This window comes from Aquila chrysaetos, chromosome 4 (genome assembly GCF_900496995.4).
Source record: "Aquila chrysaetos chrysaetos chromosome 4, bAquChr1.4, whole genome shotgun sequence".
Taxonomy (NCBI): domain Eukaryota; kingdom Metazoa; phylum Chordata; class Aves; order Accipitriformes; family Accipitridae; genus Aquila; species Aquila chrysaetos.
This window is the reverse complement of record NC_044007.1, coordinates 11,653,611-11,725,699: the sequence shown is the minus strand read 5'-3', so window position 1 is coordinate 11,725,699 and position 72,089 is coordinate 11,653,611. Positions and strand designations below refer to the sequence as shown.

The following is a 72,089-nucleotide window of genomic DNA, read 5'->3' as shown; positions in this document are numbered from 1 at the left end:
TGTAGCAACCAGGCTCTGAAAAGCCACTGCAGGGAGTGGATTCTTCCCTCTTTCTCACTGTTGAAAACTGGGGAGATACTTCACTGATTTTGCTGAAGTTGGAGAAAAATTGAGCACCACATTCACTATTCAGCACAGATCATCCACTGTCTATTATGAGCTGAAAATACCATTATAGGAAGCATTAAGATGGCATAGCTACTAGTAATGAGCATCTGTGTATCTCTATTATATTGGGTTTTAGATAACAAGGTGTAGTGAATGCAAAGGGCCTCACCCAGGCTGCCAAAAAAAAAAAAAAAGAAAAGAAAAAGAGAAAAAAAGAAAACCCTGCCCTAAGTAGTTCTTTTTCTTCTTGAAGGCTGTTAATGAAAAGGGAAAAAAAAACCCCACTTGAAATGAAAGACATTGAGGATCTGCTTGTCCTCGCACACATTCACTGAGTGCTGAAGCCTGTAACAATGAAGGGAAATGATAGCAGAGAGCAGCATTGCCCTCCCTCAGACTGAGAAACTTTCACTGCAAAAGCATTTTAAAAGAATAACCCAGAGTACAGTAATTAAAGCTGATTCGGCTTCTCAAAAGACTTCTTCAAGCTTTTGTGCTGAACCTTCACAAATTCCACAGGGCTTTATTATTAATTGTGCTCCCCCACACACACTGCTCTCTTTGGGATGTTTCTGCTGTCACAGGTTCTGTATTTCTTACAGGCTTTCTCTACATAACTGAGACTTGTCAGGAGAGGGAAATGTTTTTCCAAGCATTTTTACCCTTTGTCCTGCCTCTCTTGTGCCTTGTTCCCTTGGTAATTTTTTGTTTGCTTGCTTTTTAATTTTCTTTTACATTTTCTTTCAAAGAGTCTCTGGTGGAAAGGAATGACATGGGGGCTGGATGCCTTTCTTTCACCACTCTGAGATTGTATGTCAAACCCACCTGGGATCATTGCTTCTGAATCTCTGAACAACTGCTCTCTTGCAGGAGCTGGTAGAGTCACTCCAAGGCAGGCGGCCATGAATGCAGCTCTGTGTGCAACACACACATCTGGCCTTGGATCCAGATTCCTCCAGACATCAGGAGAGACAGATACAGAATTTAAAGGTTGCTGCTGGACAAAGGAATCTGGGTTGGGAAGCAATCTGTGCTAGAGGGGGGATGAACCCTTCAGGCTAAAATTTCTCTTGCAGCCATTTCTCTTACATTTCTCTGTGTAGTTTTGTGTTTGGTTGTTTTGTTTTTGTTTTTTTTTTAACTTGGAGAAGTGAAAGGCTAATTTTTGTACGGATTGATAGGCAGGCTGTCTAGCCTGGAATAAAAGTGAAAGGCAGCACTCTTTATTGTAGTCAAAGGGAGTATAACATGAATGGTAGTGACCCACTGCCATTTGAAGGACACCCCTAAGTTTCCAAACACACTGTTGCTACTTTCCAGATAAAAGTCCACTGCTAATATTTTTTGCTTCTTTCTGTGATCACTTATAATAGCTTAAAACCATGGAAAAGAAACAGATTCCAATTTGACTGGGGCATTTGCTTCTTTAACATGACATTCATTGCTCAAGGATAGCCAGCAGATCACCTTGTAAGGGCTAGCAAATCTGCCACAGCACTTCATGGATTTCAGCAAAACAAACAGGATAGATTAAAAAGAAGGGGACCTGACTATGGACTGCAGTCCTTTCCTTCTCAGGAAGAACTGTTTAAACCAAAAGAAACAGAAAGTCCCTTTGCCATCAAATACATTGATTCATCCATCTAACTGACTCGACTAGTATCTGACTCCGCTGCAGGAGGCGGCTTCCATTCATGGGCAAAAAATGAACTTGTATTATCATCACCTGCTTGTCTTTGTTGGGAAAGTCAATGGTTCTTTAGATTCTATGGATTTATTCAGCCAAATGCAGGTGTGCACATATAGGCATCCACTTGTGACCTAGTCATCTGTCCTTCCTTTATGGTCAATAAGAGAAGACATTTCTCTTGCACTTTTCTTCATTTTAATTCAAATATCAAGCAAAGTTCAGCTGTATCATGCCTGTTTGTTCCTGTTAACTCCTCAGAGAGGCAGAGTGACCAGTTTAGATGGATAAAAAACTAAATGTCACTCCCTATCTTCAAAAAGGGCAAGAGGGAGGATCTGAGAAACCATGGGCCAGTTAGCCTCACCTTGATCCCTGGGAAGGTGATAGAACAAATAACTCTGGAAACCATTTCCAAACCTATTAATGACAGGAAGGTTACTAGGAGTAGTCAGCATGGATTTATGAAGGGCAAATCAAGCCTGACCAACCTGATAGCCTTCTACAATAAGGTGATACTGACTCCCATGACATCCTCATAGATAAACCGATGAAATATGGACCAAATAACAAGGCAGTAAAGAAGACAGAGCCAGACTCTTCTCAGTTGTGCTCACTGAAAGGAAAACAGGCAAAAGGCACAAACTGATATGCAGGAAATTCCTTTTAAACATAACCAAAACTTTTTTACTATGATGGTAGTCAAACACTGGAACAGGTTGCCTAGAGAGGCTGTCAAGCTTCAATCCTTGGAGATGCTCAAAACCTGACTGGACACAGTCCTGGGCAATCTGTTCTAGTTGACTCTACTTTAAGGAGGGATATTGGACTAGATGATTTTGGTGGGTTGACCTTGGCTGGCTGCTACATGGCCACCCAGTTACTCTCTCACTCTCCCTCCTCCTCAGGACAAGGAGACAAAATAAGAAGAAAAGCTCGTGGTGGAGATAAAGACAGGGAGATCACTTACCAATTACTGTCATGGGCAAAACAGACTCGACTGGGAGAAAATTAATTTAATTTATTGCAAATTAAAATAGATTTGGCTAGTAAGAAACATAGACAAAACCTAAACCACTTTCACCTAAAACCACCTTCTGCTGCTGCTCCCTCCTCGGCTTCCTCCTCCTCCTCTGCCTGTGCCGCCTTCGGCCCTTTCTGGAACCTGTTTTCCCCCAGCTTGGCTGAGGGGCTCAGCTGTGTCCTGTGGTGGGGCTGTTGGAGCTGGCTGGGACCGGCTGGAACCGGCTGTGTCCGGCACGGGGCAGCCCCGGCCTCTCCTCACGGAGGCCGCCCTGCAGCCACACTGTCGGCGCCTGGGCACATAAATGCAATGGTCACTGGAGGTCCCTTCCAAACTCAACTATTCCATTGTTTTGTGGTACGGTAGTTGGTGCTGCATATGGAGGTGCCAAGTTCTTGTTGTCTGCTCCCTTATTATGGTTTACCTATTAAGCCACGGTGCTGTCCTGTTCTCCTTCCTGCAGAATCCACAAGTTCCAGCAGATACATTTATGACCAGCTCACTGCAAGTAGCTTGCAAATCCTCAGCTACTCTTGAAATGTAAATCATTTTCATTTGCTTGAACCAGAGGAAAATTTCTTTTCTCTCTGGTTTAAAGCAAATCCTGCAACACAATTTTCATCTTCATAACAGAAAATGAGAAAACAGTTACTACTGCACAGCTCTTTTCTATTGTTTGCAAAAGTATTTTAACATTCCTTTTCCTTCCCAATATACACTAGTAAAAGAATATAAGTTAATGCCAACACAGAAATGACATTGTCTTTTCTCCCAGACAACATGTTTTTCATTTCCTAACCTACCAATGATTGACTCAAATGAAACTGTAAATTGTAAAAGTGACGTGATATGTTTTAAAAATCCAAATATATCAAACACATTAACATTTTGTTTGTTTGTTTGTTTATCCCAAACCAACATGCTACCAGAGGACAGCCAAATTCTGGGAATAGGCTTCTGAGTCTTTCTCCAGGTTATTTGTTTCAGCTTCCCTGTAGTGGAATCAAATCAATGCTGTCATTGACTGCAAGCTCTGCACCCAGGAATGTTTTAAAAAAAAGAGTAACAAAGTGGGTGGCAATGCCTTGGATTCTTCCTGGCTGTGAACATATGCAATATACTTCTGGGTTTTTTAAAAAATTGACTTTCGAAGTATCAGGTTAAGATCATGAAATCTGGAGTGTTTATCAGTCTAACAGGTGTTGGCTGGGAAGACACAGAGACACATTAGCATCACATAGACATGATGGGGTTTGTGCATAGCATCATTGACAGTATGTCTAAGAGAGAATAAAAGTCAGAGATAAAGTTGAGTGTACGCGGGGCTAGAGTTTGTTCATGTCTGAAGTTAATATAGAATTTTCTCACTTGTCTCTAGAAGAGACCACTGAGCAGGAGAGTCTAACTAGTTTTTAATTTACCAAAGTTGTTTTTTTTTTTTCTCAAGTCCCAGAGGAAAGGCAGTATCCTATAAAATGAAAGGAGCTTGAAGAATTTCTCCTGTTTCGTGATGCCATCTCTATGGAATCTGCCCTCATGTCTCCCATAGCCTACCTCATTTTGAGACCTGGGGCTTCTGGATGCTTAGAAAGACACATAAAGAAAAAATATTAATTCCATTGTGCCTGGGTAGAAAATCACTTTCTGTGTTCTCAGTAGCAGACCTGGCTACATGGACCAGCCTCTGCAACCTCTAGGCTTCAGTACTGAGAGTCACAACAGCAATGAATGCTGCCTGCTAGAGCTTCAGCTGGTACAGACTGCAGGAGCCCATCTCGCTTTGTCTCATGGGTCACTTCCTCTACACAAATTTCTGCCCCTTTCCCAGCTCCCCGGCGGCTGTGAGGTCCATTTCAGTGTCTCCAGAACAGAGTTTGTGCCTGACATTCCAGCAGGGCTTGTTGCTTCCGAGCAGTTACTTAGGCCAAAACAAAAATGAATTCCAAAGTGACAAGATAGCTCTAGACACACCAGTGAACTAGAAATAAGTGGAAAGGTCAGTAAAATTTTCTTCTACTGAATCACAATGTCTGTTATTAAAGATTACATGGAAATGGAGCAATAGTTAATGCTTTGCAGTTCCGCAATATATTCTACTGAATTCCTTATCTCATTAGCACACTGAATAGGCATTTGAGGTAGGGATGCACCCAAAGGCCCATTCTCAGCAAAAATAAAATAAAGTACAAATAAAAATGTCCCAAAACCCAAAGACACAAAAGTTTCTTTAAAATCCTTTTATTTCTCTTTTTTTTAACTTCAGATTATAATCTTTAGGAGCAACATTTTGCAAATTTCCTGTGTCCTAGAAGCATTATTAATGGAGCACTGAAATGTTCTTTTGAACGCACACCAGGCGCCAGACTTCTAAAATCAGATCATTTCAATTACTACTGCATTTTCCCCTTTTTCTTACTACAGCATGGACATCATTTGAACAGACAATATTTTATGAACTGACCCACTTAGAGACAATGCCATGCAATGTTTGAAGCTGGTATTCTGACCCGGCACATACTTGCAAGTGTTGGTGTCTATTCTAATAGCTCTCTACATCTACTGAAATCACTTTGCAATGGAAATGGGCAAGAAAGGCAAGGCTGAATGTGATAAAATGCCTCTGTAAGCACAATACATAGCTCAGCATACTATTGTGCTCCATCCCTTAACAAAAAAGTTAATGCCAATGGCTCCAGATGCTGTCGAAAGAATTGGGAACAACAAGGCTGGTATGATTTATTAGGCAAATTGCCCTAATGAGAGGGTGACTAAACCAGGACTTGGGTTTACTCTCCCTTCCTCAGTAGTTCTTAAGTCTTCCTAGAGGCACCCCTTGTTTGTATCCCATTTTCACACCTGGAACATATGGATCACAGCACAGTCCTACCCTCTGGAGTGATGACTGCAAAGTTTTCAAAAACGGTGGTAATGACAGGATTGGGAAAAAACCTATAACAGTTAAGAAGGGATCAGGGAGAAGGGTGTAGCAGGTATACTGTATTTCTTCATTGGGTGCTTTCAACCTTGCAGGAAGCAAGGGATTCTTCTAAGAAATCTTTAGCTGCCCCGCTGGAAGCACAACTACTCTGATGTTTGTCTGAGGGTGACATTCGGGCTAGCTGCTGTCAGAAGCTCTGCTAGTTGCTCAGACAGCACTTGAGATATGAAAGATGCCCAAGCACTGAATCATGCTACAGTTATAACAAGCTACTGAGCTGTTCCAGAAAACATCTCCGTTTCAAACCATCAGTTTTTACATATTTGGAGTAAATTGTACTCTAACGAGCTTGTTCGTCTAACAGGCTGGAAAATCTAGTAGAAACTGCCAATTTGTACACATTTGCCACTAATAGGCTTCTTGAACACTATGGAGCTTTCTATAGCCATGCAGCCATTCACATGGCCTTGCAGTCACTCTCTGGGGATGGACATTAGACCCATGACAGCCAGCCTAAAAGTTCTGGTTAGTGTTATGGGTTGGAGTGGTTAGCAAAATTGTCAATATCCAAAACTGCATTGTGCTGGAACTGTCCAAAAGCAGCCAGAAAGATGCCCCCTCTCCCAAACCTGATGTGTATCTGGCAGCATACAGGAGGTGGACTAACAAAGTAAGAGCCAGATCTTGGTGGGTGAGGGTCACCAGTGAAAGAGCAGTATGGACACAGGCTCCAAGATGAACGTCACTGGAACGGATGAAAAATGTTATGAGACTTACATTATTCCTTAATTACAAAACTCTATTATAGGTTCCCAAGAAAGTGCAGCTCTCTGCATTCTCTGCATTTGGTGTCTGGTTATGTCTGTAAAAGAAATCTGTCCAATAGGGCCAGCTCTTATCCTCTGGCTCTTTCTGGCTTTCTCTGATCTCTGGCTATAAGGTGGCTGCATAGCCATGTATGTTTCCCAAGATGAGTCCTGGTGGGATAGGAATAATGTTTCCTCAAACCCATGACAGAGTGTTACAAGTTAGACAAAAACACTTCTTTTTTTTCTTTACGTAAGGTGAGTTCCTCATTTGCTGATAGAAGAGAAAAATTTACTCAGTGATTTGATGCTTCCTGTTTAGTTACTTTGTGGACTTAAATAGGATGAAGTTTTCATCCAAACTATTCCACTTCAATGCAAGGAAAAACTCTGCAAAATAGGATTTTGAAAAGCAATATTTCCTCAATTTTTGGCAGTTTCTATTCCAAGCCGTTGGGGTCTCAGGAACAGATGCCAACTATCACTGTAAAATACTGTCCTCCCTCTGCTGCAGATGGGAAGCAGAAACAAAGGATGTTGCTCCATTCTGCCTTCTGGCAGGGTTATTTACCTAATTGTGCCTTTCCAATGGCAGAAAAAAACCAGGAGGAGGATCATATCACTTCATCCTGGTAGTCCTTCACTAGAAGTCTAAGGTTTAACAACATTAGAAGCTTAACCCAAAGTCAGCAACCAGTTTATCAGTATGTACTCATTTATTGAACATGGGATCAGTTTGATGATCCCAGAAATTATTGCCTCAGGATCCATTTTTGGTGGTTTGATTAAACTTACTTAAGTATGACAAGAATAGAAATTAATAAAGCTAGTGTTCCAGAGGGGACTCTGTAGTACTGTATCATTTTTCAGCATAGTAGCAAAAGTGCTTGTAATCTATCCATAAAGTCTATTAAAGCAAAATGCAAGACCTTCAATCGTTTCTATGTAGTTTATTTATCTAAATTGGGTTTTTTTTTGCTTTGTAACCTCATGTTTTTTCTGGGTTTGTTAACCAAGTATGGTCAAAACCCAAAAGCTAGATCTTGAAATTCCTCAGATGGATTAAAAATAATGAGAGTTTTAAATGTTTTTTTCTTTTTAGCTGCTCTTTGAACTGTTGGAATTTAGGATTTTGATCCTTTTGGATTCAGTATTTAATTTTTCCCACTGCGTACAAGAACTACCGTTCTCAAGAATCACAGGACTCTAGGAGACAGGGCTTTTGTTACCAAGCATGGAATAAGGTGAGAATACAAATGGTGTCAGGACTGTGGTGGGCAAACATTTCTACCAGTGGAGGATTCATGCCTATGTAACCTGAGAATTGCAGACAAGAAATTTCTGGTGTCCCATGATGCAGAAAAAGAGAATTTCACAGGATTCTGACGATTGAAGGGAAGTCATCCACATATTCAGAAGTGGCCTTATTCACCTTCATCACCATTGTCTGCTTTATTTCTATATGAATGTGACTGTATATAGTGAAGACCTGTACCTTATGTTGCATCCATGTGTTTGTAATGTATTTGAGGAGATTTAGAAACTGCTGTTGAGTGAAACCTTACTGGTATTAGGCCTTAGCTCTGAAGAGGTGCTGAGAAGTAGCTTAACGCCTTATTTTTATTAAGACCCTGGTTTTGTTCATTAGAACTATGCATTAAACCCCACAGTTTTAATAGAAACTTGGGAGTAAATTGCCATGTTGCTTCAAAACTGCTGAAGTGTAATCTCATGTAGCTGCAAGGACTGCTTGTCCACAGTCTGACAGCTCTGCTTCTCAGATTGCTTTGGACTTGTCCATTTTCTCTCCTGCTTAGCATCATTGCTCCACTGACAGCCACTCGGACGTGCAGCTCCCATTGTTCTGTCACCTCTCTAGCCAGACAGCAAGCATTAGCACCAGTCTCTGCACTGAAAGACTGATAATGTGGCATCTTATTTTAACTCTGTAGGGAGTACTAGCTAAAGGGCTTGCCTTTCAGTGTCACCTTGATTGTTCTCTGAGCCATTTCTGTAGAAGGAAAAGTGTTTTGATCCCCCTGTTAGGATCTTCTAGGGTCAGATAGAATCCTGCAGCCTGGATTAAGACTGTGGACCTCCACCTGGGCTCTGCCATGGAGAATCATAGAATCATTTAGGTTGAAAAGGACCTTTAAGATCATCAAGTCCAGCTGTTAACCTAGCACTGCCAAGTCCTAAACCGTGTCTCTAAGCTCCACATCTACAAGTCTTTTAAATACCTCCAGGGCTGGTGACTCCACCACTTCCCTGGGCAGCCTGTTCTAATGCTTGACAACCCTTTCAGTGAAAAAATTTTTCCTAATATCCAATCTAAACCTCCCCTGGCACAACTTGAGGCCATTTCCTCTTGTCCTATCTCCAGCCACCTGACAGAAGAGACCAGCACCCATCTCACTACAACCCCCTTTCAGGTAGTTGTAGAGAGTGATAAGGTCTCCCCTCAGCCTCCTTTTCTCCAGACTAAACAACCCCAGTTCCCTCAGCTGCTCCTCATAAGACTTGTGCTCTAGAAGAAGAGATTTCAGCCTTCATTCTCCTAGTTTTAAATGCCTTCAGCGAAACAGTGTCAAAAGGATTTTCCCACCACCCATAACAGCTGGTTTGAAACCTGTGTATTTTAATGGGGTCTTTATTCTGTATTTTCTCCATGGTGGTTGTATCTCTAAAGATTGATTTGGCATTTGACAACACAGATGGTGAGCTCTGTAGTCTGAAAATACAAGGGCATTACTGGGACAGACTACCTGGAGCCCTACTCCTGTCTACCACTGTGCCATGCAATGTGTTTGTCTTTGCCTATGCAGTCACTTGTCCCTGCACCCAGCCGTTCATTAATAGAATAATTGCAGTTGATTATCAGCAGAACTGTGGGGGGAGGTGTGTGTGGGGGAAGACACCTATTGGCTTGCCCTTAAAGAAAACCCTTAGTTTCATCCTCAACTCTGAAACTGATGTTTTCTGGGGCCCTATTAAGATTCCTTAACAGTTTGACTTTGTTTGGATTGAATAAAATACCATAAAACTATTAAATACCAGGAAATACTGTGGGACTAGTGTGATAGTTCATATGCATTTCCAAAACTCCCCACAGGAATTTTGCAAATTTTCTTCATGGAAATCTAAAAAGAAAAAATATGCTATCAGAGAAGGCAAGGCATGCAAGGTGAGGAATAGAGGTGTCAGAAAAGAGAAACATCTTTCTCCTTTGAATTCCACCTTAAAAACTCTTTTACACTTTATCAGCAATTCAGACCCAAGGGTTAGGCAGTTTCTGTACTAGGCTGCTGTCTGTAACAGTGACCATCACAGTGCCACAGAAACATGGGTGGCTGTCTATAACTTCTATAGCCTTTGCCAGTGACTTTAAGTTATTTAGGGCACTCACTACATCCTCTGGTATGCTGATCTTGCCAGAGGAATTTTTTTTTTCTGATAAAATCAACACAGCTGGCTATTTTATTAATTGCTTTTACCACAAGGACATGGGGCAGCAGGAAGGGAGATATTGCAGAAGACTCTGCTGAGGGAGGCCTTTGGAAGGTCCAGGGAAGCTGGGATCAGGACAAGTGATGCAAGAAACGTAGCCCCAATTCTTTCATGATTCTCCTCTTGGAGAGAAAGCAGTCTGTCACTCATTAGCCCTGGAAGTAACCATCTAATTTACATTACATATTGTAATTTTCTTCCTATTTTTTATTCCTGATTTCAACAGTCTGTTGTTTAGAAATATTTTTTGCTCCTGCATTCTGAGATGGCTTAATTTGGAAGTTTTTACATATATGTATTTTTTGCCTGTACCAGATTCCCATTACAGACAAATATAGCGTCCTGTAACATCATCCAAAATGCAATTATTTTGATAAAGCATTCTGTAGTGTGTACTTATAAATACAGTTGGTTTAATTGCCTCTCTAACTGTTGTGACAGTCAGAATATTCTTACAGAGCACTGGAAAAAACACCCGCCTCACCCTCTTCCTTTAAACTACCTGAACAGTTCTAGTGAGAAAAGTGAAAGTTTGGAAACCTGGGTTTTTCAGAGAAGTTTTTGAACCAGAGAGCTTTTTAGAGTGTTTATGTTTAAAGGAGAATTACAGATTGCTGGATGGATCCACTGGGTATAACAGTCAGGGAGGGATAATTCTTGCCAATTCCCAATGCTGGTCATCAGCTCACTAGAGGTTTGCACCCTGAGAGGAGCCATATCCTGGTTTGGTCAGGTTCAAGAGAACTAGCAAAAAATGGGGCCAAAAGATGGCCCTGTGCTAGAATGAGGCACTTTGTCTTGCTCCTTGGCAGGTCTTGCAAGGAGCTTTGAAGCGGTATGGGCAAAAGTGAATTGAGTTTAAAGCTGTTGTTTGTTGGTTTGTTATGTGTTTACCAAAGAGAATGCTTTTCCTTTAAATAAACAGCATTTTGCTTTGCTAAGCTGAATTATCACAGGTTAAGCCCTGTTCTTCTCCCTGAGGAGAGGTGGTGTACCAGGGCTTGAAGTAAACCCAAAGAGTGGCAATAAATTGTGAGACCTGGAGTCACAGGATTAATCCTGGAGGGAAATATCACTTCTTAGGAATAATTCAGAACAGGGTCTGCAAACCCTGCATTCTGCATGGGCTCTCAGAGGGGCCAGGCACTGCCCCCCTGCCCAGTGTGACAGACACAGCAGAGCTCTGGATGTAGGTCCAGCACCACCTTTGGCTTCAGTGGAGCAAGCTCTGCTCACAGGAATCAAATTTCACAAAATCAGGCCTTAAATTTGAAAGAAGATGATTACAGTCTTTATTCAAGCAAAAGATTTGAACACAAGCTGAACTGTAAGGGCAGAGTCAGTCCACCAACTTCAGTGAACTGCATATACTTGAGCTTTACCTACAGGTTTTATGCTAAGGAAAAAATGAACTTACCAAGCATTTTTAGTGCCACAATGTCATTCCGTTTTCCAGTTCAGTGAAAACACCCTGACTTAACAGAGACTCCCCCTGAACAAGCAATGCATAAAAGCAACACAAGGCTATACAGCGCATAGAAAATTATATTCTTCCTTGTTGTACCTTAGTTTTCTCTTTTAAACGATGATTGATGGGTTTTTGATTGAAGTTCAGTGGCTTGATATCAAAGACAGCAGCTCATAAGATCAGAGAGAAATTATGACTGTGTATTAGTAGCTGGTTATTATTTAAAAACAAAGCCTAAAACATATTGGTTACCCCTTCATCAGACAAACTCTCGTGGGTATTCTTTTATGATTGTTCCATTTTCTGAGTCTCACAAAACAATTTAAAGTTAAGCATAGCAGAGCTTATTCTGCTTAAGATATCAAGGGAATTTACATAATGACTAATTTAAAAGCAAACGCACAAATTAACTAAATTCACACGTAAAGGAATATGCTTCAAAAGTTAGCACATTTTTTTGCTGGCTGGGATTCAGTGGATAATTAAAACCCCTCAACCCTCTTGCTGATCATCAATCCAGCAAATGTGTAAGTAGGTTTATAGAACAAAAGGCGAAGGCCCTGCTCTCGGCATCCTGTCTAGACAACGAGTTGACCTTATTTAAACTGGTGCACTGGGGGGCATCTCCTGGGACTTGAAATCTATGAAAGTTAAGGGGCTAATTGCTTGAGATCAAATCAGAGATGTCTGAATCATAGTGTCCAATAGAAAAGGTGTCCAAAATTTATATGTGCTTTGGGAATATTTTCAAAGAGAAAATAAAACTGAAGTACCTAGGAAGGAAGGCTGCTTAAATGGGTGTCTGCAATTGCTGTTTCTGTTGCTCAAGCCCGCTTGTTCTGCTTGTGCTGTGCTAAAGCTAAACTTTGCACAGTTGTGTTGTGAGCCATATTGGGGAACTAAGCCAGCTGAAAGCTAAAACCTTTTTTCTTGGGTTGGTTTCCAGACAGATCAGTTCCTCAGTCTGATTCACTGTTGGACCACCAAAAGGTCTTGCATAGGCACAGCCTGAGGAATGATGCTAGGACAGGAAGGAATAGCAAAGAAGTTGAAGTGTAATTATCCCTTTACTGACCATTGAATTGAATACATCATTCATGTAATCCCATGCTGAGAAATATGTTCAGAAATTTGTTCAATTCTTGACTTTCAAGCTGACAAGTAACTATTGTATTAAAATGTGATAGAGTTTCATACCTCCTTTCACCCCAGCCCAAATGTAAAGATGAAGATGTTCAGCACAGTGCCAGGAAAAGAGGAGAGACTTTAAAAGATTCACTGAAAGTTACATCATACCTCAATAGTTACCTCATTAACCTGCTTAATTTGATGAGGCTAAAACTATGATCAAATTGGCTGTCATATAATTATGCTCTTTTCACTAATATTTTTATAATATTTCTTATTTGCATGGCATAGCTCATTTAGGGTAAATTATGGTCTTTTTTTAAAAAGCTGTGATTGTGGGAACATGTGTAAAATGATCTTTTTAAGCTTTTTCACTGTGTCATTTAGTCTGTGTTTCAAAATCAGATGTAGATTATGATTGTAAGGAAAAGGAAGTATTTATTACAAGGATTTGGGCTTCTTATAATTATTCTCTGCTGGGTTTTGAGGTACAGTTAACCCTCTTGGTGAAAGCATGAGTCTTAGGATGATCTATAGTATCACTCTGAAGATTAAATATCAATAGAGGAAGTAATAATCAAAAGCTCGACTTGAGGAAGGTCTGGATGTTTTGACTCAGCAAAAAGCTGCAGCACACAATTTTAAAATAGGATACATTTTAATATCCTGAAAAGTAATTTATTGCACAAAGTGAACACTAAAGCAGTGTATGTGTATATATATGTATATGAAAGTACTCTGCTTATATCTGAAGTCTTGTAGCTATTTCAGATTAAGTCTTTACAAAATCTGCACGATTGTTTTAATTAGTATTTCTTGAGATAACATTATTCTCTATGGGTTAAGTAGTAACAGGAAAATTCTGAAAACACAATGGTTTTGATTTTACGCTATTAAACCCTGATTTTGTGGCATAAATTCCATTAGTGTAGGTTTGTGGATGAATTTAAATTTGTGAGGAAGAATTGTGAGGAATTTGTTCTAGACTTTTGAGTTTTAGATTCTTTTGGAGATGTATCATCTGAGTTGGCACCTTTAATAATATTATTTCTTTAAAATCACCTCTTTGAAGGCCTAATCTTTAGAATCATAGAATCTTTTAGGTTGAAAAAGACCTTGAGATCTAGTCCAACCATTAACTTAGCATTTCCAAATCCACCGCTAAACGATGTCCCTAAGCACCACATCTACACGTCTTTTAAATACCTCCAGGTGACTCAACCACTTCCCTGCACAGCCTGTTCCAATGCTTGACAACCCTTTCGGTGAAGAAATTTTTCCTAATATCCAATCTAAACCTCCCCTGACTCAAGTTGAGGGTGTTTCCTCTCATCCTACCACTTGTTACTTGGGAGAAGGAGATCAACACCCACCTCGCTACAGCCTCCTTTCAGGCAGTTGTAGAGAGCGATAAGGTCTCCCCTCAGCCTCCTTTTCTCCAGACTAAACAGCCCCAGCTCCCTCAGCCGCTCCTCATAAGACTTGTGCTCCAGGCCCCTCACCAGCTTGGTTGCCCTTCTCTGGACACGCTCCAGCACCTCCATGTCTTTCTTGTAGTAAGGGGCCCAAAACTTTACCTGGTGTTTATCCTGTACCTCCATGTTGCTGCCTTATTCTACTTATATGGCTGTAATAAGAAATTTTTCTTACATGGGAGATTGCTTCCTTGATGAGGAAAAGGTATTAGGATTAATGCCCACCTTCTGTGAAGTGAGACAGCCTCTGATTTCAGAGACTTCAGTTCAATTCTGTGCTCTGTCACAGACAGTGGGTCTATTTGCCTCTGTAAAGAGGTATTAGGGTACTCCCCTAGCCACTGAAATGAGAATATAACAGGATTAAAAAATCCACCCAATCCTCCTTTCATTTTTTTCCTATCTAATTGAATAGGAGGTGGAGTGCTTTGGGACCAGAAAACAAGAAACTCAGTTCTGATTGCCTTAAGATAAAAACTCAGACCTGTTCGTGACAAAACACCTTTAATTCAAGGATTCTTTCCTGCAGTGGGGCACAGAGCAGCAGCTACCCGCAAAACCATGCCAGGTTTTTGTACCTGCTGGGATCACTGCCTCTGTTCTCCCTCTTCCTTTATGTCCTCTTTTTCTCTGCTCTGGCTGCTGTCTTGGCTTTGCACGCACTGGGGAAGAGTTGTTTCATACATCCATGTATCATCTATGACAAGGTGACCTGCTTAGTGGATGAGGGAAAGGCTGTGGATGTTGTTTACATAGATTTTAGTAAAGCCTTTGACACCATTTTCCACAGCATTCTCAAGGAGAAAGTGGCTGCGCATGGCTTGAATGGGTATACTCTTCACCTGGTAAAAAACTGGCTGGGTGACCAAGCCCAAAGAGTGATGGTGAATGGAGTGAAATCCAGCTGGTGGCCAGTGACAAGTGGTGTTCCCCAGGGCTCAGTATTGGGGCCAGTTCTGTTTCATATCTTTATGAATGATCTGGATGAGGGGATCAAGTGCGCCCTCAGTAAGTTTGCAGGCGACACCAAATTGAGAGGGAGGGTTGATCTGCTTGAGGGTAGGAAGGCTCTACAGAGGGATCTGGACAGGCTGGATCAATGGGCCAAGGCCAAATATATGAGGTTCAACAAGGCCAAGTGCCGGGTCCTGCACTTGGGTCACAACTACCCCATGCAGCTCTACAGGCTTGGGGAAGAGTGGCTGGAAAGCTGCCCAGCAGAGAAAGACCTGGGGGTGCTGGTTGACAGCTGGCTGAATATGAGCCAGCAGTGTGCCCAGGTGGCCAAGAAGGCCAACGGCATCCTGGCTTGTATCAGAAATAGTGTGGCCAGCAGGAGCAGGGAGGTGATTGTCCCCCTGTACTCAGCACTGGTGAGGCTGCACCTTGAGTACTGTGTTCAGTTTTGGGCCCCTCACTACAGGGAAGACATGGAGGTGCTGGAGCGTGTCCAGAGAAGGGCAACCAAGCTGGTGAGGGGCCTGGAGCACAAGTCTGATGAGGAGCGGCTGAGGGAACTGGGGTTGTTTAGTCTGGAGAAAAGGAGGCTGAGGGGAGACCTTATTGCTCTCTACAACTACCTGAAAGGAGGCTGTAGCGAGGTGGGTGTTGGTCTCCTTCTCCCAAGTAACAAGCGATAGGATGAGAGGAATCACCCTCAACTTGAGTCAGGGGAGGTTTAGATTGGATATTAGGAAAAATTTCTTCACCGAAAGGGTTGTCAAGCATTGGAACAGGCTGTCCAGGGAAGTGGTTGAGTCACCATCCCTGGAGGTATTTAAAAGACATGTAGATGTGGTGCTTAGGGACATGGTTTAGCGGTGGACTTGGCAGTGCTAGGTTAATGGTTGGACTTGATGATCTTTAATGTGTTTTCCAGCCTAAATGATTCTATGATTCTATGTTTTACAGTGTAGCTGGACCCTTCCAGTGTCTGAAGTTCTTGGGGGATCTACACTACATGACTCGAAGCATCCATATGAGATGTTTAAATCTGAAAGCTTTTTGTCCTGCAGTCAGGGGAGGAAGAGGAGCTCTTGCATTTGCAGGCTTATTTAGGCACGTAAATTGAGCTCTTGGCTGAATTGCCCTCTCTCTCCGTTGACCATTGTGATGGGTTGACCCTGGCTGGTTGCCAGGTGCCCACCAAACCCGTTCTATCACTCCCCCTCCTCAGCCGGACAGGGGAGAGAAAATATAACAAAGAGCTTGTGGGTCGAGATAAGGACAGGAAAGAGATCACTCACCACTTACCGTCACGGGCAAAACAGACTCAACTTGGGGAAAATTAACTCACTTTATTACAAATCAACCAGAGTAGGGTAATGAGAAATAAAACCAAATCTCAGAACACCTTCTCTCCACCCCTCCCTTCTTCCCGGGCACAACTTCACTCCCAGCTTCTCTACCAACCCCCCCAGCGGCACAGGGGAACGGGGATGGGGTTTACGGTCAGTTCATCACACGTTATCTCTGCCACTTCATCCTCCTCAGGGGGAGGACTCATCACACTCTTCCCCTGCTCCAGCGTGGGGTCCCTCCCATGGGAGACAGTCCTCCATGAACTTCTCCAACGTGGGTCCTTCCCACGGGCTGCAGTTCTTCACGAACTGCTCCAGCATGGGTCCTTTCCACGGTGTGCAGTCCTTCAGGAGCACACTGCTCCAGCGTGGGTCCCCCATGGGGTCACAAGTCCTGCCAGAAAACCTGCTCCGTGGGCTCCTCTCTCCACAGATCCGCAGGTCCTGCCAGGAGCCTGCTCCAGCGCGGGGTTCCCACAGGGTCACAGCCTCCTTTGGGCACCCACCTGCTCCAGCGTGGGGTCCTCCACGGGCTGCAGGTGGATATCTGCTCCACCGTGGACCTCCATGGACTGCAGGGGGACAGCCTGCCTCACCATGGTCTTCCCCACGGGCTGCAGGGGAATCTCTGCTCCGGCGCCTGGAGCACCTCCTCCCCCTCCTTCTGCACTGACCTGGGGGTCTGCAGGGTTGTTTCTCTCACATGTTCTCACTCCTCTCTCTGCCTGCCGAATTCTGCCTGTCCCAACTTTTTTTCCTTCTTAAAAATGTTATCACAGAGGCGTTACCACTATCACTGATTGGCTCGGCCTTGGCCGGCGGCGGGTCCGTCTTAGAGCCGGCTGGCATTGGCTCTCTCTCGAACACAGGGGAAGCTTCCAGCAACTTCTTACAGAAGCCACCCCTGTAACACCCCCCCCCCGCTACCAAAACCTTGCCACACCAAACCAATACAACCATATAGGGAGCCTCATGAGACCTATGCCTGCCTTAGGCATCCAACATCAGATGACTACAAATTGGCTTTGTGCGCTATCATGATTACAGAATTTTTTTTCCTCTCCAGCTTTATTTATAGCTTTAATAATTTCAGTTATTGTTTCTGTAGTTTCTTTGACCTCTCTTTTTGATAGCAAGATGCAGTTTTAGGTTTTTTACCTTGGCCATCTAGACTAGTTTTCTTATTCTAATAATAATTCACATCAGAGAGCGTTCATCCATAGTTTTCAATCCACTTTGCAAGCTGCTCTGAACTACATCCTCCAAGGCTGCTATGAAGTAGGAAGGGAACCCATAAGACCAACACTGAGAAGATCCCACTGAAATTACCTATATCTGAGAATGACAGTGTTTTCTGTTAAATGAAAACACTGTGAAGCTACAATTTCACTGGAGTCCTGCCAACTTAAAAAACATCAGTGCAGTGAGAAGTGGGTTTAAGCTGAGATTGCTGAGAAAGTGGTCATAGTTAAAGCTAAACTGGGGGAGCAGAATTAACCCATCTTTGCTTATAAAAATGCTGTGGGACCTTCACTGACTGGAGAGCCAGGACATCCCAATTCTTGTTTGCTGGCTGGTCAGCAAATTGTCTGCAGACAGAATTTTATATGATGCCTCATTTGTCAAAGTTGTCCCCAGCTTCTAGTCTGCCTGAGTTCTCAAACCTGCATAAAATAAATCCCCCCAGGTTTCTTAGCACAGTACAAAATTATCTAGTTTTATACACTAGCCATTTTTAATGAGTTTTGTCCATGTGTTTTATTTACTGTTTTCTGGACATAAGCCTGTATTTAGTTTTTTTTTATGTTAAGCAGGCAAGTTGTACACAGTGAAGCTAAGCCAGTGTCATACAATAAGTGCAGCTCCTGAAATTAGTGACTATCTATCAATACAGCCCCCTGTCAGAAAACCCAAAGAGCAGCAAATGCCTAAACTGCTTGACATCAAAAAGGTGTTTGTAATTAGAGTTATCAACTGTTCTGTTATTTTATTAGGGATTGTCCTTTCTAGGAGGAAGTAACTTCTACCTTTGTGCTAGTTATTTCCCCAGTAAATGAAACAAGAACATTGTTCTTCTTGAACTCAGTCATTTTACTATCCTTGAGAAACAGGAGCAGATTTGATCTGTTAAAGTGATGTGTGATTCATATCATTACATTCTGGATGGGATATATTAAAATATTTTTATCTAAGGTCCAACCAATGCCAATTAGCTTCTTTTTTGCACAGTAAGGGCTTACATCCTTTACATTTTTGCATTCTTTAAAGTATGCTTGCAAAACATATTTTAAAAGTACCCACAGCTTCCAGTGTATTTGAAACAAAAATGAAAATTTATTGTTTTCATCTATATTTGATTAAAATTTGAAGACATTTAAATAGCTGCATGAAGTAGATTTCTGCTGGAATAGAAGGCAAGAAAAAAAAACCTCTTAGATGCAGCGGAATTTTTTTTCATGTTCCTACAGTTCATACTTTGTCTTTCATTTTTCTATTATTTTTATAAAGTATTCTCTAGCATGTAGTTTCTAATTCAGTAATTATTAGAAGCACATTTCTGTTCATATAAATATTTAACTAAAGAAGTTAGCCACCTTATTCTGATCACTGCCAACTTCGGGGGCAGCATAGTCCCTACGCCAGACCTTGTCCTTTAACTCCGTGAGACCAACGCAAAATTTGGAATATTTTAGAATCCATTAATTTATTATATTCAAATACTACAACTTTGACTTTGCTTCTAGTTTTAAAAATCTCCTCTACTGAACTAAGACTTAGAAATGAAATCTACAGTGTGAAAGACCTGCTCTGTTTCTTCAGCATTAATTCTGTTGATTGTAATGACTACTGTAGATTTTAACTTCCCTCAAAGTTCAAGAGAGAGGGTAATTTTTAAAAAGTGTTCTGTATCAAAGATGTATTTAAAACTGCCAAAATGATATTTGATATTGCAATATTTTGATTTTTTTAAATGAGAAATTTTCTCTTTCGGGTCAAAATGATATAGCAAATGTTTTATGTTTTTAATATAACGAGGGTGAAGTTGAAGCAAGACATGCTTGATTGAGGCTGGCTGTGTGATGGGAAAAAATATCAGGATCTCAAAAATCAGTTACAAGATGTGAAAAACAGCTAACCTGTCAGACTGTGGGTTGAGCTGATAAGGTTAGAAGCTAGGAAAAGTTGGTCGGGTGGGGGTTGTTGATTAAATATGCTTAATCTATGAAAGGACAATAAGTGTGTAAAGTTATCGTGGCATTTTTATACACTCAGTTTTAAAGGACAATTGTAGTTTAATGGGATATTAATTTAAACAACAAGCAATGAATTCTTCCTCTTCTTCCCTTCCTAAATTTACAGAAGCTAAATAAAACTAGAGCATTTCTTTGAACATTTTAAGGATTTTACTACTCTTGGACTGCCTGGATGCTGGCTTTTATTAATATTTTATCCCACCTCTTCCCTTGAATTACATTTTTTGTGGCAATGCTTTAATTAAAGGAAGCTAAGAAGTAGAAGAATTGTTCTTCAAATCTTCAATTGAAATAAAACTGCTTTTGGTGCTGACAACTTGAGACTGGATGGTTTACTCTTGAGGTTTAATTTATATCAATTATAATGACCATCCTGCGAGTATAACACTGATAAATGTTAAGCAGAAAATAACTGCTATGATTTTTTCATACACAGGTGTGTATAGTTTGCAGAGTCTTTAATACTGGGTAGCTAAACAGGTATTAATATTGTGTGATAACAGCCACCTCTTTGACTCAGGTTGCAACATGCCATCCTTACTAACTCCTGTATGTCCTTCTTGCATGAGAGTAAAATGAAGGGAACATAAATATATCTGACAAAGTCATCAGGGATTAGAAAACAGAATCCAGCAATAAATATGGTAATTAGGCAATTTGAGACTTAAAGCACAGGGTTCTTTGAAAATGCAATTTCAGGACTGAGAACCAGCACTGAAATTTTTACCATTAAGGAGAATTATGATAGAACTGAAACTTTTTAATGACATTTAAACATTTTTTATTGGGAATTTAATAACTTTTCTGCTCATGCTAGGGAAATTTTAATGATGAAGCTATGTGTAGAGGGTTTTCCGTGCACACCAGTCCTCCCTACTCTGTCTGATCTCCAGCAGCTGAATTTGGACTCCTCCAACGTTCTTCTTTCTGTTACAGTATGACGATGGGGGACTACTTAGTTAGCAATAAGAATGTGGAGTTTCTTGATTAAAAGTAATTTTGGACAGATAACACTATAACTAATTTCATGGATTTGATAACTTTAAATAAGTTTTGCCATTTTACAGTACTAAGTTTCTCATTAATATGTACATACATTTTTGTGGTTGATGTTTTCTATTATGGTAACACGTTAATAAAGCTAATAGTTTGAGATTTTGTAAGTAGGTGTTACCTATTAAAGGAGGTATGACTTTCTAAAACAGAGGTCAAATAACCAAAGGTGCCTAGTCTAAATGCATAATAACAGCAAAAGTTTCTTTTCATCCATGACATTTTTCTGCCATGTCACTGTATTCCTTCCCGCTCTCCAGTCTGCCATCAGCTGCAGAAATGCTCCTCAGCCCATGGGGAAATCTCTTGGTCTTTCAAGCAATGGCAAAACTCAAATAGAAAACCTGTGCATGGCACCTTTGGGGAATGTATGATGGTAATTCAGTCTTGGTGATGAACCATAAATTCTCTGGCATACTTGTGGGGACCATAGCAAGTATAATTGCAGACTTATACCCTTTCAATACTCCAGAGCATGAAGGGGCAGCGGAGCCTTTTTCAACAGTATCTGCAGCAGCATTATGTTTAATCAGGACCCATTACAGACGACTAATAAAAACATAACTAAGCAAGCCTCACTGTAACTTGCAAAATTATTAAAACTAGTCTTGAAAGCTGAGGCAGAGGAAGGCCTGGTGGGTAATGATCTGTGCCGTGCATCAGTTGTATTTCCCCTGCGTTTGGCTAAACATAATGCTAGGTGCTCCAGCCTGGGGAGCACTTGCACTAAGCTTGGCAGGGCAACTATAGTTCCACAACACCACCTTATTTTTGCAGGAACCTCTGTCTCATAGGCTAAATGCAGGTGTTATGGTGTAAAATGAACATATGTGCAGGTGAGGTGTGCTGTGCTGCTTTTGAAACTGTTCAATTAAAGATGAACACTCTGAACTGCTTCCTGGACCCTAAGTCTGTACACAGAAAATATACAGGTACTCAAAACAAACAGTTCAGGCAGTTTTGAAGCCTTTCACAAGGGGAAGGGTAATCAGTATATCTGTTTCCCCAAAATATCTTTTCCTCCCATCTGGTTGCAGTGCAGGAGATGGGATGGAGACAATTATGTGCTGGTAACAGTTAATGAATACTTTGTGTATGCCTCAGAGAACAGACCCCCTTGATTTTTAAATCTCTTCTGTGTCACTTCAGCTCCCCAGACTGATCAGTATCTCTCAGACAAGGCTTTGTCATCGGATTGTGGCCAAAGCATATTTTGGCACGCACAATACTAACAATCTGCAACTCTGCGGATAAATAAACATTTGCATCATTGTGTGTTTAAAAACTAATCCTGAAAGGCATTAGCTTCTATTTGCAAATGTCCTCGGTGCCAGTCTGGGTATTCCTGATGTCCTCAAGACAGTTATACACTGAGCTCCCTTTCTTGGCATTTCACAGCATGCATGATTTCTGTCTGAGCACCGTGTGATATTCTCTCTTCTTTTGCTTTTTTTTTTTTTTACATAAAATATCCCAAGCTGAACCATGAATGTGTGATTCAGCTATCTTTCTTTGCTGCCACCAGTTTTGTGCAAATTCAATGCCAAGTTAATAACGATCTCAACTGGACAGCAAATCTACAGTCCACCTGATATTTTTGGATTGCTCTTTTACATTACAGTGCAACCCAAAGCAGATGGAACAATACAGTGATTAGAGAAAGATTTTTGTAATGCATGTATCTATTGCATGATTGTAATTTTCAAAGGGACAAACTAGGCTTTTCCATTAATAGGGATCATTTACCTTGACACCTCAAAACCTTCCAAAACCCTAAATAAACCCATATCCATTTCCAGCCTGAGCTGATGCATGAGTATTCTCTTGAAATCATGGTGCCTGGTTTTGATGTTTATAGGTAAATGTTTTACAGTAAGGATAACGAACCCAGAAAGGAGGGAAGCTACATCAATCCCACAGCATATTTGGCTTCCTGGAATAAATCCTTATAAGCTGGTAGCACTGTGATCTTGTGTTGCTTTTTGTCCCTCAATTTTAGCAGCACTGCAGTTTGGATTGCTATATCCTACTGTCTCTGTGAGACTACAGGTTCATAACCAGTGAATGAATTATATTCACCCATTTGTTTAGTTTTATCGTCTGTGGCAGATATGATAAGGAAAATGACTTTGTGTAATAAGGAATCTGTGACTGATGCTGTGTAAGTTGGAAATCATATAAGACATGGCTGGTCCTGTGTGTGTCCTCGAGCCCAGTTTGGTGTAAAGAATTCATACAAATGCACCTGATTTGTGGCATTTCTGCAGCCTGGAACCATGGCCACATTTTGTGACTGTTTCCTTGTTCTCAGTGCTTCCTAACTGCTTCCCCCATTCCTCTGATGCCTCTGGTTCCTACTTACCCTCTGACCACACATCTGCAGCCACTTTCTGGCTGTGGGTGAGGGCAGGAGGTGCTGCAGGATGCAAGCACAGGCCCCCAGCCAAGTGTCTCTTGCCCCAGCTTTCCCGTGGAGCTGGATCCAGGTGCAAATGCCTTTTCCGTGAGTGGCTGCACTTTCCCTGTATTTTTCAGAAAGGGTTCTGCAGTGGCTTTGTGATACAGCAGGAATGGTCACAACTGGTCCCTAGAGAGACCCTGCAGCCCGGGGAGGGCCCCACGCCGCAGCAGGGGGATCTTTCCTGCAGGAGCCGCGGCCGTGGAGAGCCCGGGCAGGAGCAGGTTGTCCCTGAAGGACTGCAGCCCGGGGAAGGGCCCATGCTGCAGCTCTCTTCCCTGCTGCATGTCACTGATTACTTTTGTGTGTTGAGTGCCTCAAGAGTAATCAGTGGTGACCAGTTACTATACAGACCGTGATGTCTCCAGTGGGCACCTGTAGTGGTGTTTGCGACAGCCGTTTCTCTTCCTGATCACTCTCAACACACTCGCATATCACACTACTGAAAGGGAAAAAAAAAAAAGTATTTTAGGGAGAGGTCTGAGATTTGGGAAAAGTCTCAGGGATATTTTGAAGTTTTTAGTTTCCATTTGGAACATTTTTCTTCTACTTAATATTACTTAATTACCTAATAACAGTCTTTCCATCACAGAGACCAACTGAGCCAAGGCAGTAGCAGAAAATACACAAAGGTCTGAAAGCGAGGTCAGGAGTTTGGCCGTTATACATTGAGAAAGGTAAGTGCATTGGGGGCATTTGGACTGGCCTGTTTATGCAGTTTTGACTCCCTGAATGGGATTTAATGTGAAGACAGAGTGAGGTGCTCCTATTTGATCCTGCATACTGGACCTGAAAGGAGGTTATAACGAAGTGGGTGTCAGTCTCTTTTCCCAAGTAATAAGTGATAGGACAAGAATAATGACCTCAAGTTATACCAGGGGAGGTTTAGATTGGATATTAGGAAAAATTTCTTCACTGAAAGGCTTGTCAAGCATTGGAACAGGCTGCCCAGGGAAGTGGTGGAGTCACCATCCCTGGAGGTATTGAAAAGACATGTAGATGTGGCATTTAGGGACATGGTTTAGTGCTGGACTCGGCAGTGTTAGGTTTATGGTTGGACTTGATGATCTTAAAGGTCCTTTTCCAATGTAACCGATGCTATGATTCTATTTACGGTTCTATGATGCTATGATGTTGTGCCATGGCTTTGCTATTGAGGGCTGGCTCAGTGCTGGAAAGTCAAACCTCAAACTCTAATACTCAAGCTCTAAAGAAATGAAAAATTTATGTGCTAATACAATGTATTTTATAGCAGTTCTTGGAATATGAGAGCTTGGAAGCATGGTAGCCTGCCTGGAGGCCAGTATCCCTTTTAGTTCATATAATTTAATTAATCCTGCACATTTTGCTTGGTCTCTGGGCATTACTCTAGCTGTTTATCATGAGGAGAATAACACTATCCCTTTTGACCAAGCCCAAATCATCCAAGATTTTATAGGCTAAAAGACCAACACCTCGGTTTCTAACTAACTGGAAGGTAAATGGCAAGCAGCGAGGACTGTGGATTTCTAATCTGACTGTGTCCCCAGTGCACCACTACATTTAATAATCAAGCTGCATTCTGCCTTTGCTCCAGTGCCTAAGCAGTCCCAGAGCAGGGCCCCACAAGGAGCGTATTTCAGCAACCTCACTAATTTAGTTAAACTGGTAGAGGAGCTGGTCAGTTAAAAAAAACCAACACCCACAACACATATTGCTGTATATGATTTGGATGTTAAGGATGGGATTAGAATTTACAACAGCTAAGACTCTTCAATACATTTGCATATATTATGTAAATGTCCTTGAAAATATATTGACATATATTAAACATGTGAACTCTGTAATTTGTGGTACAATATCTTACACTGAGCAAATTTCTATATGGAAGCTAGTTAAGTTTAGCTTGAAAATGTGCATGGTAAATGTTTATATAATTAGCCAGACACATAAACTCTAAGGCTAATTATTTTAATTGATTAATTTCAGTTGTGTAGACCAATTCTTAGAGTAATTACTTGACAAATCTTAATTGATTAGTTTACTTTTTTTGAAGGCATTATTAAAGCTACCATTCCCTGGGGGGATCTTCATTTCCAAGAGAAATATATATCATATATAGCTAACGTCCCAGGCACTGTCTCAGTGCGTGCTGTTCAGGGACAAAGTGCTGGCAGCCCAGGGAAGCTTTCTCACCAGCCAGTGTTAAAGGTGTTCAGCCAAACGATGTGGAAAACAGCTGTTCTTGCAGTGAGTAATTCTCAAACATCCAAGTGTCCATCTGGGCCTGGAAATGGCTGAGAAAAGAGCAGGAGCTACTGCCGCATGCGTATGTGTGCAGATGATGTGGTAGCAGGGAAGGCAAAAGCTGTATTTTCTGCGTAGGAGCAGCCTGAGCTGCATAACTTTACTTAAAATGTAAGGTTGTGGGGAGCTTCACCAAGGAAACAATACTTTTCCCAGCAAAGTCAACAGGAAAATATTCCAACTATTTCAGTGGTGGTAGCATTTTGCCTGAAATCTTTGGGTCATGGCTGCATATCTTTACAAAATAAGTCTCTATATCTGCTCCATGAGTATTTGTGTGTGTGTGTATATACTAGCTAAAACTTCCAGAAGCAGGATATTAAAGTTTCTGGTTTGTATTTTCTGTGGTTGTATTATTTTCAAGTTATTTTATGTCTTTAAATGAATTGTTCTAAAAACGTAGAGCTCAAAAGCCAGTGCTGCGCAGGAAGGTTCACACTTTGTTCACAGTGGTTTGTTTTATTGTTCGTGAGATTGGCTCATGGATTAAAAGTTGTGAACCTGTTAATTTAATTCACTCCACCATAACCTTCCTACCAAAATCAACACTCTTGTCCCAAATGCAAAGACCTTACAAAAAGGAAATTAACATGTATTTATTTTTTTGATTCTCAAAAGTAACAGAATCATTTTCTCCAGGGAGAAAAAACAGGGAGAAAAAAATCAATCTGAGGCAAGAAGCAAGCATGAAATGCTTTAGCCCAAGTGGATAAAATGAGATATAAGCAACTGAAAACAGAGACTTATCATGGAAAACGTTAAGCAACCTTATCTCTCTGTGTTGCTAGCAGCTCCATCTGTTATACACAGTAAAAATACTGAAACCAGAAAAGCAAACACAGCAACAATCAACTTTATTTATTGAAATAAAGATGCATAAAACAACACTCCTATATCACAATGTCCTAGAGGAAGAAAACCAATCTCACCAGGCAAGGTTTCCCAGTACTGAAAGAACTATGAAGGGAATTGCTGGAGGCAAAGAGCTTCTGTTTTGTAGGAAGTGATACACCCTGAGATACAGAGGACAGAAGGATTTCTAACGTAACAGAGGCTTTCCATAAAATATTCCAGTTTGTATTTTCTATGGCAGTATTAGAGACCCTGGCAATTACATTCTCTTTTCTTGAAATGAGCTGTTGTGAAAGTATACTGGTCAAAGTGATTTGCCCTTTCCCTAGGAGATTATAAAGCGGGAATCTATTTTGATGGTTAATCATTAAATGGAGTCCTTTCCATTTTCAGGAACAGAATGTTTCCTAAAAGAAGTGGTGACTGAAATGAAATGCTAGGTATTCAAGCAACCTTGGCTTGCAGATAAGCTGACAGTTATGCAAGCACTGGCACATGTGAATCAGGTACTGTCTGAGTAAGAACTGGAACCATTTTATTTGCAAATATTGAACTGGCACCAATGGCACCTTAGGAAACAGGCAACTGCTTCTGTGCAGGTCGTTATCAACTGAGTTATCTAAAGTATGTTTTCTGGTGCACTTGTTCCAGATGACAACATTTTTTTCTTCTCTGCATTCCTTGACAACTTACCTAAATTGGAAGTCCACTTATGATGTCAATAATAATACGAAAGTATAATATTTTGTTTTCCTGGAAAGAAGGAGTAGACACTCTAGGTGAACAGACTGATTCAGCTGCCTTCTCCAGCATTGTTGAAATGAGGTTGCAAAAACTGTGACAAGCTTTGATACTTCCATTTGCAGCATCTATTGCAGATTCCCTAAATCAAGGATTTAAATCAAATCAAAACTCTGCCCAAAGCAAAAATCAGTCCTACAGAGACAAATACATCATTGCATTTGATTCAGGCAACTGCCCGTCTTCTGATCAAATAGAAAAACCATCTTCTTCCTGCTAACCAGTTCCTTTCACACCCAGTGTTTTTATAAAATACCGTACATAGTTATGCTAAATTTTATAGCCATCTGCTTAGCTGAAGCAAATTTTGTATTTTTTTGTGGAAATATACACCCAAAGAAATGTATGTGACACAAATGTTTGCAGGAGTAGTGCTCACACATCAACGTTTGTATCCTTGTCCAGAAAGTTTTTAAAAAGAGCCCCTGAAATGATCTGAGTTCCAGTATAACACACCAGAATATGCTGAATTACTTAGCTGCATCATCAAGTGTGGATGGTGTGTGTGGATCTGTAGGTGTTTGTGTGCATAGGGAGCAATTTCTATTAAATTAAAAACAGGAAATAACAAGGGTTGAGGCTCTGCTCCACCAAACAGCTGACTAACCCTGATAATCCTGGTGATGACTCTACTAAATTTCGATGTAGAACCCAGGTGCAATCTTGCAATCAAGTCTCAGCTCCCCACACCTATGGGATGTGTCTCTGAAGACACTCCATGCTTCCTCTAGTCTTCTGGCACTCGCCCATGGTCATCATGCAAAGGCCTCAAATACCATGTTGCAAATGAACTCCAACCTGATTTCCCTGTAATGTGATCACAGCTTGAAGAGGCTCTAAAGCTACCCCGACGCTCGTAAAAAACCCAGCGTCATGGCACAGGGCTGTGCTCTGTCCTGCAGATACCCAAACTGTTAAATGATTAGCTGCTCCTTAGCATGGTTTTGGCCCACACCAATTAGTGGTCGCCCATAGATTGCTCTGGCATGGTTTGGGGCCAACATAGAGCAGCTGTTGTGGGCTTGAATATCTTGTGCTGGGGCCAGGGCTTGGAATGGGGGAATTAACTGCATGGATGAAAACTCTGTAATACCACTTACTCTACTTACTAAAACCAGAGAATGGTCCCTAGCCTGTTTTATTTAGAGACACGATCTGAAAGATGTGAGGCCAGCTTTTTACATGCAGCTTCTGCATCACTAAGCCTTGAAACTTTAAAACCCACTTTAAACAAGAAAGTTGGGGTTTTACTCCCATAATATTGCCCCTTCTCAACAGCATGAATAAATCCAAATGAACTCTTACCTTCCTTCACATCAATACTTGGGCTGTGCTCACTTCCGTCATAATTCAAGGAACTGTTCTGTATTTTGGAATGAACACAGCTAATGAACTAGCTTTGTTGCCAGGGTTTCATTAATCATTTTCAGTTCTAGGAAGATACTGGGAAATGTGAATGTGCCATGTTGCTCAAAAAGTCTTTATGCTCATAGACTGCTAATGTCAAGTACCATGGTTGGTCTCTGGCAGCAAAGATCTCTCTGAGCCTGCATGGGTTGTGGAGGTTGTTGAAACCATCACCTTTTCTCCCCGTTTCAAATTTGAAAACACATTTTTCTCATGTCTGCCTGTTATGCCTGAGCTCTACAGATAACTCTGCTGCCCTGGCTTTAAGTGTTTGGATTATTTGTTTGATGGGTTTTTGTTTTCTTTTCCCAGCTATCATTGATGTCTGGTCATCATAAAAGAGTGAACCAAAGTTTTCCTGTGAGATTGGTGCTCCATGTAAATCTTCCAGGAGTTCATTTGATTGAATGATTTACATAATTTCCTGCACTCACCTATGTATAGCCCACTCCAGTTTCATAGGGATTGGTTTAAACTCTCCTTGTGCATCCATATCAGAGGGAAATATTCTTTCAGATGTTGATGAACCTGCGGTGATAATTTAATATAAGTAACTTTGCTGGGGTGGGACTGAGGCAGGCAGAGAACTGATGCTTATGACTTTGCCCCCTTGCTGAACCTGTAGTGAGGTGCCTGAGGGGAAACATCTCCAGTGCTGAGAAGTGCACGGGATCCTGTCTGTCTGCAATGAGGATAATCTCAGCCCAACTAAAATGTTTATGAATCTTCCCTGTTTCACTGGAAAATTTCAGGTTCTTACGATACCCCAGTGGTATGAAACCCACTTAGCATTTGCACAGATGGGCTCCCTCACCCCAGTTATCACATCCACCAAACTACATTTTCTGAATTTTTGGCATTTACCTTCCACTTCCAGGAAACCTTCAATCTGGGGACTGCAGTGTTTATCAGATTTATGGACTTGTACCTTTGTAATTCTCACAGAGGTGGGTGGCCTTGAGTTGCTCTGCTCATGAACTCACCAGGCTTGGTGCATGGAAAAGGTTTGTAAATTGGTTTCCAACTTTTCCACTGGGTTTAACTTTGATTTCTTGAGGACACCATTAACAGATACAGTATGATTTTGGCTTTTCTGTTGTGACGGGATGAACACCAACATATTCGCACAGATAGCTTCTATCTGGGTAGGAACAAGCCTGTCTCTACAGGTGCCTGGTTCAGCTTGGTGCTGCTGATATGAATGTTTACTGGTGAAACTGCAGCTCCTTTAGAGCATCCATTAGAACAAATTAGTTCCACCACTGCTTTGTTGGTTGCAGTTCCTTCTATGTACAATATAGGGTACACTGACCCCTCTGTCTTTCCTCCTCACAAAAAAAATTTGACTTTTTTCCATCCCATGTGTTCTCTGACAGTGGAGATCACCCTCAAGGCAGATGCTAGTTAGCATCTACCAGCTATGGTCCTGCTCTTGACATTGATGTGATACTTGTAGATAATTCACATCTACAAGTTCATATAAAATGAACTCTTGCACTAGAGACAGAAAAACCCGAGGCAGGACTCATGATCTTCAGACCTGGTTTTATGTTTTGCTTTGTTTGTTGAATCAGTTTGTGTGTCCCTGAATTCTGACTGCTGCTTCTGTCATTGCTAATCCAACATCTTTTGGTCAAGTTCTGTTTCCCTCTGTCACATAAAGCCTTTGAAGTCTTTCATCACTAATACTGTACATTTGCACTGAAGCATGGTCTTCAAGACATTTCTAAATACATGTTCATTTTGCTTTTTAGCTGTAGCATTAATCTCCTGTTTAACTTCTTTATTCTATTGTGAAATTTGAAGATGTCTACAATGCTGCCTAGCTTTGGACATGCAGTACTCTGTGAGATCTTTTACAGGTCTTGTAGATGTATGGTTCCTGGTTTCTGAGATTGCAACAAGGCACTTCATAGGGCGTTAACTTTTACTGCCACAGATAGTGAGGAAAATTGCTTTCTGTTTATCTTTATCTATAATCTTATTTCCGAGAAAATAGTGGCTCAACCTTTTTAACATTCTGAACTTCTGTATGCTTTCAGGCGGCTGCTATGTTTCACTGTCTTTCTTCTTTCTAATCAACCTGTTCATGAAGTGTTATCTTCTGCTCCCAAACAGAATTTCTTTTCTCAAATTACTAGGACTGAATGCAAAATAGATAATATTTAATCTCTGTCTGTATGAGTAGCAAACAGAGTATTCATCTATCACTGGTCAAAGTGAATGCTAGATATGCAACATGGGGTTTCTTTTAAACAATGGATCTAGTTTGAGGAATGTGAAATATCTGTTATTTTCACTCTGAACTTCTGCTTGGGCTCACAGTAAGTCAATTGACTTCACAGACTGAATGATGGAAATACCAGTAAAAATGCAAAAAATAGGCATTCCTGCTCATATACAGAATTTGTAGTAGGCTATAGTTAGGCTAATCTTTTTTAGTGTCCAGCTTTTGTTAACCTGTTTTGCCACTCTGTTTGTCTATATAGTTATATCTAAAACGTTAACTAATGCTGCACCATGCTATTATGGCTTGTGTACTTAAGTGTTTCACAGACCAGATGCTCTGCAGATGTAAATCATGAGAGATTCAGTGGCATCTACAAAGCAGTATTAGTTTATTAATCAATATATCAACTGGAGATCTGTCACTTTGTATGTAGAGGTACATTCATACATAAAAGAACTATAGATAACCCTACATATCCTGTGTATACATGGTCATTGAGTTGTCAAGTTCCTTGCACTTGAAAAGGAGAGTTGATAGATGAGGAATGATGAGTGTCCAGGTGATTATGTGGAACAGTGCTTTTATTTTACAATTGACAGCACAGATCAACAAATTCAGCCAGGACTCTCCTCCGCAAAAAGTTCAATCCTGACAAGGGATGTGTGTATATATATTTTAGTGTGTGTGTGCGTGCGCGCACACACGTGTGTGTGCATGTGCATGCATGCAAATGTGTCTTTAGAGTGATGGTATGCATACCTGTACATGTGTGCTATGCAATATATACATAATATCAATTAGAGTAGCATCTTCCCATACAGCTGAACTAGGAACATGGACAGGAGTAGAAAAATGTGTGAAAACAGCTGTCTCCAAAGAATCCCTTGCCTCTCCTGACTGCAGGTTGCCAGGGTTTCCTAGAGACTGCACAAGTTACAGGATTGTGCATTATTAAAGAGGAAGGCACATAAATCCCTCATGAGGATTCAACACAAATGTGCTCTTTAAAGAGAGAGGTTGATGATGCCTATGCTTGAATGTGTTATAAAACTGCGCATGTGTTGAAATCTGGCACTTTTCCTTGCCAGCACGGTAGATGCACTGAGCAGTCATTCGATGCCTCAAAAACATCTGTGGCAAGATACCTCATTCAATTTAATCCTTCACCTTGCCAGGATTTTTGCAAGGTATTTAATTTTAAATACAATGTGCCCTTCAGCTTCCTTCCTGAAACCATCGGCCAGCTCTACCAAATACTCCACTGCCCATAGTTACTGGAGGATATCAGCTATAATGTAGAACACATGACAAAAAATACTATAAGAATCCTGATCATCCACACAAAGCAAATATGGACTTGATCTGTTAGGAGTCTTTAACATTTGCCATATGCAATGTTATTCATGGTACCCTCCCCCAGGCTGTGTATGGAGGTGGAGGAGGTGAGATTGGGGCACCAAATTTAAAGATGCCCAGCAAAACACATTCACCGCAGCCTGCTACAGACTCAGCTATAGCTTAGCAGCCCTCTTTCATGGTGCTGTTTAACATGCTGCTGAGAAAATTGCATAGCCATTTTGAGTCTGCCAGAGCCCAAACTTTACCTTCAGGGCTGAGATGTTTCTTGACTTACAGGATCTGTCTGCAGCTAGTGTCATCGCTCATCATGTATGGGTGCAGTTATAAAGGTGTTTTCTGCCTGGCAGTTACCAAGACAGTGGTTCCGCTGACTAATCAGTGAGTTTCTGAAATTGTTTTTTCTGTACATTTTCTGCTTGGAGATTAAGCAGAGCAGAATGACAGCCCTTGATCTGCTCTCTGTTCAACATGAGGGAGGCAAATTAATACAGACGTGGGTGGAAGAATCAAGAACTGAAGTCTAAATCAAGAGGAAAGGCAGGTTTTGAGATGGGCTGATAACATGTGATACAGCAGGTTATGAGCAGTTAGGGAAGGAGGATGAAGTAGCACAAGAAAGGCCATCTCACATAGGTTGGTGAGCACCTACATTTTTTTATTTTGGTTTGTTATGACCACCCCTCGCTGCTGCCTTGCTAGGACATCTCAGAACAGACATCCAGTTCGCTATCTCCACTACTAGATTTGATGTCTTAAAGCCACTGAGCACCACTGCATGTCACATCATGTTTATGTGCTGGACTAAACATCTCCATGCCCCCTAGAATCTGATTTACCTGCAGAGGGAGAAGAAAAAAAGTTCATCAACATGGCAAAGGTGCTAATGGGCTACAGGAATAAATTAATATCAATAGAATGAAAGTGGATGAAGCCTGGACAAACTGAAATAGCTCAGCAATGAGTTTGAAACATTAATAAAGACAGAGGGAAATGCATGAAACCAGCTTTATGGAGTGAGGGAGTTAACAGAGAAGTAACTCACTAGTGACACAGAGATAAGCCACTTAGGCTGTCAGCTCATGATGTATTCATCAAGCCATCTAAGCTTAGATATGCTCAGTAAACCTTTACCTTCTTAGAGCTTTTACCATCTATGCAGTCTGTTTTGGCTGTTTTTTCAGCTCCTCCTAATTTCAGAGGAGTCAGAGAGAAGAATCTACTCCAGTCTGTGACCTGGCTGTTTATTTTGTAGCTAGAGATCACCTTTATACCTGAACATCATCTTATCAAGCTAAATGCTCTTTTTTTTTCTCAGGTATCAAAGCTTTGGCACGATAAGACAACCTGAGTTGAAAGTTCATATTGAGGAGAATGACATAATGGGCAGCATACAAGCAGGAAAAATATGTAGCATCTATTTTTTTTCCCATGACTAGAACCCCATTTTGTTTATGGTCACTGGAAGTAACCAGCACCACTCAGTGGTAATAATAGCGATGGCTCTTCAAACATCCAAGCACAGCTACTAGACTGTAAATCTAAGTACACACACCAGGGTGAAAATTGTTGTGGTGTCTATAGGTTTCCATAGCAGATATAGGCTTACCCTGCAGTAAAACAAAGCGAATATATACTTAATAACCTAGAGCCGTCTCCTTCTATTGGAGTGTATTAAAAGGATGAGGAGAACTGCAACCGCAATTAGTGGAAATAGTGTCAACCCATGCTCTGATATTTACTCATTGCTCTCTAGGTGACTCTCTGAGTGGAGGATTGGACATAATCTCTGAGGTCGAGCAGTAATGTTCGTATGAAAGGATGATGGGGCTGATTTTGGCCAGTGCTGCTGTGGCTTGCTTGTATTCTGGCTCTCTGTTACAGTCACCAAGTGACAGTGAATGCAGTCAGAGCTGCTTAAAAATCACTGGCTGCCATGTGAAAACTAGGGACTGTGCTCAGGACGTGAAGCGGACACTTCAGGGATATGTGTGTCACCTAAAATTTGGTGCTCTCTTTTAGCCAACCTGCTTTGGATTTTTAATCAGAACATGAGAGGAAGACAGCAATCACTCTAATGTAATATTAACTACTTTTATTGGGATAAAATGTTGTGTAGCTACAGAGCTTTTTACTCAAGAATCCCAGCCATTACCAGGAATTCCCTTAAAACATGTGAGCTGCATTAGATAACTGGATGAGTATTTGCATTAAGATAAGCCCAGCATTATTGATGTTTGTGGTATTTCTTATGTGGGGAAGAACTGCAGACACAGAGTTTACCTGTTTATCTCTGGTTATATTTGGTAATCTTGAAAGATCATGGAACTCAATGATAACAGTCACACTATGATAACCATAATGCTACTACAAGGTAAAACGTTTTGCGTTTATCTGGTTGAGATGGAGTAGCTCCAGCCCAAGCTTGTCTGTAACTAGCATTCAGTAGGATATATATTTATTTTCTGTGATAACACTTGCAGTGACCTCCAAACAAGAGTCAAAATATTGTTCTCCTGCACGTAGGAGGCCAAGTCTTCTTCCCTGAGCACTGAGCAGGGTGCATGTGTCTCAGTAACATTCATGCATTTTACACTGGTAATAGCAGAGTTTTGTTTCCCCACCCTGCTCAGAAGAGAGCTGAAGTGCAGCCACCTCTGGGTCGGAGAGGACTGATGTGCCAGGGCACAGCCCAGCCCGGAGGAAGAGATCTGTCTGGTCTAAGGGCATTGCAGAAGAAAACCCCATGCAAAATGGTCCCACAGGGCCATGCAGGGAGATCCGAATGCTGATCAAGGGAGGCTCTGACAGGTCCCTCAGCTGAGGAGTGCCAAGGTCTTGGGAGCTGTGCTAATTTACATGAGCTGAAGATGTGACTACATATCTCCCAGGTATGATATTTAGTTTGCTGAACCATGTATTAACTCTTTAACTACCAGCTTCTATTTAAAGCCATGTAAGTATTATTCTGACATGCTTTATTCTCAAAGCCTTACTCTGATACGAAGTAAATCATTGTAAGTCAGAAGAAGCTCCTTTATGCAACATAGTTGTAAAAACAGTGAAAGAGCAGAATCATAATTTGCTCTGTCAAACTTCCATGCTTGGATTTATCCCATGTGAGTGTGGTGAGGGTCCTGGCTTCAGAGTGCAGCTTGCTGGGGACTGTTAACACACGCACATGCTTGCATACACAGGTAAATATGTGTGTAACCTATATACTCACAGAGACATATGTGTGTACACACATATAAATCTTTCCTTGTCTGTGTGTGTTTCTGTGTGTCTGTGTATACATATAAAGAAAGAGATTGAGTACATATGAGAAAATAATTCAGTTCTCCTAAGATCTGAAATGCCCTCTGGATGTGCTCGCCTCTCTTTGCTAAGTACAGAGGACACCTAGGGAGACTGAAAAAATGCTATTTTTAGTAATAAATTTCCTAGCTTGTGCTACTAATACCATTGTAACTTATTACACTGAAAGGTATTTGGAATTTAATTAATTTGGTTTTTAATCCTGATTGTTTGCTTTGTTCTTTCTTCCACTGTGAGCAACGAAAATGAACTGAATACCTTCACCTTTATTACCAATCAGTGTCCAATCACTTTCACTTTTACATTCTCAGACACGTACACAGTGCTGCTGTGTGCGAATACAGACACTTCTCCTGAAGTCAACAACTCTATTTGTTAGCAGAAGGAAATGAAAAAATAAAAATTCAGGGAACATTTTTGCTTGTAAAACAATATATTTCATACTATCTTTGGTGATCACAATTCAGACTATTCCAGTTCGATTCTGCCTTTAAAACTTGTTGTTTAAGATATCCCTGGACTTAATATGGGGAGACGCTAGTCTGAAGTCCATGCAGAACACTTCATAACTTCTCCATTACAATGGTTCTTATGACTGTGGATCAGTGCTGCAAGTCTGAGTCAAACAAGCGAATTCACACCACCTAAATCTCCTTTCAACTCCAGCCAGTCTAGACTAGTTTTTGCACACTTTGGCAAACCCCAAATGCAGAAGAAGATGGCTTGTCTTTCCACAACAGGCACAGTGACCTTGGGTACACAACAGAGCGCGTTCTAAATGCTCTTCCTACTTCACCAATTGTTAACATTTTCTTCTCTTAATTTAAAGCCTGCATCTGAGACAACTGCTTCTTCAAGGAGGAACATTTTCCCAGTTCTGCCAACAGGTGTTGTTATTTAATGTAGGAAGACTGTATTGATAAAATATTGCCTAAACCAATGGCAGTGTCTACCTGTTGATAAAGCTATTGTGGTAGTACATCTCCTTAAAAGAACAGGAAAAGCATAATTGCGTTTAGTGACTAACAACTGACACATGAAAATAAGGGGGTTCAGTTGCCCCCTTTGCCTGGTCCCTGAAGCAGGGCAGAATCTCTCAGGGCTACCTACAGCCACAGGAGTTCAGTGCAAGAGGCTGAAGAAAGCACTTACCTCTCTGCTCCTTATTCATAGCACTCAGCTTGATATTCAGAACCCAGTACATTTCTGAAAATACCTATTGATGAGCATTTCAGTTCTGTTGCGTTTTAACCAGGTAAATTATGTTGACTTTTATAACTGTTAATGCTCAACTGAGACAGCCCATTTTCTCCCAGATCTGAGTGTTGGAACTGCTTCTTGATCTCACATCAACACATAAGTGATTTCTATGTATGAATGGCACAATGCTGCTCACATTATCTGTGGTGACACTTCCATGCAGCCACTGGCCTGCTATGTTGGACAGGCCTGACACTTCCTCGAACCAAAATTTTATTTCTGTGTACAGTTCTGCCTCTTATTTGCTCCCCATTCCACTTTCCAATTTGCAGATGCTCCTTCTGCAAGGAACTGGAAAGAAGAAAATCTCAACTTCAAGATTGCACTCGATTTATTTCACATCACTGCAGAATCTTTGACACAAAGAGGTGAAATAGTGAATGGTGCTATCAATAAATAATCGTATCTTCCAAGCAACCTTTCCTTGTAGCGGTAGCCTCCATTTGGCCTGCATTAGAACATACCACCAGTGTTTGCCTATGTTATATTTTTGTTTCCCCATCAGAGATACTGAAGTGTACTTTAGTGCTTGAGAGGAAATCCCACTCAGCATTATTTGAAAAATGCTCTGTTTGTTAACTAAACAGTTTATACTAGCTATCACAGAGTCTAAAAGGATATCAGACTTTTGAAAATTTATCTAAGGCAAAAATGGCTGCTTGAGATCAATGTCCAGATTGCGAACTTAATTCGTTTTGCTTTTACATACCAAGGATAATGACTCATATTCTCTACCTCTGTTTCTCTGCATGCACCTCAGTAGGATGGCTCATTTGCAGCCAAAAGAGAATAAAGACCAATGAACAGCAAATTAAATTCTTGCAATTCAGTTTCATCATCCTTTCCTCAAATTTGCAAAACATTTTTGCTAACTCAGTGCTTTAAAATGTACAATATATAATTCAGCCCATTTGTAGGTGGGCTGCTTTATTAAATCACAAAACCCTAACTGCAGTATCCTATAATAACGGTCCTAAGAGTGGCAGGGAAATTACTGTAATTTCCCGCCTTGAAAAAATGGGCAAAACCATCCACAAATTCAAAACATGTTTCTGTGAAAATACCAAAACTCCTTTTTTTCATTCAAGAGCTCTATTTCCCATGCTAACATTAAACACCACTTACTGGCATTACAGTTCTTGTTTTTCAGGAGCTACATAATATTACAGTTTAAAAATATGAACCACAAGTTTTGTATAAATTTATGAAATTCTCTCTAGAATTACATTTCATAATACAACATGATCAATTGCCCTATTTTCATATTTCAAAACAACATTCCAGCCTGCCACAACATTTGCCTGTACAAAATATATAGGACATCAGCAGAGCTGCCAGGCTACTGGGACCGTGCTTCCTCAGTCTGCTTCCTTACATTTTAAATGTTAACATTGCTTTAACCTTCATGCTTCTGCAAAAGTGCATGAGGGATTTGAAACCTCTCACACCCTCCACAACCACATCGTGTCAACACACTGAAGCTTTTGCTTTTCTGGTTACCAAGCTAATGGAAGAGGAAAGAGGGAGAGAAGAGTGGGTGAATGAGCCCTCTGCTCAGATTTGGACAACAGGGAAGAGGAAAATGCCTTGTCCTGGGAAGGGTTAATCCTTCCTAGCCTAGCCTAGCCTGGCTGGGTGCCTCACTGTGACTTCCCTTGCAGGACTGAAAAGTTTGACACCACTGTTTGCTTAGGGTTGTGTCCAAAAGCACAGTCGCACCCTGTCAGGAGCTGCAAGCATCAGCCTTCCCTGGGTGCCGGCTCTCTGTGCAGCCCTTAGGGACCAGCAGGAAGCACAATACCCTGGCGAGGAGGAGGAGCTGGAGCAACAGCAAACACTGAGACGAGGCTTTGGCACTTAATCATTCATTTACAGACTTTTAATTTAGGAGCATTTTTTTAAGGTGTAGGCTTACAAAGGAGCAGTAGCTTCTGTAGATTGTCAAAGGGTGTTTTCAAGCACACTTCCCTCTCTAATAGGCTTATGAATTCGGTTGGTACTTACTTAGCTCTGAAATTTGTTTTGCTGTAACAAAGTGGAAAAAATAAATTTGCCTAAAATGAAGCGCTTCCAGGCCTACCCACATTTTTAAGTAAGACCTTGATACTTTAAAGCCATGACTCCGCTACTGCTGTTGCACTTCATGTGCATGTTTCAGTGTTTGCAGAGTCAAATTCTGTGTCTACAAGAGGCCTGTTTTTCAAAGGCATGCTCTGGAGTCAAAGGTTGAAACCTGAATCACTTCACAGCAGTCTGCAAGTCTGCCTCCCTCTTCAGAAATTGTAAATGTGTCTAAGCAAAAAGCAACAGTTCTCCTATCTGTAAATAATGGGCTTGGGTGAAATAGCTCAAATACCTGAAAAAATCCTTGTTTAAAACAGAGAAGGAAATTCTGGTTCTGGGCACCAGCCTGGAATACTTTGGGGCTGGATTAGTATGCAGGAAGTAAAGAAATGAAAAGGCGAACAGTGGCTTAAAAATGTCATTGCACAAACATGCATGCATATTCTCTCAGGCCCTGCCTGGTGGTTCAGTAATGCAGCAGGCAATGATAATGATCCAATTTCATAGCTCCACTAATCCCAGGGGATGCACAAAATGCTTGACAAACTGATGTTCTGTATAAGCAATAGGCTGGGCCTTTCCTTCTCATCTGTAGAGGAGCAGAAGAGATTACAGTACAAATATAGCAAAATCTGTGGTAAGCTCAGAAGCAAGTGGAAGCATAATATATTCCATTCAATGAGCACATTAAATTTGTATTAATAAAGAAATTCAGACAACTTTACACTTAATTAGCAGACAAGCTAGAATTGTTCCATTTTGTTTTGGGGGAAGCAGAGTGGTGTAATAGGAAACAGAAATCACCTAGAAGACACATAGGCCATCTGTGTGCATAAATCCCTGATTCAGAAGAGACTATGGAGGTCTCTGATCTCATTATATGGGAGAGAGAGAAAAATCCAGCCCTGGCAAACTTAATTTATGAACCTTGTTGTCGAGCTCTAATTTCCCCTACTGTGGTCTTTGCTTTTTGCAGTTTGCTTATGATTTTATGAGTGGATATGATCCTAGTTTATTAAATGATACCATGTTAGAATCATGTAAAAATTTTCCCAAGTAAGGGGTCACCATGTCTGAGTAATGGGTTTTATTTGGGTGGGAAGTTGAGGTCTAGCAAACTAGGCGTTGTTTCTGGTTGAAGCCTCTAAAGACAGACTGGCTTTGAGGGAGCCTCGTTTGGGTGATTGGATTCATTCTGGAAGAAGTCTGTCCTTTTTCATAGACAGGGAACCCTGTGAGACCAGGTATATCACTCACCTACCGAACAATAGGCTCACAAAGTGCTATCCTGCAACAAAAATGACCAAATTCAGTTAGCTTCTTGATTTGTATTAGAAAAATCTTAATATTTAGTGCAATGTAAAGTTACATGTTACCAGGCCGAAAGTAATGTTCACCAGCTAAATACATTGAGATATGTCAGCTGCTTAAAGACAAGAACAAAAGATAATTTAATAGACTGTCATAAGCTTGCAGAAAACTTCTTTCAACCCCTTACCATCTCTGGAACAAAGCAGTCCAAAAGGCCGAGAAAGGACATCTTGTGCTTTGAAGATCTTGACACAAATGACACAGCTGCTTTGCAATGTTATCATTTATTGTTTCCCTGCAGCATATTTCTGCAAGTATCTTCAAGAGGTGTTTATAATGTCAATGAGAGTTTCTCCTGAGAAAAAAAGAACTCTTAAAGTGTTCTTCATGGTCACCTTAACTACAGTCTATTCCAGGACTATGAAGCAGCAGCTAACAAGCATCTCTATTTCACATAGGAAGGGTGCAGGAGTGGGATGCTGGCACAGATCCCCATGCCCAAGGAATGGTATCTGTGCAGAGGAACCCGCAAGACTGTGAGGCTGAGAGTGAGCAAAGTAAGTGCTTGTGCTGGGTGGTGATTCCCCATCTAGCCCTCTCCCAAAAGCAGAGCTGAAATCCCAGGCAGAGCACACATACGACAGCAGCTCCACTCATCAGAGTGGCTTAGCCTCATACCTCTAAGAAATCAGGCTAAAAATATTCATCATGGGAGCACCTGTGACAGTTGCAATGTCATGGATTATTCAAGGTCTATCAGATGGCAGAGGGACAGATGCTGTGGGCATCTGCAGCATTCACAGACTGTTCATCAATGTTATGAATTTATGTATCATCTCCTGCAGGTTCTGCTACCAATTGTATTCCCAGTTAAATGGGTCAGACAAGGAAGTACATTCACTAAAGGAATTGCAGTTTCCTAGACTTCAGAAACTTCAGTTCCAGAGGAAATATCCTATATTGATTTGATGTAGTTCAAGAAGGTGGCAGGGAGAGGACTAGAAGCTTTACTGCAAGACTAGCTTGACTCAGAAGAGGGGCTGTGTGCTGCAGATTCAAGACCTATGGGTGAAAGAGCCCTAGAGAACAGCAAAGAAATATTCTTGGTCTCCATGTAGAAGTTGTTAAAGGTGTATAGAGTGAGACATTCTGATAATGTCTTTATTATTTGAAGAACCATTTTTTTTCATAATGCTTTTATTCCAGCAACAATGCTGCTGTTCCAATAGCTCTGTCAGAGCTACTGAGCTGTGAGTTAACCCTGCTGTTGCCCCAAGAGAAGGTGGAAACTGCTGAGCTAAAGCAAAGCCTGCGGATAGATGTTTTCAAGCTGCAGAAACCATCAGCTCAGGGAAGAGGAAGTGACTGAAAAAGGAGGCTAAGGGAGACATAAAAATGATTCCCTGAGGAACACTGCTGGACAGAGCAATTATCTATGAATCTAGGAAAAGCCATAATTGAAAGGAGAACAGAGGGTTTATTTTAATTCCTCAGTGTCTGGGAGCACTTTGGATGAGAGCTAAAGGAATACTTTTTAAGCAGATCCTTAGAAAGATCAAACCCATGATGTCCCTAGGATGTTGGGGCCATTTGACGGCCAGGGCTGCCTCTCAGCCCCAGCTTTTCATTCCTCATTATGGCACATTGTGGGACAACTGGAACGTTAAATATGTTAACATTCATTATGGAGAGTGATGGTCTATGAATGTGACTGCGTGGGATATCTGGTTTCTAATGCAGGCTGTGATGGGATGTCCCTTTTTATCGTGGTCAGGGAGGAGCTGACAGGCGCATCAGATATTTCAAAAAACCTCAGCCTTTCAGTTAGCAAGAAGCCCAGTGCTTTCATGTACCCAATTCGTTATAAGGGGAATGCCATGTAATATTGCTTAGAGTAGTTATAAGGCATTAGCTGCCATCTGATTTCAAAAAAGTCACTCATTTCTCTGCTGCAGTTCACCAATGATTGGCTACACACAATACGTCCCCAATCAACTGTCAATGAAAAGTCTTCTTTTGATTTCACTGGACTTTAGATTTAGCTTGTGAGAGGCCAGGCCAGTTAATAATGTGCTTCAAAAGGAAACGTGATTATTAGTGACTATTTTCCTCCATTGAAATCAGCAGAGAAGTTTACTTAATTCTTTGTCCCTTAATCAAAGCAGTAAAGCATTTCAGCAATTTGTAAACCTAGCAATATAGACTTACAAAACAAGGAAAATTCACGATAGTGCCATTTTTCTGTGCAACTCCTTTATCTCAGTGAAAAATATTTAAGCAAACCTGTCACAAAACACACTGCTGTACAATGATGTATAAATTGACCGATGTTCCTGTTAGGAATTCTTCCCATAAGTTTTGCAGCGGAGGGGAAGGGCAGAGCAGACTCATGTTGAAAAGCATTGGCACTGGTAGTTAAAAAATCACTACTCCTTTTTAAAACCCCATCTTGTGTCTTTACTAGGCTGTACGATGAGACACTTACAAGCTGTGTTATATTAAAATGTTTAATTAGAAATACGAGTTATGCCTTGCATGGTAACAGGAAACCACCATAAAATATCAAATAATGTATACTCTGATAGTCTCAGACTATCAGAGCACTCATGCATAAGTTCAAATCCCTTTTCAGTGGGACACTGATTAAATTCTTTGATGAATCTAGGCCCAGGCATTCGGCAGCTTCCTCCCTTTCTCAGCATGGGTTTAGTTATGCGAAGCCAGAAATGGCCTTTGTATGTTTAGACTTTGGGAGCACATTCAGCTGGAATCTAGTCTTGCACCTAGGGTTAGACCTCCACAGTAATTCAACTCTGCTTGTTCCAGCTCTGAACAAAGACATGCAGGGCTACGGCGTTATGTTACTCACTACAAGTTGAGGAATCAGCTTTCCATGTGGCATTATCCTCCCACCCCCTTTCCCACAGGCACTGCGCAATGTAAGTTAAGCTTTCGCCTTTGCCATTATCTTGCTCTGGTGGCTCAGTTCCAACACGCGGCTGTGTACCCCCTCGTTATTTATATCCTGCTAGCATCTTATTTAGTACCTCAGCTTCCATCACAAATGTATTGGGATAACTGCTTTTTCCTGGATAAGAGACTCATTAAAATTGCAGCTTCTCTGCAGGGATCAGCACCTCCTCCCCATGAATATGATAAGGTGCTCCAAGTACCACCTCACCTGCAAAGGGTATTTTTCCCTGCAGAGTCACTTCCCATGGGCTACAAGCTGCTATTGAACTTCTGCAGTAATATTTTAATAACTTAATTTAAGATTTAATGGCTTTCTTTCCTGTGCTTTGTAGTATAATTAATTCATGTGATGGGAACTCATTAGACTTGGGGATCTGAGATGCATCTGGACACGCAAGGGCTGTAAACACATAAGTGTGTGTTAGGGCCCATTTAAGGTGGGCAAATGCAGAGCTGTGCATGGAAAGAATAAACTATTTTATCCTTAGGGATAATCAGAAAATACTTTGTTAATGGTTGGGTATGTCTTTTAATCATATCTGTAGTTTGTAATAATAATGGTAAAACCAATAAAAGTCTGGTCCACTGACATGTAAGGTGGCTAAGTCCTGGGCTTCCTGGACCTAGAAGATCTGGCCCAACACCTCCAAACATCATCTTGCATGCGTGTGTGCGTGCCCAGGAGCTGTGGGCACTTGTGCCTCTTGAAAACGTAACTCAGGCAGATACCACAGACACCCTCTGAGCTTGACATTGAACAGTCCACCATGGGACTTGGTCTCCTTGGCTTCTTTAGAGCTGTGGTGCTGTGCATATCACATGGAAGAGATAAGGCCTGTCACTGTCATTGAAAATCCTGAATTGCTGGAAGAGCTGAAGCCTTGGTGTCTCACTCCTCCAGAGAACACTAGAACTGCAAGACTGCCAGCTACCTGAAGGTGGATGTTTCTTGTTCCCTGCTGGTAGTGCTCTTCTGGTTTGATATGATGGGTCAAATATTCACTGATCCAGAGAATACAAATGACTCTGGCCCTAAGCGCTAGTTAGAGCATTTGCTCAAGTCCTGTGCTCAAGACTGTGCTCTGGATTAGGCAGAGCAGATGTTTGAAACCACTTTCCAGGCAAACACTTGAGATGCCCACTTATCTGCAAGTCTGCACGTGGCTATCTCATTTCTTCAGTTTGCAGTGAGGGCTGAAGAACCCAGCTCCAGGAGACAGGTTGTAGTGCAGAACATCATGGCTAGGTGTGCTTAGCAGTCTGCCCCACAACTGTACATCTCCCTCTTCTGCACATCCCTTTCATAGGTGCATTGCTTTCTTGAGGAGCTGAGGAACGAGAGCACAGAAAACACAAAGAGGAAAAAAGACAGCATCAAAGGTGTTACCATAGAGTAACACCTTTGGGTCTCAAGGATATGCTGCTCACTGTGTACGCAGTGCTGAGGTTCCCAGCAGAGCACCTTCTCGCCATTGGACAGGACCAACAGCTCTAGTGAAAGCATTGTAAAGAACAGTGCTGCCAGCTGCCTTCTACGGGAGCTGGACAAGTTGTGTATGGAGACCTATTCTCCACAGACACGATTTACATAAGCACCTCACACATTTCTCTGTGTGCTGTCAGGGTGCCTTGATCCTTCTCTCTGGAGGCTCGTCTTCCTGTGTACAATTTCTGTGGTGAGCCAGGTACACTCGTGTACCTGTTTTGCTCAATTAAACCTTTTCCAGGGATGTGAGTCATCTATTTCATGGTCCAGAACATCCTCATTTCATTTCCTCTGCCTCTGGTGATTGACTTGATTAATACTATGTAAACGCCTTGAGACCTCATTGCACTAACTACTGTACAGAAGGAGAGCTTGTCCCAGAATGCTTGTTCTGAATAGGACAAGATGGAAGAAGCTCAGGAGCAAGGAAAAATTAGAGCAAGCCTAGACTTTTAGGTGACCCTCAGTTAACTTGGTTCTTAACAGTCCCAGTTAATTTCTGCTGATGAACTTGGTATGAGCAACAAATTCTGGTTCCAACACAGGGACTGAACGCAGTCCTTAGTGACCCAGAGTGAGACAAATGACTCGCATTGACCATTTGACTTGAGTTTCTAGCAAGCTCCAAACCCTTCTAACAAGTTCTGCCAGCTCTTCCTGATCAAAGGGTGCTTCGAGTTCTTCATTTCCATCTGACTGCTGATCAGGAGGGCCAAGCACCCTTTCAGCAGGTGTTAGGCAGAGGCCTACGTAACTGCTGGGCCTGGCATACAGCTAGCAGCATGTGGCCAACAGATGCAGCCATTAGCACAAAAGGGGCCAGAAACTCTGCTGAGAACAACATACAGAGATGCTCAGCAATGGTGGTGACGTGCCACAGGGCGTGGTACCCCACACCCACTGAAGCAACTGTCCCTGCAATATCAGGGCATCTCTCAGCCCAAGCTCCCGAGGGACTGTACAGGCTGTCCGTGCCCAGGCGCCGTCAGCGGGGCTGCAGGGCGGCCTCCGTGAGGAGAGGCCGGGGCTGCCCCGTGCCGGACACAGCCGGTTCCAGCCGGTCCCAGCCGGCTCCAACGGCCCCACCGCAGGACACAGCTGAGCCCCTCAGCCAAGCTGGGGGAAAACAGGTTCCAGAAAGGGCCGAAGGCGGCACAGGCAGAGGAGGAGGAGGAAGCCGAGGAGGGAGCAGCAGCAGCAGCAGCAGGAGGAGGAGGAGGAGGAGGAGGAGGAGGAGGGCGGGAGGCGGTGCAGGCCCGCAGCAGGGATCCCCTGCAGCCCTGGAGAGACCCCGCTGGAGCAGAGACCCACCCTGCAGCCCGGGGAGGGCCCCACGCCGCAGCAGGGGGATCTTTCCTGCAGGAGCTGCGGCCGTGGAGAGCCCGGGCGGGAGCAGGTTGTCCCTGAAGGACTGCAGCCCGGGGAAGGGCCCGCGCTGGAGCAGGGAGACGTGTGAGGAGGGAGGAGCGGCCGAGAGGGGCTGGGGGGGACGGACCGCAACCCCCGTCCCCAGCCCTTGCGCTGCTCAGTGTCAGGGGGAGGTGGTGGGAAAACGTTGTTTTAATTTTTGTCTGTCTTTCTCACCATTCACATCTATTTTAATTGACAATACATTTAATTTTCCCTATGTCAAGTCTGTTTTGCCTGTGACAGTAATTGGTAAGTGATCTCCCTGTCTTTATCTTGACTCATGAGCTCTTCCATCTTATTTTCTCCCTCAGTAGGATTGAGAGAACGACTGGGGTGTTTGGGCCCTTAGCCAAGGTTGACTCACCACAGGGAGGATGCAGTTCTGCAGGTCTCAGGCTGCAGGGAGTTTCTGGGGCTTCTTGCTGGGGCTAGGGGAGATGGGCTCCTTGTCTGCAGGTGTGTGCTGGTGAAGGATCCGTGTCACCAAGTAAAGGAGCTGCAGCAGGAGTTCAGCAGACTGTGCAGCATCAGAGATGATGAAAAAGAGGTTGACTGGATCCTCTCTGATACCTGGATGCAAGGGGAGCCTGACCCTCCAGCTGTACTGCAGGAGGGACAGGCAGAGTCTGTGCTTATTGGATTGGAAAAGAGAGACTCCAACGAGAAGTGGCAAACTGGGTGGTTAAGCAAAGGGTGCAGACTGATGGGGATGGGAGAGGCCTTAAAAACAGCAGAATTGGGCTGAAGGGGGCTCACCCAAAGTGTATGTACAGGAATAAGGAAGTGCCGATAGGACAGCTCTGTAGGGCAAGCTCTCTGGGAAATCAGCACGCTGGGGACCTCTCTGCAGTGCCTCTACATTAATGCACGCAGCATGGAGATTACAGGAATTGGAGGTTTGCATGCAGTTGCAGGGCTATGATCTCACTGGGATCACAGAGATGTAGAGATATAACTTACACAACTTGAAGGCTGCAATGGATGGATACAGGCTCTGTAGGAAAGACGGACCAGGATGGTGAGGAGGTGAACTTGTCATTTACATGAAAGCAGCGGGAATACATGGAGCTCTGCCTGGGGATGCGTGATAAGCCTGCTGAGAGCTTATGGGTCAGGGTTAGCAGAAAGACCAACGTGGGCAATGTTGTGGCGGGTGGCTGCTAGATACTGTCTGAAAGAAGTAGATGAGACCTTCTTCAGTGGACAAATGGAACAAGCCTCATGATTGGAGGCCATGCTCCTCACAGGGGACCTGAACCACTCCAGTATCCGCTGGAGGGGCAACACAGCAGGGCACAAGCAATCCAGGAAGTTTATGGAGTATATTGATGACAACTTGCTGACACAGAATCAAGGAGCCAATGAGGGGAGATGCTCTCTGGAGCACACTTACAAGGAAGAATTGTTTGGGGGTGGCAAGGTCGGGGCAGCCTTGGCTGCAGTTACCACAAGATAGTGTGGTGCACGATTTTCAGAGGCAGGAACAAGGCAAATAGCAGGATCACAACCTGGACTTGAGGAGAGCAGGCTTTGGCCTGCTCAGGGACCTGCTTTGAAGATCCCATGGACACAGTCCTGGAGAGGAGGTCCATAACACCTGGTTGATGTTCATCAGTCACCTCCTCCCGGCTCCAGAACGGTCCATCCCTATGTGCAAGAAGTCAAGCAAAAGTGCCATGGATGACCAAGGAGTTCTTGATGAAAGTCAGACATAAAAAAAAGCATATAAGAGGTGGAAGGTTGCTTGGCGACTGGTCTCCATCACTGGAGTTATTAAAAATCTGACTGGATGGCACCCTGAACAACCTGCTCTAGCTGCCCATGCTTTGAGCAAGGGGTAGATTAGATGATCTCCAGAGGTTCCTCCCACCCTTAAGGATTTCCTGTGATTCTGTGAGTCTGCTGTTCCTTGCCCCCACTTCTAGTGCTTGGGGACCTTACTCTTGGCTAACAGGAACTGCCTCCTGCTACAGTGCAGAGCTCTTAGGAAGAATGTACAAGGCAACCACTCTTGAAAATTAAAACTTAGGCCGCCTTTCTTTATAAAGACAAAGGAGGTGTTAGTGATAGGCAGCCTTCCTTTACACAGTATCCTAGAGATCTGAGCATAGTTTCAGGATGGAGGAAGACTGAAAATTGATCTCCTTTTCTGCCAGTAGATGACAGGGATTCAACCTTCCTATCACTTCCAGATTTTTGTGGAGAGAGGACTTTCAAGAGTGCTCTGCTGGAAGCGCAGAAAAGAGGGAACTGAAGAGAAAACCTCTCTGCAGAAGGACAGTGGCTCAGAGCAGCCAGCCAGGAACACAGAGATCTCATCACAGTCCATGTCCCTGTAAATGCATTTTACATTAACCTATTTCTAGCTCAGGTGTATTCTGAAATAAAAGGGCAGTGCAAATGTTCTTTTTGAGAAGATCCTCTTTAGTATCTGAGGTCACATACATTCTGGGAGCAGCCACTGGTATGTGAGGCAGGATCCCGCTTGCTGGATCTCCCTCCCTATGAGCACAGGCTGTGAGAGAAGTCACGAGCTGCTTTACTTTATGTACTTAAAACTTCTGGGTGCGAAAAAGGCCAGATTCTGGAAACACTATGGTAAATAAATAAAGAAGGGGAAAAAAAAAATAATATCAAGCTTCAGAGTTTACTGGCCTCCAGTGCTAGGTGGCAACTCAGCAGGGATTTTTCAGGTATTGATTCAGTCACAAAACTCACATTTTTGGTTCTTCCTGTTCTTTTTCAGATTTAATATCAGACACCTGAAAATTCAGGCACCCTTGCAGTCACATAGAGCACAGCCGGGTGCCTCATACATCTTGTTCAAAGTCACCTAAGTCCATGCCAGAGCTAGAAATTAAATGTTATGGTGGAATCCCACCTGTGGTCCTGAGCCTTAAAAGCTGCTGTCTCTGTTATAAGAATTTGTCTCACACTGTCACACCTGTGAAAAGGCTGTCAAGGACAGCTGCAACCCAGAGAAGAGCTAAGACCTCCGCTGGTACTTTCAGCAGAAGTCTCATCTTGTTACAGCTACATTTCCTCAGGATGGTTTCACTCAAAAGTATTCTTGCCTGAGCTGACTTGGTGCTTTTGCGTGAGGTTCAAATAGCTCTTTCTGGTCAGGATCTCAGGGAGAAGGACAGTTTGTTGTATCACTGTTTTTGTCATTGTGGATGTGCACACAGTGGAAGGCTTTGACGAATTAAGAACTATTGCCCTATGGATGTAACGCTTTACTACAATGAACGACCCTTATCAGCTTCAGTAGAGAAACATCCCTGCAACTGGTGCGGGTAGAACATAGATCCCCATAGAGCTTCCATGAGACAAAACATCACACAAGCTGAATAGTTGTACAGATTTTCCAAAAACTCCCCATGAGTTCTGATGTTCTCTCATTTCTCCCTTTCACAGACACTACATCTGTTCCTTTAGCAGTTGCTGGCAGACAAGACAAGCCCGGGTGCCAACTAATACTATATGATCTCCTGCTGAATTCATTTTCCACTTTTAAAATTAAATTATGGGCCAGATCCTCATCAGATTTAATACAGCTATTGCCTATTAAGCAGCTGATGGTCTGGCCTTGTACAGAGATTATTCCTCTTCTCTCTTTGAAGCAAGAGCACAACTGAAGAATCACATTTTGATCTCATGTGAAGTCAGTGAAAACATTGTTTTGTGTCTGATGCATCCATCATGAGAAATCATTAGTTTTCCAAAAAGCTGGGGAAAAACACACCATTCAAAAAACAAAAGAACAAAAGGTTGTAAAAGATACTATAAATCTTTTATTTCTTTTTAGTTACTATGCAATGCCCTTCATTTTGAAGGAAACGGTACAATCAATGATCTGTACTTCTTTCTCAGGAAAAGAAGATATTTGCACTAACAATTTAACATTTACTGACAAAAGACAGCTTACAGAAAATGCTCATGGTGGAAAAAAAAAAATCATGTTTTGTGATTATACTTGTTATTGTGGATGATTCCATGAAGCGTTACAATGTCAGGAATTTCAAGTGTGCATTTAAAGAAAGCTTCTAATTCAATATTAATGCAAAAGAACCATCTAAACCACCGGTGTTTGAAGTCACCCTGATTTCTTCCTATCCACAGTTTAAAAAAAATAAAAAATAAAAAAATCTTATCTGAAAGTCTAAGCCCATTACACAATACACCTGGCCTTATCACTGCACATTGATTTATAAGAGTAGTCAACACATACTCAATTAACAGTAGATTTCTTACAAATAGAAACTGCTGTTGGAAACAATCCTACCTCTACTTAGTTACTAGTCTCTGATCTGTTATACAAAATTAAAATTTTGCCTTCAAAAAAAGAAAAAATTTGTTCCTACATGGCTGTTAGAATTATGGTTGGTGCTGTTAATTGTCAGAAAAGCACAGGTGGGAAACCACTCGACAACACACTTCACACACCCAAGGACAGACCTTTGGTGAAACTTAACCAAAGGAGAAGAGAAAAAGAAAACCACCATTACATTCAAAATCTGAAATATATTCATCACATAGTATTACCTATTTTAGTACTGAGAGTGTAATTTTGAATTTAAATGAACAAAACTTAAGAAGCTTGCCTAGGGTTTCATTTATACAAAACAATTGAAAGTTTACTTCCATAGTCTAGGGTCCTTCAGTCTGAAGAATATATCTTTCCAAGTAAGAAAACATAGTTTTTGAATTAGCTTTTGGGTATTTTCCCTGCCTACCCTACAACTGCCTACTATGTTGCCCAGGTGAGCCCTAGAGAGTTGCTGTAATCAATACTTTGCATTCACAGAGAATCAGGGACAACTTGAAATAGTCTTCACTTTATGTCCTTGTTCACTGCCATGGAAGGTGAATGTCTAAATTATGTTTTTAAAATTACTCAATCAAGGGATAATTGTAGGTTTTACTATAAAGCCTTTTCCAAGACATTATTTGCATCAAACACACCAATACTCCAGGGAAATAAGACTGCTCATCTACATTTCCTAGCTGGAGCTACGTTTACACATCTGGGGCTCAGTCTTGCCAGCCTTAACATGTGCGTAATGATATTCACAGCAGTCATCCTATCAGTACTGGTAGGTATGCCCAAATGAGTAAATTCATATAGGTGATTAAGCATTGGCACTATCAAAGGGCTTTTAAAACAAATACTAACTTTAACTGTTAAAAACACAAGGGAAAGTTCAAGCATGACAAGACAGACAAAGATACCAGAGAACAGCCTGCAGCACGATCATCAGCTTAGTTTACAACTGCTGTGTAATACACCTCTCACCAAATCAGCACAGCTCCTGGATTTCCAGGGGGAAGCTGAGGCCAAAGTTTGGGCTGGATTCCACGAGCCTTGTTTGGACAAGAGGCCCTTTGAGAAACAGCTTTCACAGCACTACTTGTTCTCCCCCAGTGATTATGCAACCTCAGATCCTCCACGCTCCCACCAGAGACCTCACATTGAAATTCCAGGCCCTTATTCACAAAGAAACATAAATATACACTTAACTTCAAGCACATGAATAGTCTTAAAGATTTTCAAGTGGCTCAAGGTAGGGTCTACTCACAACCTCTAACTTCACTATAGGCTTAGGACCTTTGCTGAACCAGAAGTTCTACAGAAGGATCACACCTGAATTTCTGTATGTTAAAGGAGGAGCTGCAGAGAAAAGCACTTTTTTTTCCTATTCTTCTCCCCTCTCTTGTGATCTACACAAAGTCTTGAAGTAGACAGAGACACAAAAAAGTCTGGTTTTGTGGAAGATCTTTTTCTTTAAAATCAAGCTCTAGAAATCCCAGCGTAGTCTGCAGACAGTAACTGAGTAAAGTACAGCAAAGACAAGAAACTAAACATTTGTGGTGTGCTTCTACAGCAATTCCCGTTCTCAAATCCAACTCATTACAGGTCCATGGCTTTAAAACCAGACTGCTTAGAAATGTTTGCAGTGGTGTTTAGTAGCACCTATTAAATAACACTGCCTAATCAACAGGTAAGGAAAAAGGACCCGCCTGTTAAAGATTCAACAGTTGCATCTTTATCTGCCAGAATAAGAAATCCCTGTATGGAGGTAGCCCTCTTCCAAACTAAATAAAAAAAAAAAAATCCAGGCCTCCTCCCCCCACCCCCCCTTCTACTTTTACACATAATGAACGCCAGGAGACAGAATAAATCCCCAAACATAGCTTGCACAGAAACGTAAAGATTCCAAATATCTGTTTTAAATACTGAACACCTGTATCCCAGGTGTCAGAGGAGCATATAGGTTTTATAACACAGCACAACGCATGCCAGACGCTGCTTTGCTGTGAGGCAAGCTCCCCCCTTCACTTTCCAATCTAGCAAGGCAGTGCAAGCTCTGGGATTCTTTGCTAAGGCCCTATGCCTGTGTGGGAATTTATCCCAAAAGGCGTGACCGGTACAGAGAAGCACCAAGATCAGCACAAGACACGATTTCAGTTGGTCAAAGAAGCTTTGCTCTCCATTCCCAAGCAGATTTGGTCCTTCTTTTATTAAACAAAAAAGTAAAAAAAAAAGAACAGAAAACAAAGCCGGACTATGCAGGGTATCTGAGAAGGAGAGAAATGGCTAAGTGTCATAGTTCTGATGTTTCAGACACAAGGGAAAAATATTTTCACAACTAGTTTACTGTTTAGTACCCTGTAGATACATAATATTTGACATTTATAGCAGTTTCTATACTTTATGACCTAGAATATACTTTAGATCACTAATGAAAAATAAACCCATTCAGAGGACTGGAAAATGTGCATAACAACTTACTTTCAAATGCAAGCTTATGAAGGGATTTATTTTTTTTTAACTTTCAAAAATATCTGTAAGAAAATATTATTTTACATACCTATATTACACAGTGAAATAAACTTTGTTATGTACAAGGTTTCAGTACGAAAGAAACCACAGCCAGACATTTACTCATGGTCTAGATAATCTCAGTTGTCTTGTATCAGTCAGTACAACCGAGAGATTCTCCTTCACTCTTTTTCAGACTATTTCAGTGATCATTTCAGTTTTTAGTAGTTACTAGTAGTTGTATAAAACCTGTGTGCAGACATCCACATATTAACCCTATTAGAGTTAGATATGGGTAGTTATTATGCTCTCAAAGCAAGGCTGCACATCTTCTTGACAACCACAGTAACTTGAGTATAATTCAATTGCATATTGGAGAAAAAACCCACTTAGTGCAGACACCTGAGCTATAGCATTCTAAGGAAGCTTAGCGTTAAAACTCTCCTTTGGATTTGGGTATTTCACAGCCCAAAATGAGAGCACGGGAGTCATTAAGGAAACCATATATGGTGTATTTGCATAACCCTAAAAATTATTTTCCTTCCTGAAGTGAGGATGAAGTAGTCTTTCACAGCTTTTTCCTAGCTTGTGTATTTTAGGCAGAAAACACAACACCACAATCTATTTGGATCACATTGGCAAAGTTGCTTCATATAGCCTTAACTAATCAAAAGCTGGTATCTAGCTATTCTTAAAAGACAACCTCACTCCCGTCTCAGGGGTGGAAAGGACACAGAGTACTTTGCTATTTGTGGTATAACTGTAAACAACTGTGGGGAAGACCATATTAACTATGCTTCAAGTTTACATCACACTGTTAGTTTCCATTATTTAAATGAACTCATGCATATCAAGTTCACCTCATCACTATTATGCTTTAAGGGGAAGGAATTTTGAATTAGAAACTGTCTCCAAATCAGTGTTTGCTCACACACTTCAGATCCCAGGACAAAGATCTGACAAAGTGCTGCCTGTGTGGGAGACCTGTTCAACAGCTGAAAAACAGTTCAGGGAATATTCAAGGCAGACAGCACTGCACTCCCCCTCCCCTCCTGTTTAACGAGGGACTTGTACAACAACTTTGGAGGCGTGTCCTCTCCTTTTCTCTAATGCTATAGCTCAGCTGCATATCATAAAAATTAGCAAAAAAGGAAACATGAAATCCCTAATGAAGAGGAAATTGCTCTGCAGTGAGGAAGGAAAAAAGGAACACCCAAAACTCGCCACCTGTGATGCCTTCCAGCCTGTGCTCCCTCCCATCACTTCCCATCACAGCTGTGTTTACTGTGGTGCAGAACATGCGACATGCTCACCACCAGCGGCACCCAGCCAAGAGGCCACCCTCTCAAGGGACAGCTTACTCAAGACATACTCCTGCACATGAGCAACCTGCTTCTACTGCCTCGATGTGTACCACAGGTGTAATCAGGAGCTCTGCCACTTGTTTTAGGGGAAGCCAGGCAGCCTGTAACAAGCACTGACATAGCTCGGTATCTGCCTGTCAGAGTACCAGCACACGCCAATGCGCAGACTACTTAATCAGGGTTGCAAACTTCCTCCTCCCTGGGACGGGTCAGCAAGAAATACATCTTCTGTGCTCAAAGCCACACACTGACAGCAAAGGAGGAGCTCCCCCAGCCCATCTGCAAGTTCCTATCAATTAAGAAGGCACCAGGCACATCAAACCCATTTCATTAAAACTAGTGGGTTTCTCCCTTACACCTTCTGGGGGGCTGGCTACCAATCCAAGCCTTGCACCAGGCAAGCAAGCAGCTTGCTGCAATACCAACAGGAGCCACAGCTGAAGAGAAACAGGGGAAGAGAGGGGAAACAATGTCCTCACGCTTCTCAGCTACCAAACTAATCATGTGCTCAGAGCTACACGGCCACATCCTGAAAGTTGTTGGCTCCTTCTTAATAGTATTAAATACTATTAACTTCTGCTGATAAGTAGACGTCAAAGGCATTCAGCATCTTGTAGGGTCAGACCTCCTGGCAGATGGTTGAGGGAAAGGCTATGCACGAAAAGGGCAGAGAGGAAGGGAAAGAGATGGGAGTGGAGAGGGGTAGAATTGCCCTGAGTTTTATCCTCTGCAAATAAGTCAGTGGTTTTGTCATCAAGCACTGAAGGAGTTAAGCACTAAAGCACAGACACTTAATCAGCTTTCCCCCTTCCTTTCACATGTGATTGGAATGAAGCTGCACCGAAGCGGCCCAAAGGGCTTATAACAGCTCAATTTCGCAGCCTTCAGTTTTAATCCCCATCACCCAGGCTAAGCAGTATGGTGGTGCTGAGGCTGCTACTCCACAGCAGTCCGAGCACCTGGATGACGATGGTCGTCCTCCTCCTCTTCCTCCTCCTCTGCAGCCTGCAGGTGGCTGGAGAGCTCCTGGATCACAGCAGCCCTACCAATCTGGTCATTTCTCCTCTTCTCCATAATCAGGTCCTCCAGGCTCTGAAACTCCAGCGTGTGGCTGCGCTTGTCACCCAGCCGGATCTGCAATCGGTAGGGCTGCTTGCCTATGCGCAGCTCCCCGCCGATTTTAAACTCCCGCTTGCCATACCGGCACCAGGCAGCAAAACACTCTGAGTTTCTCCAGCTCAAGTCCCGGTCCTTGCAACCCACCTGCTCCAGGGCGTTGCGCACCACCACGGCTGGGCTGAGGGGTTTGTAGCGGTACAGCTGGTTGGCAATGCGGCCCCGTCTGCCCTGGCTGGCGTCGGTGAGGAAGCTGTTCACCACCTCCAGCCTATGCAGGTGCACAACTTGAAAATCCCCAACATAGACCACCCAGTGCGGATACTGGGCCTGGCACACAAACTCCACCAGGTCACCTGGTTTGCACCTATTCAGCAGGTTCTCTGGGGTGTAGGTGCTCAGGTGCCCCCCGCCGCCTTCATCACCCTCCTCCGGCAGCGCGTCCTCCTCGGAAAAGCTCTTCTGGTAAATACACTCGTCCCGGTAATAGACTGAGCACTCCACCTCGTGCAGCTGGGGATCGTAGGGCTGCAGGGCAGGGTGCTCACCCCCCAGGTCATGCACCGAATCCTGCTGCTGCTCCAGCTCATCATCATCATTCGAAAAGATGTAGGAGACCCCGATCCTGGGCCCTTCATCCCTGTCCATACCTGTCGGGTCGGCCGTGGGAACTTCCTTGTAGTTCAGGTGGGTCAGCTTCTCCACCTGGTTCCCCATGCCCGCTGCAACGACAGACACACGGCGGGGCCATGAAGGCGGGCACGGGGTGAGCGGCTTCCAGAGAAGCAGCAGGGTGGCACAGCGCGGCTCCCCCCGCCTCCCCGCGCACCCCACCTCTCCCCGCTGCGACGCAGCCCTTGCGAGAGCCCCCGGGGGGGCTGCGAGAGCCCCTCGGCGAGGGGCAGCGGTGGCCGCAGGGCGGTGCGGACCCCCCCACACCCGCACGGAGAACGGCGAGGCGGCGGCACCGCCACCTGTTAGGCGGCAGCGAGGAGGAGGAAGGCGCAGGAGCCGCCGGGGGAGCGGGCAGGAGCCGAGCCACCTGTTAGAGGGGGGCTGCAAACGCCGGGGGAGGTCTGGAGGTCCCAGTTGGGGACGGCCGAGTTGCGAACCGAGCCGGGCTGCCGGCCAGGTGCGCCTCACCGCCCCCCCCCCCCCCCCCCCCCCCTTCCACCACCGCCACTCCGCGCCCTCCCCCGGCACACCGGGCGGCTGCAAACTTACCCGGCGGGGAAGGCTGCGCGGCGCCGGGAGCGGCTCTAGGGCGAGCGGGCGGCGGCGCGGCGGCTGGCGCTGGGCGCGCAGCGCGGCTGGATCATGGCCCCGGCCCGGCGCGGCTCCGCGCTCCCCGCGCAGCAGCAGCGCCCGTGCGCCGCGCTGCCGGCACTGGGGCTGTGCAACAAGCGCCGGAGAGGCACGGCCAAGGGGAGGGAGGCTGGATCCGGCTGCGGACGCCCCGGCGAGCGCTCAGCCCCCAGCATTTAAAGAGGCAGCCCTTTTTTTTTTTTTTTTTTTTTTTTTACCCCCCCCCTTTCCCCCCCCCCCTTCCTTCCCACTCCTTTCCTCCTCCCCGCACCTTTTTCCCTTCTCCTCTCTCCTACATGCCAAGCGCTTTGCTCCCCGCCGAGGCTGATTTGCAAGCGGAGGTCGGGCGGCAGGGCTCTCGCCGCCGCGGCTGCAAAGCTCTTCGCGGCGCTTGGCAGCGGGAGCGGGCGTGCAACACGCTCGCACACAAACTCGCACACGCACGCTCACGCGGGGCCCCTTTAAGGGAACGGTGCCATAAGGCAGCCCAACCCGCCCGTTTGGTCGGGAGCGGGGCGGGGGGAGTAACTGGGAGCCGGAGTTTGCCCGGGACAGCACCGAGAGATGCAAAGCCTCGGTGCGGGGCCGTGGGAATCACCCCGCTGCAGCCCCGGGGCGCGGAGCTGCCCGCGGGGGAAGCGCCGGCCGCGCAGCCCCTCTCCGCGCAGCCCCCGCGGGGGCGCCGGGAGGTGCCTTCTTGGGACCGCAAACAATAACAGGGAAGTTGTAAAGCGAACAAAATCAAAGAGCCCGGCCCTCCTCGGCTGACTTAGTGCCTTCGATGCCTCCATGAGTGGAGCGTGTAATTAGTTTTATTAATTTCTTTTCTTTCCGACTCCGAGAGATCACTCTCTTTTTCAATATAGAAGATTATGATTCTTTCCCCCTGGAAAGGCATTATCAGAACTGGTGGGAATATATTTCTTTCTGTGTTTGGGAGAATGCACAACAATATTCTGCTTTTTCATTAGTGCCTAGTTAGTCTACTAGGTGGGTTTATTATTTGTACTATTCTAACATGCACTGGTAAATCCATGCTGTTAAAATAGACTGCAGAGATAATTTATGGGAGCTACGAGTAATGTCTTTAATTTTGTCTCATGTATTCCCTTTGTCTGTTGCCTTGTAATTTATAAACCCAACTGCACACTGCTGTTTCAAGGATTCACTAAACAGCGGCGAGTGAAGGAACAAACGTAGTGTCACCGGGGTGCTGGGCACTGCCCACAGACTCAAAGAATACCGTTTCCATCAGATTATACGCCTTTGTGGTTTCAAATATAGACCTGCCCTTTAGGGTGGGGAGAATTGCTGCCGCTGGGGCTGGGGAGATGCTCGCTCTGCTCTGCTTGGGATGGTGGGGCAGTTACAAGCAATCATAGCAGGTGACAGGCAGATGGATCAGGACCTTTTTGTTTTGAATTCACCTGGTGACTATGACTACGGGAACATTTCAGAGACCTGAAAAGCACATCAGGGGTGTGCTTTTGAAATGAATCTCCCAGGCACCCAGCCCTAATACACACGTTTCAATTTGCATCCTGGTGTGGTTTCAAACAACGCACACACATTCCTTTCACATTCAGCTACACTAGATGTACTTCAGCCTCAAGATTGGACCAACGCTACTTGAGTAAACCTCCAAAATGTCGTTTTTCAGCACTGCCCGTTTCACTCTACAGTTCATCTCCTCTATAGCTGCTGTTGGACAAAAGAGGGCCGTGCTTCATAGTCAGAGCTTTGTGAAATTGCTTCAGTAATTATGAATAGGCATGTGTAAAGGTGAGAGTATCCTAAAAGGAGGAGCTAGGCTGAATATAGAAGTGACTTTTTCGTGTTCTCCCATTTATATTGGAAGCTGTGTCTCAGCACCATAACTTGCTATCTTTGAAGCACTTTTATTTCTTAGCTAAAATGGTTTGGCAGCCCTGGATTGAAGGCCAAGTTTCCTTTTGAATCTGCTGCAATGTGTGGAAAGTTGTGTCTGTGCAGGAGTAGAAACTCAGTATTGCCCAGAGGAGTCACTCGTGTGTGCGTGCACATCCACACATATTTGCAGCTCTGTCTTGTTCTCTCATTTCTTCCTGCCTGCTTCAACTCACCCCAGTGCTTAATTTTCTGCACCGTGTCAGCCGCTTTGATCTCTTTGATCTCTTTGAGTTTCCTTTCAATGACTGCTCCTCGGAATCCACATTCTCTGATCAATCTGCTGCTTTCTAGGATCAGAAACCACTGGCAAGTATTTTTGTGTCATAAAACACATACATAATGACATACTGCACCTGCAGATAAGGCACTGGGTGGAAAATCCACAAAGGACTTACAGTGCCTATGTATCACCTGGGCTGGTGCCTAAAATTATGTTGCTTAAAACTTCTGTGTGCTTAACCTCTAAGCCTCAAAGCAGCTAAACTCCACAGGCGCAAGGGACAGGGGCTGGTGGCAGTGACATGCTATCTCAGTGCCTATGCTTTTATAGAGAGTATTGACCTCTTGCATAGCTTTTGAAAAAAAGCACTTTAGTGTTTATCTGCTAAAGATAATCCAGTCTGCGGATATGGAGTGGAGGGAGGAATGGTTGCGCAGTTGCTGAGCTGGGAGCCCAAACTGCAGCAGGGCAGAGTTGAAGACACCTTGCTCTGACCTTGCTATTGGAGGCTCCTCGATTAGGTGACTCCTTGCTCGGTGTGCTGGCATTTGTTATCCAGTTTTGAGGTATTCAGTTCTGTGTGCATGTCACAGGGGGAACACTGTGGACAGCACAGTTACAGCTGTGCTTGAACGCCTATGGAAGTAACAGGGGTGCCCACACTGTTAAATAAGGTGGCTCCCTGGGGTCACTCACAGGTCCCAGTCACTTGCTCATCCAGATTGCATAAGTATTTGTTCCTTGTAGATCTCTTTTGGAGTGAAAACTCCACCCCAGACAAAACCCAGGTGTGGTTGTGGGGCTGGTCTACTCCAGGCAACTTCCCCATTTGAGTCTCTCCAAAGACTGCAAGGAATCAGGGGTGAATCTACATGAGGTCTGGCTCCCTCTGCTCTACACAGCCCTCCAACACTTTCCCAGCTGATTTTGCACATCCATATGCTCTCAATCTATTGTTGAGTGCAGCCACACATATCTACAGTTTCATGTCATAAAAATACCATTCTAGTGGGTTGCAACGTGGCTCATAAGATATTTGAGATGCTTCAAACTTTGATTGCCCATAACATACACTCTAAATAGTAATTTCCCTTTTAAGGCCAAAAAACCTGTCATGTTGCAGGGCTCTCTGGAAACCCAAAACTGCATGGCTATATAGTCCATTGATGTATACAGAACACAGAGGGGACTGTACCTTTTGGCTTAGAGGCTGTGGACCATCTATGGAGCAGGTGCCTTTGTTAGACTATCTAACCATGTAGCTGATATGATCCAGGGACCTTTGTAGTGCTAGTTCTGGTTGCTTTAAACTTAAGCTCTCTAGTTTTGAGAATTAGGTGTCAAAGTTATTTTGTTGCTCCAATGGTATATCTTGTTCTTCCAATGCTATCTTATTTTGAACCTTACACACACCTTACATCCAGAGATTAAAAAGGTGATGTTGTTTTGAAATCACAATTCATCCTTACTTGGATGTGAAATGCTGTGTTCCCATTGTTATTGTTATTAAAAGATATCCAGTATGAGAAGAAAGAATTCTTCTTGCTATATGTTTATATTTTTCTTAGAGAGCAGTACCTCTGAGTAAGACAAGGTTTAGTATCATGTTCTGTAAGCATGTTGTGTTTCACAGGTATTCAGGCAGCTGATGGCTATGACACCCTTGAATTATTTAATAGCTTCCATTTCTTTTTTCAGTAGAGTTTTATGAGAACTGAGATAAACTATGCTCCATTTGGCATGCAAGCACTCTACTTGCATCATAGACCTAGCAAACTAGAGTGCTTAAAAGCCACGGTGGAATTAGGGGCACCGGAGGAATAAACCACTTCCTAGTGAAATCCATGGAAGTTCTTCCATGGAGTTCTGTAGAAACTGGTCATGCCGTTAATTGAGGAAGGTGTGTGACCTGAGAGCTCCTTGATGGATGGTGTCCTTCCATGTCAGCCATAGCTGAGTCCACCAAGTAAATTTGGATTCAGAATTGTAACATCTCATTTGTTGCCTCTTTGTCTTCCAGTAGAAGCTGCATCCCTGAGTCAGGCACCAAGTTCTTGTAAAGCCAGGAATGCCGCCTAAAATGAGATTCTTCAAAGCTGGCACACCTGAGGTAGCTGGTGGGGAATAGGACATAAAGTTATCGTCCTGACAGCTGTTGGAAAATGGCGCTTCCTTTCACTTATGTTACACAGCGTAATACTCTCCCAAGGTTAAGTGCTTTGATGAGGTTGGCTGTTTCTCACACACAAGAGAAAATGGTGTCATGTCATTTAATAAAAAGCATTAATATTTCAGATTGCTTCCTTGGGGTATGAAAGACCAAGGTTGAAGTCTCTCATCTCGCTGAAGGAACTTGAACCGATATCTCCCAGGAGAGTACTGAAAGCCACCAGACTGTAGACTATTTTTGAGCAAGTCGTGCTCTCTCTGTCCCACTGAAGCTGTTCAGCTTTGTATGGGCTCATTAAATATCCATTCAGTCAGTCGGGAAAAAAAAAGAAAAGAATGACAATGGCTCTTAGATCAGATGCAGGAAGGGGATGAGAGTGCTTTGAGGTCCCCTCTAATGAATATTCAGATGTCTCACGGTCATGCGATATCTTAATCAGGAGTTATTCAGACAGACCCACCAGAAAGATCTGAAAGTTTTGCTTTTAGAGCATGCTTATGTAAGAGTTTTGTTCCTGTCTTCTCAGGAAGACATTGGGCCTCTGGGCCTCGCATATCCTGCATGACTGGTGTAACCCAGATGCAATTAGATATCAGCTCCTCTTGGTTTCTGTTGTGTTAGAGCCATACTGATACCTCTGTTGGACCAGGCCTCATGAAGTGGCCTAGGAAGGAGCACAACTAGTTTGTGACTTGTGTTGGGCTTATGTGTGAAATAAGCATGAAGCTGTCACTACTGGCTGGCTCTGCATGTGTCTTCAGGAGAAATATTGGGAATTCAGATAACCAGAAAATTTATGCACTTCAAAATGTTGACAAGTATCATGAGAGTCTTGGTATTTCTAAAACTTGAGATTCATGATATTTGCCATAACATGAGAGATATAATGAGCCTCTGGTGTCAGGAAGGTTTTATCTGCATTTAACCTGTAAACATTTGATGACACCAACAAAAGGTGCTTCTGAACATATGATCTTTTGTATTCCATATAGTGTAGCATGGCCCACCATGTATTCAAGACCTGAAAGTGAGGAGAACTGCAGATCAGAGAGAGGCCTGCATCTTGAGAACAGAGAGGGGAAATTCTAACTGCCTTGTTTATCACATCAGCAAACTCTGTTTTTTCTAAAACTCGCTGAAAGCTTATGGCTCTGTTAACTACTTTCAACATTGTAATTTGTGGCTAAAAGTGATCTGTGACAAAATAAATTGCTGAGATTGCCAAAACCACGGAGTTTTTGACTGAGGCATCCAAACTGTATCTCGGAAGAAGCTCTTCCACTGTAAGATTTTAATTGGTGCATTCCAGCAAATGAAAATGAAGAAACTCATATGTCAGTAGAGGCCTGGATTCTTAGGAACTGCTATCAAACTGACTTGAGCAGCAGGCAAAGCTTAATTAAAATGCAGTCTGGTTTTTTTTTCCAGGAAACAGCAACTATATTTCAAACATAACTTAACAAGGAAGGAGGTACAGCACGTGCATCTTTCCAGCATGAGAACTACTAGTCCCTTGCATCTCTCATCTCTCTCTTGTGCTGATCTTCTCCCCCAGAAACGTGTCCTTTAATGTGCCTTTTAGCACGTCACTGGACTGCTGGCTGCCTTGGTAGCATAGCGTGTCCCTTCGTATGCAGCCAGGAAAGGGTGGGACTGCTGTGTTCAGTGGAGAAACTTATGATGATTGCTCCTGGTATGCAATTCCTAAGCAGAAGCCATTAGTAAAGGGAAGGAGTCTTTTCTTTTGCTGTTGCCATGCTGCTAATAAAACATTTAAGTATTAAAAGTAATGTGAGGTAAACACATCACTCTTTCCAGCAAATATATGGTGTGACTACAGGTTACACAGAGAAGTTGTGGATGCCCCATCCCTGGAAGTGTTCAAGGCCAGGTTGGATGGGGCTTTGAGCAACCTGGTCTAGTGGAAGGTGTCCTTGCCCATGGCAGGGGGGTTGGAATGAGATGATTTTTAAGGTCCCTTCCAACCCAAACCATTCTATGATTCTATGATTCTATGATTCTATGATTCTATGACTGTGTGCTCATGCCTCCATTTTAAATGGGGAGGAACAGAGGAACCACCCAGCAAAGTGGCTCCTTCTGTGACACTGGTGGTGTCTGTGCCAGAATATGAGGCTAATCATGTCAGAACACGTGGCCATCCACAAAGTGGTAACACAGCTGGGGTTCTGTGGGGTCTGCTGTCTTTATCCTGTCTTTGGATGCTTGCTGATTTGACCCAGAAGTACTGGCCACAGCTGCTCCCCACAACCATCTCTGCAGGTCCATGGCAGGGTAGAGGTCCATGGCAGGGTAGAGGAGCAGGAGTCGGGCGGGTAATCCACCTTGTCATTCACCCATTAGATTGGGAAACAGGTTAATATTTTTCTTCCCCAGCCGGTGGAAAGCAACAGAGCTACAAAGCCTCAAACCACCTGCAAAGGTGATGTTTAGGGCTTTCTGCTGGACTTGCTCCAAATCCAGCAGAGCAGGACTCATCCCCTTGCTGGTGTCAATTGCTGAGGCTGCAGTGCCGCAGGGGGAGCAGCTGTGTGGTTTGTACACAGCCACCTGTACTGGGGAAGGCCTTGGGCTAACCTGGGTTGCAGTGTGGGGGTGGAGGATGGAAAGGGAACGGTGCACAGCTTGCCCTCCGCGTGGGGCTCTCATGAGTCTCGTGTCACATTTCTTATTGCCCACAGCTCTCACCACAGATGGATGCACAGAGTGAACCTGCATCTGCCCCAGGTGTGTTATGAGCACGCCTATGGGACGGGGATTTGCTGAGCAAGACAAGGAGGGAAGAGGCAGCTGAAGGATCTGCTCTGGGGTGTTAGCGTTGAGGCAGGGCTCGGGGAAGCTCATGGGCTGGAGGTTGCATCAGTCTGAGGCAGCTTTGCACACACACCCCAGCAGAATGAGACACCAGCAAAGTTGGGTGAGAGCACTATGACACCCTTGAGAACACCGAGGGTGCTTTAGCAATGAATTCAGACTTCTAAAGAAATGAAGTGGGAGGATCTATGGTTTCAGGCCTCTGGTCTCCCTTTGTGAATAGAAGCTACTCCTACCTGTTGCACTGAAGTGCTGCAAAGATAAATAAACCCATTAAGGTCCTGAGGTGCTCAGAGTGCCTGCTAACAAGGCCCATGGAGACAGAGAGGAAAATCGCTAGGCAGGTGCTAGATTTTTTCAGGCAGTAGGAGTGTCCAAATTTGAATCAGCCTGCTGATGTCCACAGTGCTCAGGGAGGTCCTTGACTCCTTACCGAGGCCAGCCTCTGGAAATGACATGCAGTAAACTACAGCAGCATGCATGCCAAACAGCTTCCACGGAGGTGATTTTCAGTCGGCTGCAAGCATCCCTCTCCCGTAACTCACTAATGATGCTGCCAAGACCTTGGAGGCTGCAGGGGACCAGCCGAGCCTCGGCAGACTGAAGTCACTCCTGTGGATTCGTTCATTACTGCCTGCAACCAAGAACCATTTTCTACCTTGGTTAAAGACACGCCTTGAGACAACCTGCTCAGCTTTGTAGACAAATAGCAGGTATGGTGGCTGCTGTGTTAAACAATTGCTGCCCCTTTGCAGAAGGCACACGAGCATGAGGAAATGCCACTGTGCTGAGAATGAGGAAATGCCACTGTGCTTCTTGTTTAAGAAAGCATTGGTATTATCCTTGTCTTCCACTAAGCCCTTTCTGTTAGTGCCTGTGGGAGGAGAGCAAGGAGCAGATGGTTATTCCTTCAATCCTGTGAACTAGTTAGATGAAAATCATATTCCTAGTAGAATCTACTGTCAAGGAAACTTCTGGTCTGCTGGATGGCACTGCTGGGTAGGATTTATAAAGTGCTCTCTGGATAATGATGTGTGTGCTCATAATAATGACTTTAATACCTGTTAGAACTGACAGCTGTATGTGTTTGCCTTTCTGGAGACAGATGTTCTCCTGCCTGGTTATGTGGGTAGATTCCAACTGGGGAAAGAGGACAGTGTGAACACTGTGCTGTTCATTGCTATTTCATACCCTTTTTTTTTTTTTTTTCCATTCCTTCCCTCCCCTCTTTCCTTCCCTGGGCTGTCTGCTAGGCAGGAGTCTGACACGATCACATCAGCTGCTGCAGGGAAGCCCCGTGGCCATTCCAGTTCATCCTCCTCCACCGGCTGTCGGAGCAGAGGAGGGAGGCTCAGGGCAGGGCTCTGAACTCATCTCAACTCAGCAGCACGCAAAGCAGTTTGATGATGCTGTCGATCCTCACTTGTGATACCAGCTGCAGACTGGGCTTGACACTCATGCTTACAGGCAGCGCTTAATTTCAGACAGTCTCCGTATATGTTAAAGTTGTCGGCTCCACACCAAATCCCTTTTCTTGGCTCTTTCTGTGCAGCATGGTGTTCTCTTGCTCTGATTTAAGTGTTTTATAGTTCCACATGAAGGAGATAACAGCATGAGCAAAGCTGTGGGTAAAGATAAATCATCTGTGGGGGAAAATACGAACACTTTATTTTTTGGAAAGTGGCAAGGCCACCATGCCAAGGGACGAAAACACTTACTGTAGTAAGTGTCTGCAACAATCAGCTTAAATATCCACTGCCTCAAATTCAAAGTGATTTCAAAGCAAAACCATTTCGCAGTGCAGCTTTTGTATTAGAATGAGCAATATAAAGACACTCCTCTAAGGAAGATACAGATTCTCATTTTTCACCTGAAATGTCCTTCATTTGTTGTTAAAAACTAAATCCAATTCGTAGTTAAGTTGAGGGAAAGACTCCAACTGACTAAGGGGAAATGAATGAAGTTGTATGCATCATGCTTTTCCAGGGCTGCACTGTTTCAATGGTCTAATTCTACTGGGTGTTCTCCCATTTTAGCATTTACAGACTACTGATCCTAAGAGTATCTAATCAGAAGCAGGACAGTATTATTTTGCTGGTATAGAGTAGAAGATCAGGCAAAACAATTCCTACAGTCTGTGCCATTTCTTTGTTCAAAGGTCTAACAATAAAATCCAGGTGGAGATAATGTCTTCAGAATAAGATGTCATGAACTGTAGCTTGGTTACAACAGGAAAAATGAGCAATTAGTCTGATTTTGAATCCTCTGAAGAAGTGCCTCCATGACTGTGTCACACAGAACAGTTTTGTGTATTAATGAAACTCAGCAAGATTCACAAGTCTTGTGAAATGTCACTCCTTTTTCTTTTTTTTTTTTTTTCCATTTCACTCTTCATCCATGAGGAACTCTGAACAGTTTGTGGCCTTTTAGAGCCTTGGTTGCACCTTCTTTTATAAGCGTAGAAGGGAAACATTGTCAGTTCTAGGTTTCCAGTGCAGACTAATTAAAGCCATATAATAGCCATATTTCAAGCATGTCCTTCCAAGGCCAACTGCATCCTGGGCTGTATTAATAAAAGTGTAGTCAGCAGGTCCAGTGAAGTGATCTTTTCACTCTCTTCAGCACTTTTGAGATAGCATCTGAGTGCTGCTTCAGTTTTGGGCTCCCCAGTGCAAGAAGGACAGTGACAGAGCTAACAGACACGAGTTGGAATCTGGAAAATTCCATTTTAAATATTAAGATTTTTTTACGAAGATGGTGATCAAATAGTGGAATAAGTTGCTCAGAGACGCTGTGTAATCTCCACCTTTGGAAGTGTTAAAGACTGGACTGGATACATCCCAGAGCAACCTGATGTAAGTAGACCTGCTTTGCACAGAGGGTTGGATTAGATGACCTCTGTAGGTCTCTTTCAGTCCGAATTATGATTCTATGATTCTCACAGGACACAGTAGATCTGCTGATTAATAATACCTACTAGATCCAGTGAATCCAATTTACAGCTTCTTTCAACTCCATCCAGGAGTCTGACTCAGTAAGAACTAGATAAAAACTTCTGCTCAATTTGAAACTCCATGAAGAAATAAAATCCCTCGAGGCTCTCCTTGCCTAAATACTTAAGTTCTGATTTTCCTGGACTTCAAAGGAAGAAGCACTTTTCTGCTTGGAAATGTCTCTGTCTATGGATGCCTGAGAAAATTACTTTTCTTATCCTTGCAGATATACCGGGTCATCTGAACAGATGACAAAATCACAAAACTGCTTCCCCGATTCTCCCTCAGCTGTATGTGCTTTGTAGGACTGTGTGTGCAGTCTACCCACGGGAATAGCACCCTCTTAGTTACTTTGCGGTGGTACCCAGGAGGCCTTGTCACTGTCCCATGATGGGACTGAGAGGCTTGAGCAGTGATGCTTTTCTTCTGGTCAAGGGTTTAATGAATTCCCTTCCCCGTTAGAAATTCTGACATATTAGTACTGATGAGCTGAAGTCTGAAACCCAAGCTCAACACTGTACTAAAATGACTGCAGCATCAGGTCTTATGAAAGATATGCATTACAAATCCCAAATAAATGCATACCTTAAGGCCAGAGGTTGCCTCCATTCTTTACTGATCTGAACAGGATTGTGAGAAGGTGCTACTCTTGTAAGCAAGGCTGTGAGAGCTTGGCTCTCAAGTAATATGGTCTCTTTGGTACTGCTGTATTCAGTGCTTGTGAGGAAGGGCAACCGGGTGGCATCTTCCATGCTGGAATGAAATCACTGAATGCCGTGCATGCCTGGGGTCCTCTAGCTTTCTTGAAGCTAGCCTTATTCATTCCACAAAAGAGGCTTTGAAAAGTTGATTGCTTATGTTTTAACTTTTCCAATCAGGTTTCTCTGTTAAAAGCTTCTGGCTGGAAATACCAAACCCTGTTGTTGCTAAGATTAAGGTATTTGTTTCTTAGAAATAGCTTATAAGGAGAGACCAGCACGTGGATTATTGCTCATTCTTTGCCAAGTGGAGCGAAGGTGCTTGAAGTAAATTGTGCTTCCAGTAGGATCAGTTTTGCATGTGATTTTAATAATGGCTTTGGGGAAGGAGGGGTCAGATCTAAATTTTTGTATTTGTAACTCATATGGAAAAAAAAGAAAAGCAGTACTTACCGCTAACATATTGGGGTTTTAGGCTGTTTTAAATGCAGATAGCAAAAACAGCTACTGTGTTTCAGTAAGAATTTAGAATGTGATTTATTTTTGCATACTAATGAAAAAATGCACCATGGTCAGATTTATGGGGTTTGGTTTTCTGGAACAGAAATTTTTTCCCACTTTATTTCTGTGTTGTTTTTCCCCCCAAGGTTTATGTCATAAGCAAAATAAAATCTGAATAATTAACTCAGCCTTGGGAAGATTGTAAATACCTGTCAGGAAACAGAAGATTTTTTGCTGTTGCTAGACAATGACCTTAACTGTGACCTGGAAAGATTGTGCTTGTAGTTTGTGAATGAAGTCAGTAACCGTGCTGTGGTACTTCTGGCCTTATTATGAAATACACATCACAGATTGTGTCTAATTACACGTGGTGGTTTTATGATATCTGTAGCTACTGAGCCAAGACTCAGATGTCAGATATCAGCATTCTCGCTATAGTTAAATGCTGCTGCCATGTAATAGGTTCTGTTTATCTCTCCTCCAGCTTCCAAATTGCTGTGTTTTGGGTCAGTGCCCTAAGTTAATTTTTCGTAAATTCCTGACCAAAGTTATTAGCTCTCCCCTTTAAAAATGAGGATGAAGTAGTGCTGCATCATCCCCCATTCTGGGAAGCATGGCCCCAGCTTTTTTCGTAACGGCGCTGACTTGTGCTAGGTTTCATCAGAAGGAGATTGGTGGAATTACTTCAGTAAGGGGGTATCCAGCCCTTCTCTTAAATGAGGAGAGGCGTCTTCTGCTGGTGTTCACAGAGGTTGCAGGATTGCTTTATCTCTTTGTAAACCTGGCAGAAGGCAGAACCATGACTGAGGACAACAGATCCAGCCTCATTTCCCCCAGCCTCAAATACATGTGCCTGGCTTGAGCTCGAGAAGTACTTACAAAAAAAATGTGCAATAAAAAATGGATATTCATGTACTGAAAAGTTCAAGGGTGCAGTGCTGGTGCCTCAGGCAGCATTGCCATTAGCGTACCGACCTTAATCCTCTCGGCCAGTCCTCCTTGTGCCTACTGGATTCCAAACAGCGTGATCTGTTTCTGTAGTGCAAAAGGGCTCATGGTGCCTGTGCCTGGATGGAGCCTATTGTAGTGGCCTCTGTCTATCCCTCTCCCCTCTGACATTCTCAGATCACACATGATGCCAACAAATATCAGTATTTTTTGCAAGATCCTTCCACCAGTGACATCAGAATAAGATACTGCTGAGGGTGATTGTGTGGCACTCTGTCCCATGACTGTTTTTCAGTCACCACTGCCTACAGCCACTTTCTGCTTTTGCCATATACAGTGTCAGCTGCCAGGAAACGAGCTAAAGTGCTGGGCTCCTTGCTGTATTTTGTCTTCATGCAGCCCCATACTGCTCCCAGTTTCCAGTTTCATAATAGTTTTTGCAGCGTGTTTTGTTCCTCTCTTATGCACTTGGTACCAGCAGTAAAATGTGGATTGTTCTCAATGTTTAGCATCAAATCCTACATATGGAAGTGATATATCAACAAGATTACAGGCTGGAGGCCTGTGGAAATTGGACTCCGAGGTCCCATAATTCTTTGGAAAATGCCAGCCATGGTAGGTTTTGCCTCCCAGAGGCTGTCCGTTATTGATAGCCTTATTCAAATATTATGTTCAGAATGTAAACAATGACCAGTTTCTCAACTTTATACTTACACAGGTGCAGCTATTTCAAGTCTTGATCATCCCACTCACATCTGTTCTTTCATGTCAATCCCCTCTTCCTCTGCCCTCACAGTCTTTGTTTATTTTATTTTATTTTATTTTATTTTATACAAGGCAGCTGACATCTCATCCCAAAAACTTTTTCCATTTGCAGTACTGCCATAAGAAGTCATCGTCACTAAGATAAACGTGGAAATATCAGTGTCTAGAACATTCTGACGTGGCAAATGAGATAGGCACCTGGGACAGTCACGTAGTGCTATTGAATCTCCACGTCTTTTGCAGCTTGTGCTACTGCTCAGTGGCTGAGAGAAAAGGATGGTGTAGTTCTCCTGGGGAATTTTTAATTACTGGACCTATGGCAAGGGAAAGAAATAATTAGTACAAACGCCCAGTGTAAGATATCCAGCCATTGGGTATTTCTTTCAAGGGAGGACTATGGGCTGCATTAAGAAACATGCTTAGTGGGGTAGTGTGGCTGTTCTTGAGCCTGACAGCAAGGAATGAAGTAGTATTTCTGTCTGCCTAACTGCCACTGTTTCCCCCTGCCTTCTCTTATCTTCTTAGCTCCACACCAGAACCTGCTGGCCCATGAACACTGGTGATGCTCTTGGTTGCTAGACAGCCGTCCCGCTGAGCCGGAGGTCCTTAAACTCCCCTGGGCAACATCAGAGGTCTCAGAGACAAAGTCAGCTGGAGGAACAAAGAAACTGAGAAACTTGAGATGTGTCTCCTGTGACCCCATGAAGCTTACAGAAGTGCCTGGCTAAATTGCTCTTTACCATTATTGTTTTATATCCTTTTTTATCTGCCTGTCAGGGCATCGTCTCTTTTCCTGAGAAAGTGAAGAACAGCAGGCGCAGAAGAAAATCAAAGTGGTCGATGATCATCTCAGTGAACTGCAGTCAGTGGTCGCAGTAAAGCTGGCTGGTGGGGAGGGAGGTATGGAGACTTCTGACTAAGACAAGCTGTTACCTAGAAGCTGGAATAAAATACCTGAGAAGAGATCAAGGGTAAAATTTACCCCTGAACCATGCCAACCCCATTTCAGACTTGAATTCTTTAATATCAAAATAGTCATCACAAACTATCCATAAATATTTTGGAACCAGCAAATTTAGGAGACCACTGTGATATAAATAAAAGAAATTTTGAGGGTCCTGAAGCAAGACAGATTAGCAGAACTCCTACCGACTTCAGCAGGAACAAGTTTGGGCCTTGAGTTATTTGGTTTATAACTCTTCAGCAAGATTGAAAGAAGGGTCTGGGATTTTTTTGATCTAAGATTTTATTCATGTCCAACAAGGATGCTGTTTAATCTTTAAAACAAATACGAGCACTCAGAACACATCAGTTGTTTGGATTCTGAGCTCTGTGTTACACTTATTCTGGAACAGGCAAATTACAATGAGAATAATCATTGTCAGAATACTAATGTGATGTAAACTAATGTAGAGATATTTATTCAACGGAATGCAATTACCAGCAATACTCTATTTTCTGAACAGTGTGACTGTAATCCAATTTAGGCTGTTTAACCCCTGGTGATTTGTTTCCGTTTGTATTGTGATAGGCTGAAAACAGGCAGAATTGCTGGGGGCAGCAAAAGGGAGAGTAAGGGGAAATAGCACCACATGTAATCTGAGATCTTAATGACTTTACTAAATCTACATAACCACAGGGCTGTTCATCACAGTTGTGCTGCTAATTGAATTTTAAAATAAGGGTAGATCCTACACTCACTTTCTCCCAACATCATTTCATTTTCTGATGAATGCTTAGTCACCAGTTTAAAAAAAATCCTTTATGGCTTTAAGCTAAAGTTACATTAGGACCTTGGATTTCGTACAAGACAGGAGTCTCAGGTATGTGGTGGGAAGTGACAAAGAGGAGGTACAAGGTGACTTTCATGACCACCTTCTCTTGCAGAAATGTTCTTGACTGGATGAGTTGCAGCAGGATCCCATGGGTAGAGGCCAGCTTCTCTCCTTCAGAGAGAGGGGGATCGTAGAATCATAGAATCGCTTAGGTTGGAAAAGGCCTTTAAGATCATCGAGTCCAACTGTAAACTTAACACTACCAAGTCCACCACTAAACCATGTCCCTAAGCACCACATCTACAGGTCTTTTAAATACCTCCAGGGATGGTGACTCCACCACTTCCCTGGGCAGCCTGTTCCGATGCTTGACAACCCTTTCATGGGAAGGACAGAGCATGGAGACCTTGCTGCAGGCAATTTCTGAAGACTAAAATTCTTCAGATACTGGTACATTCATTAGCACAGAGGAGCCCCTCTGAAACTAGCACAATTTCTGTGCTTCTGAAACTAGCATAGGATATGTTGTCAGCACAGATAAAAGTCTTGAGAACTGGTCTTTACATAAAAAAAAGTGCTAGGGTAATCTAGTTTTAAGTGCAGGGAGATATTTTGTAAGCACACAAAGATGAGTGGGGGAGGCCTCAGTGTCAATCCGGTGCAGAGTTTGCTACTGGTGATGGTAAT

General features: G+C 43.1%; 1 protein-coding gene and 1 long non-coding RNA gene across 3 annotated transcripts; one reads left to right on the top strand and one right to left on the bottom strand.

Annotated features, from left to right (window-relative positions):
* Positions 1-34,372: 34,372 nt before the first annotated feature.
* LOC115340789 lies at positions 34,373-41,092 on the top strand. The gene is made up of 3 exons (XR_003923175.2): positions 34,373-35,029; positions 36,989-37,092; positions 40,550-41,092. It is a non-coding gene; the product is annotated as an uncharacterized LOC115340789 (long non-coding RNA).
* An 8,642-nt stretch (positions 41,093-49,734) lies between these two features.
* Positions 49,735-56,957, bottom strand: LRATD2 (LRAT domain containing 2). 2 transcript variants are annotated; one of them, XM_030012232.2, is made up of 2 exons: positions 56,840-56,957; positions 49,735-55,985 (listed from the first exon to the last, which is right to left on the bottom strand). In XM_030012232.2, the coding sequence occupies exon 2, from the start codon at positions 55,978-55,980 to the stop codon at positions 55,084-55,086; it is 897 nt and encodes a 298-aa protein (XP_029868092.1). In that variant the 5' UTR covers positions 55,981-55,985; positions 56,840-56,957; the 3' UTR covers positions 49,735-55,083. The 2 variants fall into 2 exon arrangements, with proteins under 2 accessions (XP_029868092.1, XP_029868091.1); XM_030012231.2 differs by lacking the exon at positions 56,840-56,957 and adding an exon at positions 56,488-56,734.
* Positions 56,958-72,089: the final 15,132 nt, after the last annotated feature.

What these genes read in the sequence shown, in the direction of transcription:
- LRATD2 (XM_030012232.2), bottom strand. Translation starts at nt 55,980, where the DNA reads ATGGGGAACCAGGTGGAGAAGCTGACCCACCTGAACTACAAGGAAGTT.